At 42.8% G+C, this 68,097-nt stretch overlaps 1 protein-coding gene across 1 annotated transcript; it reads right to left on the reverse strand.

Moving 5' to 3' along the window:
* Positions 1-26,721: 26,721 nt before the first annotated feature.
* Positions 26,722-60,102, reverse strand: PCMTD1 (protein-L-isoaspartate (D-aspartate) O-methyltransferase domain containing 1). Its single transcript, XM_079722424.1, has 6 exons — positions 60,071-60,102; positions 58,838-59,267; positions 46,113-46,215; positions 34,519-34,690; positions 32,884-33,007; positions 26,722-27,243 (listed from the first exon to the last, which is right to left on the reverse strand). Exons 2-6 carry the CDS (start codon positions 59,142-59,144, stop codon positions 26,879-26,881), a joined length of 1,071 nt encoding a protein of 356 aa, XP_079578550.1. The 5' UTR covers positions 59,145-59,267; positions 60,071-60,102; the 3' UTR covers positions 26,722-26,878.
* Between the last annotated feature and the right edge of the window lie 7,995 nt (positions 60,103-68,097).

Consider the following 68,097-nt stretch of genomic DNA (forward strand, 5'->3'; position numbering starts at 1 on the left):
CCACCAGACGGAGGCTGACCACACCGCAGAGGTCCAGCCGGGAGCAGAGGTCTGTGCCCCATGGGGCTCCCCAGCCCGGCTCCTGCACCAGGAGACGAGCCCCCAGAAAGTCTGGTGCCAAGGCCAGTGGGGCTGACTCTCAGCGGAGCAGAGGGCCAGGGGGATGGAGGCTCCAGGCTGAAAAGATGTGCAAAAGCTCCCAGGCTCTGGGTGGAAGCAGTGACCCGATAGGAGACTGGGCACCTCCACCAGCTGGTCCTGGAGGGCCTCCCGAGGAGGAGGCCGGGTGAGAGACAGGGAGGGGAGGGGACCCTGTGCTTCCCAGGGACACAGACAGGGCACAGCCCTCCTGGGAGCTCACTCTACCGCCAGGGCATCTCCAAGTCATTTGCAAACATCTTCTCCCATTCAGTAGGCTGCCTTCTCGTTTTGTTGATAGTTTCCTTCGCTGTGCAAAAGTTTTTCAGTTTGATGTGGTCCCATTTGTTTGTCTTTGCTTTTGTTTCCCATGCATATTTTTATAGAGACAGATCCATAAAAATATTGCTAAGACCAATGTCAAAGAACATACTGCCTATGTTTTCTTCCAGGAGTTTTATGGTTTCAGATCTTACATTTAAGTCTCTAATCCATTTTGAGTTTATTTTTGTATATGGTGTGAGAGATTAGTCCAGTTTGTTTCTCTGGCATGTAGAAGTTCAGCTTTCCCAACACCATTTATTGAAGAGGCTGTCTTTTCCCCATCGTATATCCTTGCCTCCTTTGTTGTAGATTAAATGACCACATAAGTGTGGGTTCATTTCTGGGATCTCTACTCTGTTCCATTGATCTATGTGTCTGTTTTGGGGCCAGTACCATAATGTTTTAATTACTGTAACTTTGTAGCAGACTTTGAAATCAGAGAGGATGATACCTCCAGCTTTGTTCTTCTTTCTCAAGATTGTTTTTGATATTTGGGGTCTTTTGTGTTTCCATACAAGTTTCAGAATTATTTGTTCTAGTACTGTGAAAAAAATGCCATTGTTATTTTGTTAAGGATTACATTCAATCTGTAAATTGTCTTGGCTAGTAATCTTTTAACAATGTTAATTCTTCCAATCCATGAATATGGTATATCTTTCCACTTGTTAGTGTCATCTTCTATTTCTTTCATCAGTGTCTTATAGTTTTGGGAGTATATGTCTTTTACCTCCTGGGTTAAATGTATTCCTAGGTATTTTATTCTTTTTGATGCAATTGTAAATGGGCTTGTTTTCTTAATTTCTCTTTCTGATAGTCTGTTGTTAGTATATAGAAATGTAACAGATTTCTGTATATTAATTTTCTATCCTGAAACATTACTGAATTCATTTATTAGTTCTAATAGTTTTTTGGTGGTGTCTTTAGGATTTTCTATATGTAGTATCATGTCACCTGAAAACACTGACAGTTTAGCTTCTTCCTTTCCAATTTGGATTATTTTTATTATTATATTTTTTAGTCCGGTTGCTATGTCTGGGATTTCCAATACCATGTTGACTAAAAGAGGTGAGAGTGAGCATCCTTGTCTTGTTCCTGATTGTAGAGGAAATGCTTTCAGCTTTTCACTGTTGAGTATGATGTTGGCTGTAATTTTGTCATATATGGCCTTTAATATGTTGAGATATTTCCCTCTAACCCACTTTGTTGAGAGTTTTAATCATAAATGGATGTTGAATTTTGTCAACAGGTTTTTCTACATTATTGAGATGATCACATGACTTTTATTCTTCAACTTGTTTAATGTGGTGTCAGCAGGTTGGTGGGTAGGACTGGAAGTGATAACAGTACCTTCATCAGCATCTTCTGTGAGGAGCAAATGAACTGCTGCATCAAGAGTGCTCAGTCAAGGGACTTCCCTGGTGGCGCAGTGGTTAAGAATCCACCTGCCAATGCAGGGGACACGAGTTTGAGCCCTGGTGCGGCAATATCCCACATGCCGCGGAGCAACTAGGCCCGTGCACCACAACTACTGAGCCTGTGCTCTAGAGCCCACGAGCCACAACTACTGAGCCTGCATGCCACAACTACTGAGCCTGCGCTCTAAAGCCCGTGCACCACAACTACTGATGCTGTGCTCCAGAGCCTGCGAGCCACAAGTCCTGAAGCCTGGGTGCCTAGAGCCTGTGCTCTGCAACAGGAGAAGCCACCGCAGTGAGAAGCCTGCACACTGCAATGAAGAGTAGCCCCCGCTTGCCGCAACTAGAGAAAGCCCGTGCACAGCAACAAAGACCCAATGCAGCCAAAAATAAATAAAAATAAATAAATAAATTTTTAAAAAATAAAAGAAAATAAAAATTACCTGGGAAGGGCGGTGCTCATTTTCACAATTAGGGCACTAAAACTAAGCAGAGAATGTATTTTATTTAAGAACCTCATTTGCTTTAAAACTACCTGTTGTTTCTTTCAAGTTTATTTAGATTTCATTATAAATTCAAAGACTTAACTAGTCTAGGTGTAAGAGGATCAATTTAGCGCATAATAACCTGGAAAAAAAAACAATTTTAAAGGAATCAGGGACTTTCCTGGATGCCCAGCGGTTAAGACTCCACACTTACACTGCAGAAGGGGCAGAGTTCGATCCCTGGGCAGGGAACAAAGACCCCACACGCCACATGGTGCAGTCAAAAAGGAAAAAATAAATAAGTAAAAAATTGTAAAAAAGGAATCATTATGAATTCTGTTAAAACAGTTTTAAACCTTTTGATACCAGTATGCACTGCATTGGTCTGTAGGCTTTATTCATTGACACCAATTACCTGATTCAAGGAATGTGTGCAGATGATCACATTTATATAAAAATAATCTTCCACATTATGTCCTAGGACCCTCTAGGAAGGCTTGAGATGTAAATGGACAGCAATCTATTTGAGATAAATGGTAGGACAATTAGTTTACACCCAAAGTAGCACCTGAGCCAGAGCTACTTAGAGGGCAGGAGACAAGTTCTCTTACTCACTTACCCTTCCAGTTACGGAAGCTTCCTGAAAGCCTTTTTCTTGGAGTCAGTCCCAGTGCCCTGTGGTGTCTAAGAAAACATGATGTAGGCTCCAGAACCCCAGTCCTCTGAGGGCAGAGCATCCCGACACACGGTCCCTCGGCCGCCCCTCAAGGTCTCATCAAGACACGAGGGGACCTGCGCTGCCCGCAGTTTCCTGGGCAGGAGGCAGCCTCCCGGGGTGGAGGGAACCCCCCTGTCAGAGTCCCAGCCCTGGCTGACCTCCAAACACTCCTTGTAAGGCCTTCAAAGCCCTGTTTACAAGAGTCCACCTGCCTAGACCCAGCAGCCACAGGGATCACTGGGCGTTTTCTGAAGCTCTGAGCAAAGGTGTGGACTGAACTGGGAGTCATCGCAGATCCAGAACCCAGCCAGATCCCTTGTCAAGATCACCTTCAGCATCTTTTGTTTCCTCTCCTGTTAACTTAAATACTTATCTACTCCATAGCGAATGTGGAGGCTGATAAATGTTGTTGCATTTAACTATTAAAATACTTTAGAAACGTCTTCAATAAGACAAACGTGATTCACAAACTTGGGATGAGCCATGCTGACCCCATGCGCACTGACTCTCTCTTTCTGGTCCCCTGCGTCTCACCCAGAGTGTACTCTTCTGTTAGGGCAGGTGACACAGCACTGACTGATGAAAAGCATCCCAGGCCAGGTTTAGGGTGATGCACAGCACTGCCTCCAAAATCCCTCATCATCAACACACACACACACACACACAGGCACACACACACACACACACACACACACACACACACACACACACCCTCCAATAATAAGGAAGAAAAGGGCACAAATGACGTGAAGTGGAGGACAGGTCAGTACCTTCATGAACATGAACCGCATCAATACTCACAATTCATCCCGAGTTTCCATCTAAACCAGAGGCCACAGGTGGCTTAAATCACCCTCATCAAGCCCCGCAAACATCATGGAAGAGGCAACAGAAAACAAAATCCTTTCTTTCTTTCTTACGCTGTCTACCCAACACTCAACCTAGACAACCTTCTAAAAACCAGCAGGCCTTAAATACACACATTGTCAAAAAAAAAAAATACACACATTGTCTTTGCTAATAAAGAGGCAGTTCAGACACAGAAGTTTCCCTGGCTTGGGACAAGAGCTGCTATGGCTTTGGCAGTCTCCAACTTTCTGCTTACGGCAGGGGAAATGCAAAGTCTCTCCAGAGAAAATGCCAGTTATTTAAACATATATATATCCATAGAGGAAAAGTGCTTACAGACAGTCGCAATGATTTTTCAAACAGAAACGTCATCGCTCTTATTTTGCCAAAGAGAAACTGAGAGACCTCATCGTGGGTCATATCAACGTGACCTGGTGACAAAATGCTCCACACATCATGCTAGATATGGAGCAGACCCCTTCTAATTTTAATTACTTGAAAGCTTAAAATTACTAACAAAATACAATTTACAATAACATAAGAGACACTATAGACATACAGCGCCACTAAAGACTGTATTTTCAAGATCAAATACTATCCAGTCTTCGTTTTCTGAGTACTTTCTCGGCAGATTTTATCCCTGTCAAAATGTTTTTTATTTTCCTTCTAAATTTTAACCACCATTTCCAATCAATGATTTCTCTGTGAGGTGTGAATAAATGAATTGGCATGTTTCTTTTACACTATGCTCGAGCTCATGTTTTCTCTGAGCTAAATCTCATGTATTAGAGGATGCTGTCTAACTCCAAGTCACCATGGATTCCAAAGGTCCGATAAGAAAAATAAGGAATGTTGCATTAGAATATTTGGTTTAATCCCAACTGCGTCCTCCTGGCTTGCCCTCTGATCATGTCCAGACTCAGCAAAGAAAACCCGGATGCAAGAAGCTGGGTGGGGGACAGAAGGGGTTTGCTTTTATTGTCATCCTACCTGGTCCTTGATAATCTCAAAAAGACAATCAAGGTTTATAAAAGTAAGTAGTTTTTTGGTAGTTAGTGTATTCTCCCTCCAAATTCCTTTCTTTATCAGCTAAGATACGTACTTCTGTAATTTCAATTCACACTTAGTTAGGGCTGTTGTGGTTTTTTTAAATTTATTTTATTTGTTTGTTTGTTTGGCTGTGTTGGGTCTTCATTGCTGCGCGCGGGCTTTCTCTAGTTGCAGCAAGCAGGGGCTACTCTTTGTTGCGGTGCTCAGACTTCTCATTGTGGTGGCTTCTCTTGTTGTGGAGCACAGGCTCTAGACGTGTGGGTTTTATTAGTTGCAGCACGCAGGCTCAGTAGTTGTGGCACACGGGCTTAGTTGCTCCATGGCTTGTGGGATCTTCCCAGACCAGGGCTTGAACCCGTGTCCCCTGCATTGGCAGGCGGATTCTTAACCACTGCGCCACCAGGGAAGCCCAGTTAGGGCTGTTTTAATATAGATCGTGTATTCTAGCATCATGAACCCAAACTAAAGACCACCACCCACCATCTCTGGCCAAATGGGTTCAGATGGGGGAGGTTAGGTGTTGTCCACACACCTGCAGTAAGGTTTTCTGTCCTCATTGTTCATTTCCTCAATGCCTACCTTATTTAAAATTACTGTCATGACATCAGTGATACCTGCTTGCATTGTAACAAAGCACCAAGTTACAGCAGCCCCAGGAATTCCTTTGGCAGTGGGGAAGATCCTGGCTTTGCAGATGGAAGTGAACTTGGTGGTCACATCTCAGCTCCCCAAGAAAACTTTCCACATGACAAAGTCTGCTCAAAAAGGATGAGCAAACTATGTGTGTGGGCGGAGGTGCTCTCCAAGCTGGTCGCTAAGGTATCTCAGGTCAAGATGGAGGTGAAGACCTGGAAAGGCGGGGCGTGCCAGCCAACACCGGGCACCTCCAGCGGGCACCACTAGCCCTTCATCAGTGAGCACGTGACCATTTACACAGCAAAACGGAAAAGCACAGTCACCATTCAGGGCACGGATCCGTCCTCCAAACAGATCTCTGTTGCTCGCGTGAAATCTAACAGAATAGTTTCCAGAAATCTAATTCCCCTTTCCATTGTTCAGTAAAGATTATCCAAAGCCGTAAACTGCTATTGGCTACTTTTAAAAACTATTTTTGAATACTGATTACTCATTTTCCTCTTGAATCTGCCATCACATGACCTCCCAGGTGTGAGACAATGAATACCAGGCAGAGTCCTTAACAGAGAACGTCCTGAAGGAAAGAGTAAAGACCCACAGGAATTGCAATCATCCCTCTATTTCTACCAAACCGGTGGAAAATGAGGATGCATTTCAAATGTTTATAAACTGACGTCATTTCATTTGGAACTGCTTTTTAATAAAAAAGAACACCTTTTTTCTGTTTTCACTCTGACCCATAATATCACAGTCATCCTAAAATAGCACCTCAGTGAAGTCCTGAAACCCGCACGTCTCATGCCAAATGGTTCATCAGTGATCTGGTTCATTTTCTGCCTGAAGCAAGCAGAATAAAAAAGAACAGAACGGAATTCAGCTAAGGTCAAGCTGGGAAGAGTCCTTCACAAGGATGGAAAAATGAAAAGGAAATAAGGTGCTTAAGGGGGTATAAAGTTTTCTGAGAAAATTATAGCAGCTAAAAACAGATCATCTATAGCAAGCAGAGAAAAGGTGTTTCCAAAAGCAGATTTACAATTAAATAAGCAGGGCAGGAAGATCCTGACCCAAAGCCTGGCTGTGATGAAGCTCTGGTCCACACAACCTCTCAGACCCAGTACACTAGCGTGCACTCCTTCCTTTGACTTTATAGAAAATTGCATTTAACCTCAACAGATTAATGCATCTTTGACCCTCAAACTATGTATTTCTTTGATCAAGCCACCAGAGACCTGAAACTTATTTTTATATTTTTCTCTTGGCTATTTTGATAACAACTTATAAAGATTTATCCTGAAACATTATAAAAATCATTCACCAGTCTCAAAATGAACAGTGTCTGTTATGCACATATTTAATACAAGGTTAAAATATCTGCAGCAAAAGGACAAAACCACAAGTACTTATTTCATAAATGTGGAGGAATAGGGATTTTACTATAGGATTTATGTATACTAATTTCTTAAAATATCATAGTCAGTAAAAGAAAAAATGTACTGAATACCCCCATGCCAAGTCCTGTGGGAAGCTGCAAAGACCAGTGTGTTTGCCCTAAGGCTGCTGTTGACACAGGGACAGAGGGGATGCTGAGAGCATCTGCAATGACCCTCTGTGGGACGCAGCCAGACGTAAGGTCTGCAGAAGGGCAGAGGGAGAAGCGATGGCTCGGGCTGATGGGGGATGGGAAATGCTTCCCTAAGAATGAGCCAGTCCATCCAGGCTCTGAAAGGCAAGTCGTAGTGACAAGTGGAATTGCAGGAGGGAGTACCAGGTAATATGCATTCATCTGGCAACACTGATTGGGCATCAATTCACACGAGGTCCTGGAGAACACAAAAGGCCCCCACACTGAATGATGGAGGCTCGTCCACCCAGGCCAGCACTTCCACTGCAGAGTCTGGACAAGACTACAAATAGACCCACACTGTGCATCTACACTGTAAAGTAATGGAAACCAAGCTATTAAATAAAATATATCCTGCCACTCTCTCCTGACAAGAATACCTCCATAATCATAAGACCTTTTGAATATCATAATCATCACCTGTGCTGAGATGTTCTGATGATGGACCAGTGGTGGTGGATGACTAATAAAATGAAGACCTAGAGAACTCATAAATACTCACATATTTATGCCACAAAATTTATCTCTTGCCTTCATGTCAAAAAAAATCACTAATTATGTGTTTACAATCCAGATTGTCCACATAATCTTGCTCTATTGAGAATAATGCCAAATTAAACCTCATTTCTAGAGTCACACTAATTCTTGGAGAGATGTTTTCAGTTTGGAGAAATTGTATTCACTGAGGCAGCAGCAACTGTTAATAAAATTCTTAAAGTGATACTTAGAAAAAAAACCTAACAGATTTTACATATAGAATTGTAAAGGCGGATTGAATATGAAAAATTATCATTATCACGGAAAATACCATGAAATATTTTAACTTCCTTCATATGAATCATTATTACAGATCTCAACATCTCTTAAAGAAATATCTAAAAAAAAGAGTGGATATATGTATATGTATAACAGATTCACTTTGCAACACCTGAAACTAACACAACACTGTAAGTCAACTATACTCCAATAAAAATTTTTAAAAAATAAAAAATGAAAAAAGAAATACCTGGATCCTTACAATATCCCCATTAGATTAAAAATTTCACTTGATTTTATCATTCTAGTTTTAATTTGTTTTATTATTTTTATATTTATCTGACATATTCAGACATTCTAGCCTCAAATTCCAAAGTTACTTCTTCTATACTTAGAATCTATCCATTGTTTTCAGTAAATATTGGACACTGTCAAAAAATAAATAAAGTGTCATTTTATTTGACTAAATATGTTTGGCTAAGTATTTTTAGAACATCATACCAATGCTTCTCTATTGACTATTACTTCTCTTTGTTAAATACTACCAATTTTTTGCTATTTCTCCAGAAGTTTTTCAATTCTAGCCATTGTATTATGTGTGCTTTTCTCTATAATAGCGATTTTTTATATTCTCTTCATAAAAAACCCAATGCTTCAATCACAAATAACTTCACTGACAAAAGCTGCTCTCCAAAATTAGCTATAAAACCTAGAAAAATAGTAACAAAATATAGATTGCGAATGTAAAGGTTCGTTTCTATTTCTTCTTCATCCAATGCAAAAGGTTTCTCACCATGAACCCAAATCAGCTTGTTTTCCGGAAGCAGGGCCACACCCTCCAGGATCAGCTCCCAAAGGACAGCGGGGCTCCCAGTCCTGACCTTCTCCCGCGATCTGCTGATTCTGGGAAGGCGTTTTCTTTGTCATCTCACACTGGACAGAACCGCCTTTGTGCTTCTGGGTTAGAAATTTGATGTAAATACTTTTGTCATTTATTCTCATTATTTTGATCAGTAACTCAAGCTTCATTTACTAAAGACTGTAGTTTCATAAATTTTATCAGACCTGATAAAATTTTGGATTTGATGAGAATAATTTTCTGCTCATTTTCATTATTTTGATCAGTGGTAAAAATCTAAACAATTTGCAATGCCCAGTTGGCCTGTTTTTATTGTTTTGATCAGTAATTAAACCTGAAAAATGTGTAATGAACTCTGCAGATTTTATATCGGTCATGCATGACAGAAGCCTACTCTTTCATTATTTTCAGGTTTTAAAAATTTAAGCAGATTGCTTCTAAAATCCTACTTTTCCGCTGTTTTTTCCCCTTTCCTGAGCTCTATTTTTGTGTCTTCTTTTCCAGCCCTTCCTTGGCATGTATTATAATATTTCTCAGTGATCTGAACAATTTTTAAAACATAACTGTATCCAAAGGCTGTTTGAATATATATTCATAAAAATCCAAATCAAATGTAAAAAAACTGAATAAATTATTTTTCATATGTATTTTGACAAAATTTATTTTTCTAAAATAATCTAAACTGAGCAAGATGAAACAGTAGGAGATACCAGACTTCATTCCCCTCACAAAAAAACAATTAGCTATTCACAATTGAAAATAGCCTTAGGAGGGCTGAAGAATCCAATTAAGAACCTACAGTAACACAGTGGAGCAAAAGAAGGCGAAAAACTGCACAGAAAGGATTACTGGGGAGATCAGCTCAGCAGAGACATCAGAGGCAGCGAGGAACAAGGAAGAATGGGGTCCAACAACATCAGCCAAGCAGCAGGTGCCCCTGTTCTGTGGGGACCGGGCAGCCTTTGCCACTGGGGACCACGTCAACTGTAGATTTCCTGCAGCTTCCCTAGTGGAGGACCCCTAGTGTTATATGCACAGGCCCCCCGAGAGGGAGATGCTGCCATGGCCCCCACCAAAAGGAGCCTCTGTTACACTGGCCCATGACCACAGCTGCCAGCAACCTCACCCCAGTGCGCACCCAGCCCCCAAAGCCTGCTCTGCTTGCTCTGTGCTCACCTGCACCCAGACAATGGCTCTGCACCCATATCTCAGGCTCCCCCAGCCAGCACTGCTGCAGGCTGGCCAGCCCCCCAGACACGGGAGCCACTGCTAATCCACAAGTGCCCACTCTCCAGACCCCGGCTCCACAGCTACTCCATGGGCACCCACATATCCAACACCAGTGACATCACCACCATGAAGGCAACCACAAGCTGGACCAATTACCAAAGAAATCCCCTCAGCCATGACATCCCCCATGGAAGAAAAAAATATCAGGTGGTCCCAGCAGACTTTGCCACTAAAGACCCCAGCAGCCCTCAGCACCACTGTGGATACCCACAGCCTTGGTCCTCTAGAAGCCCTGCAATCTTCACCAACACTGCCCCCAGCTGACAGAGCTGCATAGAGCCTAACACAGAGGCATCCCCAGAGCCAGAATCACTACTCCAACCCAGCCACACCCTCTCACCCACACACAGGTGAAGGTCTTTCCACACCAAAACCAGTCTGTCAAGTATGAAAGAGGTGACTGCTCCATCAAGTATGCAGACATCAGAGCAAGGCTATAAGAAACATAAAAAAACTGAAAAATGTGACACACCAAAGGAACACAACTTAAGCTGCTGCCAGCTTAAAAGAGACTGTTACATTTACAAGAAGTTTCATGTAAGCCTTATGGTAACCACAAGGCAAAAAAACACAAGACAAAGAAAAAGGAATCAAAGCATACCACTATGGAAAATCATCAGATCATAAGGAAGAAAGCAAGAGAGGTAGAAAAAGAAGAAAAGAACCGCAAAACAGCCAGAAAACAATTAACAAGATGATAACAGTGAGTCCCTACCTATCAATAATTACTTTAAATGTAAATGGATTAAATTCTCCAACCAAAAGACACAGAGTAGCTGAATGGATTTTTTTTAAAAAAGAGAGAGACCCAACTATAGACTGCTACAAGAGACTTGCTTCAGCTTTAAGGACACAGGCTCAAAGAGATGGAAAAAGATATTCCACACAAATAGAAACCAAAAGAGAGCAGGGGTAGCTATACTTATATCTGACAAAATAAACTTTAGGTCTAAAACTATAACAAGAACAGAGAAGGTCATTATATAATGATAAAGAGGTCAATTCATCAAGAGAGTATAACAATTGTAAATATATATTACCCAACATTGGTACACTCAAATACATAAAATAAATATTAACAGATCTGTAGGGAGAAATAGACAGCAATGTAACAATAACACAGGACTTCAATACCCCATTTTTAACAATAGATAGATCATTCAGACAAAATAAATAAGGGGATATTGAACTTAGACTACACATTAGCCAAATGGACCTAACACACATATACAGAATACTTCATCCAACAACAGCATAATACGCATTCTTCTCAAGCTCACATGGAACATTCTCCAGGATAGATCATATATTAAGTCCCAAAACAAGGCTTAACAGATTTAAGAAGATTGAAATCATATCAGGTAAATATCTTTTCTGAACCACAATGGGATGAAAGCTTACATTAATAACAAGAGGAAAACTGGAAAATTCACAAATATGTGGAAATTAAATGGCACACTCCTGAACAATCAATGGGTCAAAACAGAAACCAAAAATGAAATTTTAAAAAAACCTTGAAACAAATGAAAATGTAAACATAACATAGTAAAATTTATGGGATTCAGCAAAAGCAGTTCTAAGTGGGAAGTTGATAGCCATAACACCCACGATAAGAAAAAAGAAAGACCTTAAATAATCTAGTTTTACACTTCTAAGAACTAGAAAAAGAAGAACAAACTAAGCCCAAAGTTAGCAGAAGGAAGGAAATAACAAAAATCAGAGCAGAAATAAATGATATGGAGACTAGAAAAACAGTAAAAAAAGATCAATGAAAGGAGGAGCTAGATTTCAGACAGGTAAAATTGACAAATCTGTAAGTAGACTAAGAAAAAAAGAAGACTCAATTAAATAAAATCAGAAATTAAAGAGGAGACATAACAACTGATAGCACAAAAATACAAAGGTTCATCAGAGGCTACTATGAAAAATTATATGCCAACACACTGGATAACCTAGGAGAAATGGATAAATTTCTAGAAAAGTACAACCTACCAAGACTGGATCAAAAAAAAGGAAAATTTGAAGATCTATAACTAGTAAGAAGACTGAGTCAGTAATCAAAAATACCCAAAAAAGAAAAGTCCAGGACCAGATGGTTTCAATGGTGAATACCATCAAACATTTAAAGACAAATTAACCTCAATCCTTCTCAAACTCTTCCAAAAAATTTAAGCTGAAGGGAAACTTCCAAACTCATTTTACGAGCCAGCATTACTCTCAATAACAAGAATAGTACGAGAAGAGACAATCACAGGTCAATATCCTGTGATAACAGCAAACTGAATTCAACAGCACATCAAAAGGATCATACACCACAATCAAGTGGGATTTATCCCTGGGATGCAAGAACGGTTCAACATACACAAATCAATAAATGTGATACACCACATTAAGAGAATGAAAGATAAGAATCAAATGATTATCTCAATAGATGAAGAAAAAGCATTTGGCAAAATTCAACATTTTTTCACGATAAAAACTCTCAACAAAGAGGGTTTAGAAAGAATATATCTCAACATAATAAAAGCCATATAGCAAGTTAATATCAGACTTGGTGGTGAAAGCTGAAAGCTTTTCCTCTAAGATCAGGAAAAAGACAAAAGTTCCCACTGTTACCATTTCTAATCAACATAATACTGGAAGTCCTAGCCAGAGCAATTAGGTAAGAAAAAAAAAGGCATCCAAATCAGAAAGGAAGAAGTAAAATTGTTTCTGTTTGCAAATGACAATCTTAGATTTAGAAAACCCTAAAGACTCCATCAAACTAACTGAAAGAGAAATTAGGAAATCAATCCCATTGACAATTGCATCAAAAACAATAACATACTTAGGAATAAATTTAACCAGGGAGGTAAAAAAATCTGTGTGCTGAAAACTATAAGACGATGATGAAAAAAATTGAAGACACAAACAAATGAAAAGATATCCCACGTTCACAGATTGGAAGAATTAATATTGTTAAAATATCCATACTATCCAGAGCAATACACAGGTGCAATGCAATCTTTATTAAAACCCAATGGCATTTTTCACGAGAAATTTATAAATCCTAAAATTCATATGGAACCACAAAATACCCCAAAATAGACAAAGCAATCCTCAGAAAGAAGAACATAGCTGGAGAATCACACTTTCTGAGTACAAGCTATATTACAAAGCTATAGTAATCAAAAAATTATGATACTGGCATTAAAAAGACACATAGACCAATGGAACTGAATAGAGAGTCCACTATTAAACCCACACATATACGGTCAATTAATATTTGCCAAGGGCACCAAGAATGCACAATGGGGAAAAAATAACCTCTTCAATTAATGGTACTGGGAAAACTGGACAGCCACACACAAAAGAATAAAACTGGATCACTAATTTATACCACTCACAAAAATTAACTCAACATACATTAAAGATTTAAATGTAAGAACTGAGACCTAAATCTCCTAGAAGAAAACACAGGGGAAAAGCTCCTTAAGATTGGTCTTGGTGATTTTTTGGATCTGATTCCCAAGGCAAAGGCAACAAAAGCAAACACAGGACTACATCAAACTAGAAAAATTCTACATAGCAAAGGAAATCATCCACAAAATGAAAAAGCAACCTATAGAATGGGAGAAAATATCTGCAAATCATGTATCTGATATGTGGCTAATACCCAAAATATATAAAGAACTCATACAACTCAATAGCAAAATCCCCAAATAATCTAATTTTAAAATGGGCAAAGAACCTGAATAGGCATTTTTCCAAAGAAGATATAGAGATGGCCAACGGACAGATGAAAAGATTCTCAACATCACTAGTCATTAGGAAAATGTAATTCAAAACCACAGTGAGAGGGCTTCCCTGGTGGCGCAGTGGTTGAGAGTCCGCCTGCCGATGCAGGGGACACGGGTTCGGGCCCCTGTCTGGGAGGATCCCACATGCCGCAGAGCGGCTGGGCCCGTGAGCCATGGCCTCTGAGCCTGTGCGTCCGGAGCCTGTGCTCCGCAACGGGAGAGGCCGCGACAGGGAGAGGCCCGCGTACCGCAAAAAAAAAAAAAATAAACAACAACACAGTGAGATATCACCATGCTTGTTCGGATGGGATGGCTGTTAACAAACAGACAAGAGATGACAAACGTTGGCAAGGATGTGGGAAAAAGAGAACCCGTGTGCACTGTTGGTGGAATGTAAACTGGTGCAGTCACTACGGAACAGTATGGAGGTTCCTCAGAAAAATGAAAAATAGGACTACCGTATGATCTAGCCATCCCACTTCTGTGTATATCTCCAAAGGAAAAAAAATCAGGATCTCAAAGAGATTACCTGCACTCCCAGGTCCACTGCAGCACTGTTCACAATAGCCAAGATACTGGCAACGTGGATGACCTGGAGGGCTTCGTGCTAAGTGAAATAAGCCCAACAGAGAAAGATAAACACTGTGTGGTATCACTTATATGTAGAAGCCTAAAATTAAACTCAAGTTGAACTCACAGAATCAGAAAATAAAACGGTAGTTGCCAGAGCCTTGGGGAGTGGGGGAAATGGGGAGATGTTGGTCAAAATGTACAAACTTTCGTTAAAAGAGGCTCTGAGGATCTAATGTACACCATGGTGACTATAGTATTGTCGATGTGAAATTTGCTGAGAGAGTACAGTTAAAGCATTCTCACAAAAACAAAAGAGTAACTATGTGAGGTGATGATGTGTTATTTAACTTGGTTGTGGTAATCATTTTATAATGTATACACAGATCAAATCATCACATTGTACATTTTAAATATATAAAAATTTGTCAATTATACTTAATAAAGCTGGAAAAATAAAAAATATATAATAACCTAAACTAGTTAAATGCAAATGCAAATCATAATCTATCAAATTTTAAATCAAATGTATTAAAATTAAATCTTTACTTATAAAAATGTAATTAAACTTTATTATTTTTACAAAAGTAAATCTATTTGTAATTAAGCATTCCAAGTTTATACAGTTACCAGCGTAAAGAGTCTGTTATCACACTCCACACACATTATGCCTAGACATACAAATATACAAAGGTAGAGTGTGTGAATTCAAGAGAAAGATGCAAATCCCTTGCTAACTTATGAGTACGTCCAGTCCAGGGATGGGTTCATGAAGAGAATCAAGGAAACGGATGATCAATGAGATTGGGAAATTGATTATGCGTGAATGAGAATGGCTGTCATGCCATTGTGAATGGAGGGATGTGACAAGGTAGCGTATTTGTGTTCTCTCTGACCTACATGTTCCTACAGCTCAAATCGCCTCTCTGCTCCAGGGTCAGCACCAGTATCTCCCACAAGTCCCGGCAGCCTTTGGAGAGGTAACATCTCCTTTTGTTTTCAGGCATTAGGGCAGGAGATGAGGAGAAGCATCTTCTGGGACCACACGGTGATGGCCACGAGAGCGGACGTTCGGGTTCTGGGTGCACCCTGCCAGCACCGAGCCCTGGCTCCCAGGGACAGAGGCCCAGGGGCTCCTCGCCTGCCCAGGCTTGGCTGAAGGAGGTTCTCCTCGACTCGACGTCTTGAGACACTCTCCTTCCAGCCACGAAGCCCCACTGCCCTTCTTTCAGTTTCTCTAAGAGCCAAAATCTCCTCAGCCTTAGACTTCACTCCTCTGCTTGGAAGGTCTTTGAATGGCTGTCTCCTCATTCCGTAGGTTTCAACTTAAACCCCCTTCTCAGGCAGGCCAGCCCTGATGCTTCTAAGTAAGCTTTCCCTACGCCCACCCCCGCTGGCAACGTTCCATCCCTGAACAGTTTTCTACATAGGACATCTCAGAATTTGCACTCTATATATTTGGGGGGTTGGGGTTTTTTTTTCTTTATTATCTATGTTCCCTTTTTTAGTATAAGAGCCAGAGGGAAGGACCAAGAAGCAAAATATAGCTCTTTTTTTTTTTTAGCTATTAGTATAAAATAGGCACTCCATGAATATTTGTAGGAAGGAGAGAGGGAAAGAGACTGGAAAATTCTCTGTAGGCAGGAATTATTTATAGATCAATTCTCCACTTAAAAATACTGCTAAAGGGACTTCCGTGGTGGCGCAGTGGTTAAGAATCTGCCTGCCAATGCAGGGGACACAGGTTCGAGCCCTGGTCCGGGAAGATCCCACACGCCACAGAGCAGCTAAGCCTGTGCACCACAGCTACTGAGCCTGAGCTCTAGAGCCCACGAGCCACAACTACTGAGCCCACGTGCCACAACTACTGAAGCCCGCGCGCCTAGAGCCCGTGCTCCGCAACAAGAGAAGCCACCACAGTGAGAAGCCCGCACACCGCAACGAAGAGTAGCCCCCGCTCGCCACAACTAGAGAAAGCCTGCGCACAGCAACAAAGACCCAACGCAGCCAAAAATAAATAAATAATTTTTTTTAAAGAAAACATTGATGAAAGAAATCAAAGATGACACCAACAGATGGAGAGATATACCATCTTCTTGGATCGGAAGAATCAATATCATGTTTTCATTTTTCTTGGACCAGAATTGCTGGGTCATACGGTAATTCTACGTTTAAGGTTTTGAGGAATTGCCAAGCTGTCCTCCAACGGGCTCTGCTTCACAATTCCATCAGCAGTGTTTCTCCACATCCTTGCTGACACATGTTATCATCTGTCATTTTTATTTTGCCATTCTCAAGAGTTAAAGTTGTAGCTCATTCTGGATTTGCATTTCATTAATTACTAATGATGTTGAGCATCTCCAGATGGGTTTTATTGGCCATTTGTGCACCTTCTTTTAAAAAATAGCTCTTCTAATACTTTGTTTAATTTTGACTGGGTTATCTGGTTTTTTAAATTGTTGAGGTAAAAGGGTTCTCACATATGATTTGAAATTTTTCTCCCATTCTGTCTTATTAGTTTTTTGATGGTGTCCTTTGAAGTGCAAAAGTTGTTGATTTTGATGAAGAACAATTTATCTATTTTTTCTTTTGTCAGTGTGCTTTTGGTGCACAGTATCCAAGCATCCATTGCCGAACCCAAGACTACGAAGGGATGTGGTGGAGGACGGGGACCCTCGGGGGAGACCAGACGCCCCTGGGGCAGACCTGGCCAGTCCTCGAAGGTCCCTTCCAGCCTGCATTCTGCCCTGGGGTTCCTCTTGGAAGTCAGGTGTAACAGAACACTTTGCTATAGCTTTACCTGATTGGTTACCTTTATTTACCATTCGTCAAATTCAACTTTCTGCTAAGAAGCAGAGTATATTGAAACTTTCACATTGAAAAGTCCTTCCACTAAGCATATACGATTTACACAATTTCCAGCAGCGGTCCTTTTTTTAAATTTTTATTTCTGGCTGCATTGGGTCCTCGTTGCTGCGTGCGGACTTTCTCTAGGTGCGGCGAGCAGGGGCTACTCTTCGTTGTGGTGCATGGGCTTCTCATTGCGGTGGCTTCTCTTGTTATGGAGCACGGGCTCTAGGCACACGGGCTTCTGTAGTTGCGGCGCCTGGGCTCAGTAGTTGTGGCTCGCGGGCTCTAGAGCACAGGCTCAGTAGTCGTGGTGCACGGGCTTAGTTGCTCCGCGGCATGTGGGATCTTCCCGGACCAGGGCTCGAACCCGTGTCCCCTCCATTGGCAGGCAGATTCTTAACCACTGCACCACCAGGGAAGTCCCGAGAGTTTCAAAATGGTGGTAGAATATTTGGTAAACGATATGTGCTTTGATATCTTTATAGATGGAATCAAATTAAAATTGAGGAAGGGAATAGCTTTGCATTTTTCTAATCTTAAAGCCCTGATTAACCATAATCTTTAAATATAGTGAAGTTTTTTATCTATGGTTAAGAAAAATATTTTCTACATTAAGGTTAAAATTCTAAAAACATGGAAAGAAAAAAAATCAAGGAAAGTATCAATATAACAGTACTACAAATTAACACTTACTAGCACTTTGGCCATTTATATTGTTAAATGTGTTCTTTACACTGTTTCCACTGTTATGTGACAATACACGTATATTTAAATGTGCTTTAACAAAAACTTAATTCTGCTGTTAGGGAGAAACTGAGCCAGGCTCCATATGCCTTTGCTTTCAAAGGCTGATCTGCCTTTTCTTTTTCAGAATTTTTATCTTAATCAGTGAGTTGTGGTCCTTCTTGATATTGCTTGCATGAAAATGTAATCCTATGTCAAGGTTTTGTGGCCCCAAAGAAGTAGAAGCCCAATCTGTACAGACTTTGCATGTATTCCTCTCGGCTTTCACAGCCTGTCTCCAACAGGGGTAAAACACTGAAGGTTCTGGGCTGAAAGCAGCCTGCAAGTACACGTGGTCGGGGCTTTCACTTTGAAAGACTGTAATTAGCTGCTCATATTTAAAAGTCAGGGGGACTTCCCTGGTGGTCCAGTGGGTAAGACTCTGCGCTCTCAATGCAGGGTTCCCTGGTCAGGGAACTAGATCCCGCATGCAGAAACGAAGATGCCGTGTGCCGCAATTAAGACCTGGCGCAGCCAAATAAATAAACAAATGTTTTTTTGAATAAATAAATAAAAATAAAAGTCAGGGAGGAACTTCCTGGCAGTCCAGTGGTTAGGACTCCACGCTTTCACTGCCTAGGGCCCAGATTCCATCCCTGGTTGGGGAACTAACATACCTGCAAGCCGTGTCACTTGGCCAAAAAATTTAAAAAAAAAAAAAAAATCAGGGCATTTCACTTTTGACTTCCATATTTTCTTGAAAAATACAGCCAGCTCATTATCAACGGGCCCCAAGCCCTGAGGGCGGCACCCACTCGGGAGCTGGCTGGCCCCGGGCTGCCCCCGCTCCCCAGGGCTCCAGCTGCAGGTCAGTCGCTGTCCCTCACTCTACTCAGGGCAGGTCGGCTTTCGCCCCCCCGCTCCCCTCAGAGGACCCTGACAGCCAGCTTCCTGTAGGTATGTGGGTCCGAAGCTCGTGCCCTGAGCCGTCAACAGTAGTCACAGCGAACCCTTCCATGGCGCTGGGCAGAGCCAGATACTCTCCTAAGCGAGTAACGCGCACGAGCTCATGTCAGCTGAGAATAACCCCAGGGGGAGAACACCGCTAGCATCCCCATTTTACAGACTAAGAAACCGAGACCCCAGGAAGCTGGGAACTCGCAGGGGGCCCGGCTGGGGACCTGAGGGTCCAGCCACGGGGTGTCATTCTCCAGCCGAGGAAGGCTCTGCACAGCTGCAAGGACAATGCCCTCTCCCTTCCGCTCAGGGCCTCCAGGAGAGGGTGTCCGGCACGGGCCGCCCGCCGACCTTGGCACCTGACGGACAGGCCGCCCTGCGCCCGGCGCTGGGGCTTCTGCAGAAACTGACGCCACAACAGGACACAGGCAAGGTTCAAGGCCAAAGGCCCGGCTCGCCCTGTCCTCTGGCCGCCGCAGAGGAGGGGCCCCGGGCTCAAGAATGCGTCTTGTGAGTTTTTACAGTAAGACTGTTTTTCGTATTCACGAGCACATAAAATTAAGAAGATGCTTAATAAAAATTACTCTGGGCCGAATATAAGTGGGCTTATGTGCAACGACAAACCACCAGCTTCAACTTTCACTACCCAGCTAGATCCTCATTTCACGATTATGACGAAAAATGACCCGGCGCTGCTCGTCCTACCTCTTGCTCAAAATTCCCGGAGTCTCACTCGGGCCACTTCCCTCCGCCCAGGGATGCACCCGAACGGGGCAGGCGGCTCTATCCCGCGCGCACCCGCCACGACCGGCAGACACTCTACCGGGGACGCTGAGCCCTTCCAACCGGCTCGCCCTAGAGGCACTTCTCGTCTTCTCCTCTTGGGGCGTGAAGCCTGAGCACCACGATGAGAAGGGTGCGCACTCCACACACTGTGCGACCCGAAGGGCAGCTCAGTGATGCGGTTTCTCTCCCCACACGGAAGGCGAGGACGGCGGGTGAGCACCCAGGCCCATCTGCCCGCCCACTCCGGTGTGGTCTCCCGGGCGCCGACCTGCCTACTCGCCCGGGCCCCCACCCCGCGCTCCCGGCTGCTCTGGGGACCCGGGAGCATCGCCCACCGCAGGGCGCGGGGAGGCCCAGCCGGGAGCGGGGACACGCGGCGTGGACGGCTGCTTCACCCAATTCAGAGTAGGGAAGATTTGGGGGTGGCGGGGCGACGATAAAGGGGCTAAACTGGGACTCTATGCAGCCAAATCACCCAAGGAATGAAGATGGGAATTCTCCGCGGTAAGTTTTGGAAGATGCTAGAAAGGAGGCCCGATCCTTTCACCGCTTCGGGGCTCGCGCTTTCCAGTCTAAGCGCCGAAGCCTGGGGTTACGGGAAAGTGAGGACCCTGCTCCGACGACCCGAGCGGGGGGCGGGACCTGGGGGGGACACAGGCGCGGCCTCGGCGGGCGGGGCGGGGCAGGAGGCGGGGCGGAGTGCGCCGCGGGGACGAGGACCCGTCCGCGCCAAAGCCGCCCGTCAAAGGCACCTCCTCTTGGCGCGTCGCTCCACCGTTTCCTGAGCCCAGCCTCTCAGCCCCCGGCCGGGCTTCGGCAGCTCACGTTAATTATTTATTGCATCCACGCAGGACAGCTTTTCTTCTTTTTATCCGGTAACACTTCCAAACCCTGCAGGGCGGGCGCAGTAATAATTGGCAGACCCCGGGGCACATACTCCCTACTCCGAACTGTATTATTCCACTCCAGAAACCCAAAGCGCTGCACTAATACGAGATTCCCACCGGCTGCTTCTGGCTTCTTCCTTTAACACTGAGTGTTTAGCGCCCGCGCCCGGCCCTGGAGCAGACGCGCCCACGTCACGCGTGTGAGCACGTGAAGTGGCACCGATGAGCCTCCAGGACCCGCCGCCCCGGCGGCTGCAGACCCGCCTCTCACCCGCTAGGTGTCCGGGGGCGGGCGGCCCTCTCCCGGCGACGCCGCTGGAAACAAGACTTCTGCCACAAGCATGTCTTGCAGTTCAACGTGTACCTTTTGGCCACTCTGTAAGCAGGTATTTAAGGTTTTGGTTTTATCTTTAAAGGCTGAAACTTTCAAACAAATCTCATCCCTAAAATAGAACTTTAAAAAATGCAAAACAGAAAAACAAAGTGAAACTTGGATGGTTAATTTAGGCAGCAACTCCAGATGACCAGGCTGCGAGACAGAGGTAATGAGTGGAGAACGTTTTGTCAAATTTTATCAACCTTATGAGTATAAAGAAGAAACAAATTCATTCTCCTTCTCTCAGTAATTCTTCCGTCCCTTTACATTCTACTGATGGTGAACACTGCCCTCTTCTGGCAGAATGTTCCAACTTTTAAATATGTGGGGTTTTAGGGTTTTTTAATACAAAAATCAGAAGAAAAAACTCAATCTCCATGAACAGGAATGATTTTAACTTGAACTATGCTTGACATCGTTCGTGTGTCTCTTATTGTCTATATCAATAAACGAAAAAGTCAGCTTTGTCCTTTCAGGCCCACCGCTAACAATTCCGATGCTCTTGGTGATGTTCGCAATTTGGAGAACTTGGACAAGACATGCGGGTTTGTGCGTCGTTTTCAGTTCAAAATATTCAATATAATAAATATTACATTGTATTCGTAGGGCATTGTTCTGGAAGGAAAGACTAAAAACTTTCTACTTTTAGAAACCTGTCAATGAAAAAAAAAAAAAAAAAAACCCTACTGTTACCTTCCATGAGTATAAGGCTAAGAACTGCAAGGCCCAGAGGAGCACATGAATGCCAGCCTCGTCGTGGCTGTGGGACCTTTCCTTGCAGGCCCTAGGAAACGCTCCAGCAGAAAACTGTGTGTGCTAGATAAAGCATTAGAAACATTTATTTTTAAAAAGGCATCAGTGTGCTAAGTGAGCAAGTTAGTAAGACATATACAAGGGTCCAAGAACAAAGTGAAAAGGGAAGCCAGCAAGGTACGTGAACACTGGAGTCTTGTTCAGCTGGAGTATTTGCTTAACTTAGTGACATTAACTTCAGATTTGGGACAGCAAGCCTACAGGAAGAAGGGGGAAAGCCCTTTCCTAAGTGGGGAGGGCGTCATTGGAATCTCCACGTCCCCACCAAGTTCATTACGGAGAATTAGAAATAATCCCCCTTATTCCCTCCTTCCCCCAGAGAACGCAGAGAAAACTGCCTATTTCAAAACTTGCTATGAGGAGGGAGTAAAATCTCCCCGAAGATGTAACGTCCCCAGGTTAGTTTTCCCGTGGATGTTCAGGCCCCTCTCCCTGAGTGGTGTGAAACCCTTAAACCCAGGACTTAAAGAGGCCGGGAGCCAGCAGTGCTTCTGGCAAAGACCAGTCGGCCTCTAATGAACTCTCACAGATAGAGTTCCACAAGCTCCGTCAAAGCCCGCAAAGCACAAAAGAAACGAGGTCGTCACAGCTAGCCCTAGCCCTCAGAGACATCCTGAGCAGAAGCCCACCGTAGAGTTCAGATACTGGAATCAGATATGGAATAGAAAATAGGTTCAGCGTGCTTACCAAATTCAACATATTAATAAAGAGCAGGAAATTATTTTTAAAAAATTTTAAAAAGCAGAACTAGAAAATTTAACAGACATTAAAACTCAGTGTAAGGGTTTAACAGCAGACTTAAAGCAAGTGAAGACAGAATTAGTGGTTGGAAGATATATTTGAATAAATTATTTAGAATCCAATGCTGAGAGGCAAAAAGTTGAGGCATGGGCTTCCCTGGTGGCACAGTGGTTGAGTCCGCCTGCCGAGGCAGGGGACGCGGGTTCGTGCCCCAGTCCGGGAAGATCCCACATGCCGTGGACCGGCTGGGCCCGTGAGCCATGGCCGCTGAGCCTGCGTGTCCGGAGCCTGTGCTCCGCAACGGGAGAGGCCACCACGGTGGGAGGCCCACGTACCGCAAAAAAAAAAAAAAAAAAAAAAGTTGAGGCAATATCTGTAAGGAAAGAAAATGGCCAAGAATTTCCAGAACTGATCAAAGAGGCCAATCCACACACCTATAAAAGAAGTATCAGGTAGGATTAAAGACAAAAATTAACACCTAGCACATTATATGAAACTACAGAAAATCAACAATGCCAAGAGTATTAGCAATGTCAAGACAAAACTGTAAAAAGAGATAAAAGATAACCTTCAAAGAAATGGCTATCGGTGGACTTCTCAACAGCTACAATGAAAGCCAGAATGTAGAGAAGTAACTCCATTGTTTTAGAGAAAAATACTGTCATCCTAAAATTATATTAGTCATATTTTTCAAGAACAAAGATAAATTTTTTTCAGACAGACAAAACCAAGAGTTAGCTACCCAGGGTCTTTCACCAAAAGGAAGTTTAAAAGATGTACTTTAGGCAAAAGAAAATTGAGATGATCTAAGAGTCAAGAAGAAATAATGAACAAAAAAGTGGGAATGTGGTAATCCAGCATCACTACAGACAACAGGGACCAGCCTCAGAAAGACAACGTGCAGTGAAAAGTAGGTGCACAGGAATGAACAGGGGTGATTCCACTCATACCGCTTGGAGACACAAGCGTATGTGTAAAACCACGGCAAAAAGCCAGGTGTGATCGTCACAAACGGGCACCCTGAGAGGGGGGTTAAGATGGCGGGAAGGAGGGGCGCACACAGGTAACGGTAGTGCTAGCAGTCAAGCCTCATGGTCCGTACTCACAGGTACTTACATGAACACAGTCATCCCTTGGGCTTTCCGTGCATCTTATAAATATCCTTCGTATCTACTTGAATAGTTCATAAAAATAAATGTTTAAAACCCTACACCGTTCAGAGGTGGCAACAGTCAAAAGGGAATGAGATGTCCAAATACAGACAATTCTGTACCATAATTCAGCATATATCCATAGGTGTACTGACATTTTCTAAACTTAAAAAGAGAAAAAAGGCAGGCCACTGGAGAACGATGCTTAATTATATGCAACTGTTTATTTAAAATAATTTTTCAAGTTTTCCCATAAATTAACAGGTTTTGCTTCACTTTTGTCCTCTCAAACAGCTGGAAACCAACACTTACACATTTTGTATTTTAACTACGATGTATGCTATTTTAATGACATTTCTCTTTATTAGTACTAGAACCAGATATATCGACCGATAAGCAGTACAGATTTAAATGATGTTCCTGGTAGTTATGGTATTGCTGGCAGTTTCTCGGGCTTTATCAGATTCTGGATGCTATTTCAAGCCATCTCCAAGCAGCAATCTGACTGAGGGGGGAAGTCGTCGTGCTCCCTCCCTAGGCCTACTTTCTCTCCGCAGAACAAATAATTACCCCACTGTAAAATCCCACGAATACACTGCTCATCATTTTCAATTACTTCATCTTTATTGGCTACCTCTCCACCTATAAAGCATAATCATCCACACTCAAATATAACATGATTCATTAAAAAATAAACACCCAAAATATTCTTAATCATTCTAATATATTCCCATTAATAGATAAAAGGGCTTTCACTTAAAATTTCACTTTTTATTTCTACTTCTTTATTTAAAGTCAATAGTAAAGTCACAACTGTGAAATAAATGCATTTCAAAACACAAAAGATACATTTCAATGACAAAAAATAGGCAGTGATTATGAAAACCTACTGTACATTTTGCCAAAGCCAACAGAATGAAAGCTGATATGAAAAACTCCATCCTCAAACATATCCTTAACAAAAACGTCCCTTATCAATAGTTAACACCATGATTTAAGAAAACGTTGTGTTGACGTCATCTGAACACTTGCCCCGAAAACAACAAAGCTGGTGGGGGGGCGGCTAGATAAAAAATATGTGGGCACCAGGAACTCAAAATTAAACTTCTAAAATGGACACTGATTTCAAAATAAAATGAACATTTCTAACATGATAATTGTATGAAACTATCTTTTTTTTCCTTGATAGAAATGAATGGGGCATTTCTTAACAATAACAGCTTAGTAATCACCTAAGAAAAATTGTGGAGATACCCCCAACGCCCAAGCCCAGTCAATGGTAAAAAGCGAACAGCTTCCACGAAATTATCTTTCACATTACTAAAATATCCTGATTTACCTGGGATAATTCATGCTTAGGCTATTTCAAACTGTTGTTTTTAGATGTGTGGAATTACCAGAGCTGAGATTTTTTTAAACCATTCATCTAACGGTTGAGTCTTTGCAGAGACATAATAACCCTTCCACTACACATCGACTGCGTTTCCTCCAGCATACTTGTTCAACAGTTGTAACAGTGATGCTGGTGGTGATAAGTGATACTCTCAAATTTTTCCTTTTAAAAAATATATAGGGCTTCCCTGGTGGCACAGTGGTTGAGAGTCCGCCTGCCGATGCAGGGGACACGGGTTCGTGCTCCGGTCCGGGAAGATCCCACATGCCGCGGAGCGGCTGGGCCCGTGAGCCATGGCCGTTGAGCCTGCGCATCCGGAGCCTGTGCTCCGCAATGGGAGAGGCCACAACAGTGAGAGGCCCACATACCTCAAAAAAAAAAAAAAAATATATATATATATATATAATCCATGGAACACTAAATAGTAAATATGCTACACTGTATACTTTCTTAAATAAGGCATGACTCCTCAGGCCCTAGTAGGAAGAAAAGAAACACACTAATAAGGGCATTTACCACCTGTTTCACTACTGACTTTCAAATAATGAATACAGTAGTATGGGATATTAAGCAAAAAAATGAAAATCACTGTTACTTTACCACAAGAAACAAGAACAAAAGAAAAACATGGGAAGAAATTAAATGAGCCCAGTGTAGGTCCCAAAGATTACACTATGATTCCGAATTTTCAAAGAAAAGGTCATCTACGTATAATTTCTGTGACTACTTCCTATGCTATGAAGATGAATTTCAAAGCAAATGCAGGCTGGCGCAGCCCTACTTGTCAAGGATGAACCTGCCAGTGAACCAGGATTCCCTTTGCTAAAGTGCACCTGTGAGCAGCCCCCTCGGGCCGATGCACCGATGAGCCATCAACAGTCGCGTACAACAACGGACTCTCTTAAAGCAAATACTTTATACAGTGGACTACAGGGAAAACCGTCCTAAATATACTAGCTTCTAAAACTTCAGAGTAAGATAACCTCATCATTTTTAAATACTGAAAATGTAAAGGGTCCACACAAACTAAGAGTTGTATTAAGTATATACGTTTTACTTTAATATTCACTTGACGTGCTCCTAAAGTCTCTATGAGAGAAGCAGATGTTTTCCCCATGTCTTTTGGCAACAGATTCAAGAGCAAGAGTAGCAGTGCTGTTGAACTCCCTGAAAGGAGGCTTTTCAAAGCTACGTTACTCCGTATCTGCATCGTTATTGCACTCATACATTGCCCGGAATAGACCTACAGCAACTCAGCAATAGTGACTGCAAAACACAAAGCTTCTGATTTCCTTGTTAGATAAAGGTTTCATGGAGGAAATGCAAATGGCTGCAATTCGAATCAGACTACATACGCTTCATGATGATTTCACCTTATGGAAAATTAAATCTAACCCTCACACTACTGCTCTGTAAGGAACCAGATGAGGATCTGAAGGACCCAGTCTTGACTACTTTACATTCCACTCTTGAAGTCTCTCCAAGTTAAAACAGCAATTTTAACAAGATTTAAAGAAAAATATATTTTATAAAAGGGATTCTTTTTAATCACAGAATACATCATTTTTATTACTAAGACAGAAACAAGTTATACTTTTTCCACTAAAAATTCACTCTGATGAAAGAAAGAATTCTCTTTTAACTTCTAACAAATGCTACATTTTCAAGACTAAAGGAATTATCAGTAGGCATTCTTTCTTCTTGCTCTAAGTTATTTTTCCCTAAAATACGTCAAGTAAGCTTTTAAAGACTCGGGCAGGGGGAGCTTCATGATCTTCTCCCTCAGCAAGTTCTGGGGCGGCTCCTCCTGCTTGTGGGCTTCGCCGTGGTCCTTCTCCTCCCCCTCTTTATCTTCCTCCATCTTCTCCTCCTCCTCGCTGTCTAGAGGCTGAGGGATGAGCTGATTCCCCACAAAGACGTAAGTGTTAATCCTCTGCTTGACCCTCTTCCTTTTCCTTTTGGGCGGCGCCCTCTGAGGAATGCCCTTGGCCTGCATCTCATCATTTATGAAATTTCTAAGTGTGCGTCGAATATAAATGCGAGCCAAGTCCTGCAGATTCCTGACAGCACAGGGGGCTAAAAACACACGGAAAACATAAAGAGTTAAACGTTATATACTGTTCACTTCTTAGTGAATATTAGAAGACAGGACATAAGAAACTCTGACTCTCATCTAACACAGACTTTAGGAAGGGCGCTTACTATGTGCCGGACCGCGGCAGTACTGAGGGCGGCGGACGGCACCGGGGTCTGTGTGCACAGACGTGGGCACATCCCCAGGAACGAGCATAAACCCTCTCGGGAAGGATAAATAACTTACAGCAGCTGGAGCACATGTGAATTAAGTCGTTAGGGGACAAGAATAGAAGAGATTTTACCCTACACATTTTCTGTACTCTCTGATGTTGAAAAGCATGTGAAGGACCTATTTAAAAATGAAGGCACTGTTTGAACAGCTGCCTCAGTCTGAGCTCTAAACTATTACACGCATGCACACGCAGTTTCCATCCTTCTGTAAATCAACAGGCAGAACTGGTTCACAGGTACAGGGCCACCAGAAATCATGCCGCAGCACTCTAACAGCCCCCAAGCACCACAGATCTAAGCTGCTGACGCTCACTTCTATCAAGCGCACAGGCAGAGTCCGAACAGGCCCTGTCTGCTTCACTCCTGCCTCCCACCGACACGCAGGTGTTAAGACCTAGGCCACACGCCCCTCTTGGTGGCCTCCTCCAGTGCTTTGCACCCAGACAAAGAAACTTCTCAGGTCCCCACCTGAAATTCGTTTTTCCGAGTTTCCACCCCTGTGGGAATAAAACCCTTATCAAGGATTCTTCTCAAATACCTAACAAAACAGAACACAGCCCTCCTCAGGTCCACAGCACGAGAAAGCCTTCACCACTTTTCCGCTTACTTTTATACTTTTTCTTAGCTACCTCCTTCCAAACCTTCCTGTTACCATGTCAGTTATCCAAATGTGTACGTGGTCGGTGGTCGGTCTTTGCCCTCAGCTGTGAGCTCTTGCCTGGGCCCTTCCTCATCCTCCCCCCACAGGGCCTGCAGGTACACGTCCCGTCCTGGGTGGTCCCCTCCTGCCCGAGTGCCCGGGGCTCCGCCCAGTCACAAGCTGGGCACATCCTGCAGCGGGAGATGCGGTTTGTCATAAAACTCCAGGCAGGAGGCATCTTAGACCAATTCAGAGATCCCTTAGCACATACTTCCTGGCCTGCTACAAAACCTTTTCTTCAGACTCTCTACTGAAACCCAAAATGGAAAGGAATTCACGTCTATCCTGCCGTCTGCACCTGCCCCCAGCCATGCGGGGAAACTGGAACCACCTGTAACAAGTCTGCCAGCAGCCAGCTGTGTGAGCACGCAACAGACTGAAACCAAGAGAGCCCCGCTCTTACAGAGCGTATCCGTCTGGGGAGCGGCAGATAAAAAAGTATGGAACAAAAAGTATGGAACAAAGCACCAACGACGCAGCAAGTTACATGGGGGCAAGGCTGCTCCCGACTGGGTGGCCCTTGCGGGACCCCTGAGGAAGTCAGAGCTGCGCCTGGATCCACGTGACAGGAGGAGGCCAGCCCAAGCGCGCCCTGGGCGGAGGCAGGCGGGCGCGGGGACGGGTCCCGTCGAGGTCTGGAAGGCCACGGCCATCAGCAACTGCAGGGTGCTAAGGGGGCAGGGTCGTAACGGATGAAGAGCACGGCCCGGCCCCTCTGTGGGGTGGCGGCTGGCAAGGGCAGGAGCGGGCGTGCCGGGGGCCTGCGTGAGACAGGACCACGCTGGGGCGGAGAGAGGGGACAAGCCTGAGTTCTGCTCTGAAGACACGACGGACAGGGACTGGACGCGGAGAGTCTTTGGCCCCAGCGGCGAGGCTGATTACCGACGTGACAAAGAGAACAGTTGGGGAGAAGATAAAGATTTGCTCTGCTCGTGCTGTGCGTCCTAAATGGAGGTCTGGGCGCTGCCGCCGCCCACTGGGCGTTTCACACGTGGCAGCCCGTCAGTGCCAGGCGAGGCAAGCGGGGAGGGGCCAGCAAGGTGCTCGGGGCCCCAGAGGCCATGCGACGTGCCGGCCCTTTCCACCCGCGGCAGCTCCACCAGCACCGGGCTCAGGGCAGGGCCCGGCTGCAGACGGGAGTCATGGGGTCATCAGCCCCAAAGGCCAGGACGGCCCCCACACGGGGCGCCGGAGGGAGGGGGGCCGGAGGTCAAGGGACCGCTGCAGGAAGCGGGGTAGAGAACAACCGGGGAAGAGCTTCAGAAGCTACAAAGAAGAGAAGGAGTAACTTAGTCTTCTGGGCCGTCCCTGTGGCTGTGCCCGCCCACACCCCGGGCGCTCTCCCAACACCTCACTGTCCTCCTCCGCCGCCAGCACTGCCTGCTGCTCCTCCAGGGACACGATCACCACGACGACTGCAGGGGCAGCCCAACTTCAAAAGCACCACCCGGACCCGGACTGGAAAAGGATTCAGACCGGGCTCCACTCAGTCGCTTCTGACACTCACAGGTCCTAAAGTAGCGCCCACAAGAGCCTCATTTAAACGTTTCCTGATAATACGAAAACTTCTGGCCGATTCTCAGCCCCACTTATTCAAAAATCCCAGCATTTTCTGTACTTCAACACTCCTTGTTCCTAACGCTTCTAGTCACGAGAAGGATTCAGTGGACCAGACAACACCAGTCCTGACGGCTATAAAGTTTTCCTGTGAACTGAAGCTTTCAGGCCAAAACTACAATGAAGGCTATCTCTAACACACACATCAGCTCTGTTTGTTTCCCAAAAGGTGGTCTCTATGTAGATTTTGTAGGAACCTAGCAGTCAGCACTTTCATTTTTATTTGTTAAGTAAGACTGAAAAGGGCACTGGATTTAGGTCAAACCCCATTTTTAACCTACGAAACCGCAACTTCGTTTGGCTCAGTGTGGCGCAGTTCCACAGTTCATGAAATCACCTGACCTCTGTGATACTGAGATTTATAAGAAGAAATGTACATTTGGCTTCCCCTCCTGACACAGAGCTCCTAAAACACGTGGAATTTCCTAAGTGATGAGAGCATCAAAGTAAAAAGCAGTGCCTTTTAGTGTTCATGAGAAGCTCCCTTCAACCACACGTGACTTGATGTTACGGGGTGACGTTCGCTAAACCCTTCAAGGTGCTAGGCTGGTTGTCGGGGACACCAACCATGGGATTAGAGAAATGGAACTTTCAGGCTGCCCCTCCAGAGACGGGAAAGGGGCTAGAGGGTGAGTTGATCACCGAGAGTCGATGATTTAATCAATCGAAGCTCCACAGAAGCCCCTAATGGAAAGGGCTCGCAGAGCTTCTGGGCTGGTGCACAGCCGGAGGTGCCGGGAGGGTGGTGCGTGCAGAGAGGGCGTGGAGGTCCGCATCCTCCCACACACCCCACCCTGGGCATCACTGCCATCCGGCTGTTCCCCAGTTAGTCTAATGAGTCATCTGTTCTCCTGCATTCTGGGAGCCGCTCCAGCAAATTATCGAACTCTAGGAGGGGTCGTGGGGCCTGATTCATAAGCAGCCTGTGAGAAGCTGGAGGAGGACACAGCCTGTAGCCTGCGGGGTCTGTGTTGGCACCGGCGAGTGCCGCAACTGCGCCAGACCGCAGTACAGCTCGTTGGGGTCCGCAGAGGACTGCGGGATTGCTCAGGGAGGAGAACCCACAGGTCTGGAGACAGGAGGATCCGGCAGGGGGTGTATAAAGGAAACAGAGTTTTCCTTCACCCCTTCTAAAGGGCCTGCTGTGAAATTTATTTTTAGAATGTCTTATACCAAAGAAAGAAAAAGAAATATGACTTTAAGTTGAGTAAAAATTTGTGATGAACCTGAGGAAGAGTTATAAATACATTTTAGTAATTGTTTATATGAGCAATTTCATAGCTACAAAATACATTTGGCAAAGGATTTGCACGTGTATTTTTTAGGGTTTTTTTGTGCTAACGTTCTTTCACGTTTTTATTCCCTATAATTAATGAAATAATGTTCTCTACACAGAAACCTATTTTAACTTATTTTAACAGAAAAGCAAACGTGTTCTTATTCTCCACACATCCTATTCCATTTCAATTCCTAGCTACCTGGTCCCCAAGTCCACCTCTCCACTGGTAAGAAGTTGAGCAGGGGAAACGGGTGTAATTTACTGACCGTCCCAAAATCCCAACACTATTCTTTACTAAGCCATTATTACCTGCTAAGCACTTTATAAACACTACTTCACTTAATTCTCAAAACCACCCCAGGGCTTTCCTGGTGGCACAGTGGTTAAGAATCCTCCTGCCAATGCAGGGGTCATGGGTTCAAGCCCTGGTCCGGGAAGATCCCACATGCCGCGGAACAACTAAGCCCGTGCCTGCAACTACTGAGCCTGCGGTCTAGAGCCTGCATGCCACAACTACTAAGCCCACATGCTACAACTACTAAAGCCCATGCACCTAGAGCCCATGCTCTGCAACAAAGAGAAGCCACTGCAATGAGAAGCCCGCGCACCACACGGAAGAGTAGCCCCCGCTCGCCACAACTAGAGAAAGCCCGTGCGCAGCAACGAAGAGCCAACGCAGCCAAAAGTAAATAAATAAAATAAATAAATTAAATAAAAAAAAAACACCCCAAAAGACCACAAAACCACATAGGTTGCAAGAGGGTAAAATAACCCTGAAAATAAAATGAAATCTCTCCCAGTTTCCTATGAAATTAATTCATTTAAAAAGCAAATTAAATCAAGAAGTTTACTATGGTAAAGTTCTAAAGCTCATTTTTGGCAAAGAACTTTACTTATTGGTTTCCAAAGCCATGATACACGCTGGGCCAACCACTGCCGCGCTCACCATTCTTCCTCAGGGTCTCAGCAGCCCTCAGGGAGCTCAGCACTCCCGCCTTCTCCAAAGTCCGGTTTCACACACCACACACTGCTGTCCTCCCACTTCTCGGCCCTGCCTCTGCTCGTGGTCTAGCTCTGACCTGGTGGATCACAGGCCCAGTCCCAGCGCCTCCCCTGAGTCTCCTCACCCATCCTCATAGCTCGTGCAGCAGGGTGACACCCACATGCCTACCTAACAGGAAACTGAAGACAGCCAAAATAGAAGTCTCTGATCTTCCTACACCGATTTCCAAGCTATTCACCCTCAGTCCTCAACAGCAATAAAGGGTACCGTCACTCAGTGAGGGGCTCAGGGTAAAACTTTAGAGCCCTCTTTCTCCTCCACCATCTTCCTACCTTCAAACAACTCCACCCCCATCAACACTGACTCTCTCCTTGAGGACAAGGGAAGTCTCCATCAGCTGTCCTCTGCAGCCCAGCCGAGGAGCTTCAGCGACCCTGAAAGTTATCGCTGATCTTGGAACGAGCAAGCTCTTTTCAGCCTAAAGAAAGGCTTTTCTGTTTGCTGTCCCTCTGTATGGAAAATGATGCCAACAAATGTACCATAATTAATACATTCACAACTGTAAGTAACAAATTCATCTTTTCATCTGACCTGCCCCTTCTGTTCATACCTCCCTGAAGGCAGCTAACAGGGCCTGGTGCAAGGTAGGAGCTTTATCCAAAAATAACAACAACAAAAAAGTCAATCCACGGAATACATGACTGCATTATTTACTTAACTCTTCATAGTTAACACGGCCCATTAAGCCCAAGCACAGCTGTTGAACAACATAAGCCACAGTCGAGTCAGAAAGGACCAGCGGTTACTTACGGAGGCCCACGGAATCTGGTTTGCCATTGTCATTCTTGCTCGGCTGCACAAGTGGGGCAAATGACACAGCAAGGATGTTTTTACTTTCCCAAGTGTTTTGTCCAGTTCGCATAATTTGTGTTAACTATTTAGAGGGAGAAAAGAGACAGAACGGCTTAATCTTGGACGTGTGATCACCTTACAGTCACTATTTTGTTTTAACAGGATAACAGCAGTGATCGCTATATAATCACTTGTATCTGAATGCAACCAAATTACTTTCATTTAAATATTTACCATAAAATGATACAGGAGGAATCACAAATACTTGCTGTTCAAGACAGACACTTGAGCGCAAACAGCATGACTCCGCAGGTTGTATCTGGGGTCTGAGGGCTTCTAGGGGTACTCTTCCAACCCACACCTGCCAATGGCCCCCAAAACACACGTCTCACACAGGTTTAGTTGTTTGGTTAAAGTGTTTTATTAGTAAAAACACGTTTTCATTACTGTACTAATGAATCAACTTCATGAGCTTCCATGGTGGTTATAAAATACAGATTCTAATCCTAATCCCAACTTGACATTCCATGGATAAATGTAATTAGTCACAAGGGGATTAGAAGTTTTACCCACTCAGCAAATATCCACCATCAGTTCTAGAGAAAAAATATTAGCTCAGTACATGACTGAAGGAAGATGAATTAGTATCTTCAATTTATATTATAGAAATCAGCCTATTATATTTTACGTTAGTACAATAGTATATAATAAATATTCAATAAAATACCAATGGGAAACCATATTTTAAATGTTCAAAAATGTCTCTTTAAAGGAAAACAGAAAAAGACGATTAATCTGGGAGTCTCAACTCCGGAAGCATTCAAGTAACATTTTTCCAAGAATGTGTTTTAATGAATGCTTTATATTCTGTCTTTCTAATAACTGACAAACACAGTATGTGGTGATGGTGAAATCCTCTGACCTGCAAATCACATGTGTGAACTTAGGGGACCCTCAGATATACAAACTCCAAAACAACCACACTACGTCCCAGTCATCTTGGACAATCTATCTTCTACTTACAAACCACAAGGTGTTTTAAACATCTCAGATGTAGGTTAATATGAATATAAAAGATATTTTTTGAAATGTATATTTATAAAAGTAAAAGACCCACCCATTTTCTGAATAAATTAGGATTTCATACACTTATACCTAATAATTCCAGAACAAAGGCAGACAATAGGTGAAAAATACTTCCAAATGCATCTACGTATACTAAAAGAAGATCCAAAAATTTACTCGTGTCTGGAATGGAGTTAAGCAGTTCACACCAAACTCCGAACAGGATTTCCTTTTCATATGTTCAGCTAGAAGCAGTTACACATTCAGTGGCACTCCCTCCCTCACCTGGCGAGGACCCTGACGGGGGCGCAGCTCAGCGTGGCTCTCCTAACCCTAGTTAACGGGTCTTTTCCGCACCTGCCTTGGTTAATAGTCGAGAGCCCGTTTCAATGTTCTCCTCTATAGACAGATCTGTGAAGAGTATTTATTTCTTCCTTGAAATTTACAGTGTACCTTTCACTGAGGTAACGCTTCCCGTCTTACGCTAAGTGCGTCTCCTACATCAAGTGAAAGGACAGTGGAAGCTACCTGGTCTTCTATGGGCATGACCAGGATGCCCCCGACTTTCAGCAGTATCTTCATGTAGTGTTCGTGGTCCTTCTGGACTCCAGCCCCACAGTAGACCCGATCATACTGGTGGCTGTCTGACGCTATCTGCAGACAATTGCCAACCACAAATGCAGGCTCACAGAACTCGAATCTATACAGAAAACAGACAGTATTTTAGCTCATTAAGCAAAAGATCAGATCTAAACAAATTAACAGAGTCCAGCTTCTTGAAAGAGTGAAGTTACCAAATTAATTATAAGGATAATATATTATAAAATTTGATTGAAATATCAGATTTATGAAGTTTAACACTGATCAAATATATTGTTTTATTATCAGTGATGCAGGGTACATTTTTTCAAAACATTAACCTTTTTTTTGCCACACTGAAACCTTACTTAAGGCTTAAAAGGTGAATATAGTGAAAAGCCATCACGACACCAACCTTGTGATGCCCACAAAGGACCTACAATGAGGATGAGAATCCCAAAGGGTCAAACACAAGAGACAAGGCTTCACTCCCCCAGCTCTTTCCAAAAGAAGCCAGGGGCCAGTGGACATGGAAGGGCTTGTGCAGTCTCCACTGCGGACATCTTGCTGCAGTTAACAGTGGCAAAGCTTGTCAGGAAAAGACACCTGTGCCCTTACCCTATGCTCTTGCAACCACTAAAGAGTAGGGAGATTTTCCTAATACATTTTGGCAGAACTATGTTACAGGTTGGAAAAGAGAGCAGAATCAAGTGCTTTTTGGCCCCCAGGATCTCCCTACACAACAAAAGAAGAGAGATGGATGGTTTCAAAGCAAAGGCATCTTATCCAGGCCACCTGTTCCTGGTTACAATGTTGGTTCATTGTATATAGAGTTATGCTTTTACAAACTATCCTGTTTAGACTTCTACTTTATTCCTTAAGTTCTGGCAAATCTGAAAAGTCTCTAAAATATATAATTAATTAAAAGCCTAATGCACTAACAAAACACGTAATTTTTAAAAATTAATTCATGAAATATCCTTTCACTTTTAAGTTGATTGATGTTAATTTGACCACACAGCAAAATCAGGCTATCATTTGAGGATGAAATACGAAAAATGACTCTGAATCATAATCACTTTTATTTTGTAAAACCTATCCTGTCCTTTGGTAATTAACAGACTTATTACGCAGTAAGTTCCCATTAAAATTCACTAAAGTACAGACACACTATGGTCATCGACATTTAAAGAAGACTTTCTCAGCATGATGCTGTCCTCAACTTCCTGTCCCCTTGGTGGAGGGGCTGGGGGCCTGAGGGACAGTGTAGAGCCTGCACCCTCCCTCCACCGCTTCCCCCACGGCTGCTCAGCACAGGTCCACGCCCCTTAGAGCGCCATGTGGGGCTCCTTACGGTTCTACCTGGATGTCCCCCCTTCCAGACTCACTCCCTGGCTCTGCCCCCTGGGCTACACACTGCGCTGCAGCCACAGGTTAAACTGTTGGCTTCTCATCACTTAGAGGAAATATTACAAAGTGTCTCCTGTACCTGTGTCTGTGCTGTTCCTCTGACTGAAAGGCCCCTCCCTCTCTTCTTGATAAACGCCTAGCGTCACTTGGAGACACAGCTCAGATATGAGCTACACAACGAAATCTTACCCAACTCCTTAATCAGATCTCATTCTTTCTACTTGCAAAGTACACACAAAAGTGTAAACTTACCTATGTAATGGACAATGTTTAATTCTCTCTTACACTCAACACAACCTAGGATTGTCTAAAATATGGCTTTCAAATAACTAAATAATGTGGATCATGTGGTTTAATCATCTCATCAAACTCAAAGTAAGCATCCTTTAAAAAGAAAAAAGACCAGTATTTTCAACCTAAAAATCCTCATTCTTATAAAAATTCATTTTAAATAACTTAATTTTATAATAATTTAAGCCAGTCTTAGAATTTTCAGGATGAACGTGAGCAAGGAATTTAAATTTAAAAATCTGAATTATTAAACCTCTTTTACCATTAAGTCTGTTAAATCAACTTAAAAATATGCTTATAGTTTAAAAGTTTCCTACTAGTTAAAAATACATGATAGCTCACAGAACTATCATCTAGGAAAACACCATTACAAGTAAACAACTTACAATTAAAACCACTTCTCATATTCGTGATATTTTTATATACTCTCATCCCAGCAAAATGAATTAGAAGGAATTTAGTGTCTGATTCTAAAATCAAATGTGTGACTCTAGCCAAGTGGCCTGACACTAATGATTAGGACAATTCATTCCAAATACTGTTTGTGGAGCACCAGTTGTGTGTCAAGACTGGAAATACAAAGGGAAACATCCATGCCTACATCTAGTGGAAGAGACAACAATCTCAGTAATTAAAGATTGATTTAAAAGTGTGATAAATGCGCTAAAGGTATGCGACTCCATAAAGGAGACAGAGGATGCAAGGAAACCGACGCCCTGGGAAGGGAGAGGAAGGCTCCCTGAGAAATGGTTAAGCCTGATCTGAAAGGCGAGACAGGACAATCAAACCACACCATCCAAGATGGCAGCCACTAGCCACATGTGGATACGAGCCCCTAAAATGTGGCTCGTCCACACTGAGATGTGCTGAAAGGATAAAAATCACACAAGATCTCAAATATTCAGTATGAAAATGTAAAATATCTCAGTATTTCTTTTATATGCGTGTGTATATGTGTATGTATATATGTGTGTGTGTATATGTGTGTGTATGTGTGTCTGTGTATACTTCAACAGCCGCATAAACTGAAAACACTGAACAACTACCCTTCTAACTTTATCACCTATAAACAGGAGCTTCAAATATTTTCCTTAATACAAACTTCCCTTTGGAATATTCTCCTGGTTTTCCCGATATCTCTTTGAACACTTCCTCTGAATTTTAATTGTATCTCCATCACCTATTACGGGCCTCAAAAAACACTAAGTAGGTGAGAAACATAAGAAACATAATTGTTTTGTCAGCTGTTCCACCTACCAACTTTGAATATGAACCCAAACTTGACAAATTAAATATGTTAATCACAAGAACCCCAGGACTAGAAGAGAAACCTGCACAGAAACAGTTACAGAAAGAATATGTGCCCATGGCACCTTCTATATCAATATGATGGTTCTTGTTTTACTAAATTGGATAACTATAAATAACTGTAGCTTCATGTTACAAAATACATGATTTTTTCCCCAAGTGCCAAAAAAAAAAGCAAAACTCAAACAGTAAAAAAAACAAAACAAACTCTTTTGCCTTTAATGAATAAACCAAACCAACTGTCCTCTAACTGAAAGGTAAATTTTTTTTTTTTTTTTTGCGGTACGCGGGCCTCTCACTGTTGTGGCCTCTCCCGCTGCGGAGCACAGGCTCTGGACGTGCAGGCCCAGCGGCCATGGCTCACGGGCCTAGCCGCTCCGCGGCATGTGGGATCCTCCCGGACCGGGGCACAAACCCGCGTCCCCTGCATCGGCAGGCAGACTCCCAACCACTGCACCACCAGGGAAGCCCCTGAAAGGTACTTTTTAGGGGCCTTTCTGAAGATCTTAAATAAGCCACCTTATTCTAGGAAAGAAAGTCTTTTCCCTTGTAATGCAGATCTGAACAAGTATATCTGCTTCCACTTAGGGAATATTACAAAGAATCATTATAGAGAAAAATTAGACCTCTAAATTTATAAATAATTTCTACTAATGCAAATGGACCATATACCTCTAACAAATGCATATGGGGTCTTTACACTTTCATTTAACATACCAAATTAATTTCCTTTACCAGCATACTCAAATTTTAAAGCTTAACTGAACCTGAGACAACATTCCAAAAAGAGTAGAAGGATTGGACTATTTCTAGACACAAAATAGTAAAGCCTCAAGGACGTATCAGGTAGAAAGGTGAATATTTTAAAATATAGGCACAAAAACACCTAGAACATAGTAATTTACTAGTTATAAGAAACATGTCTAGCAGAGACACTGTTCCGTCTGGGTACTGTTTATTACACTTACAGCTATGGCTTCACCTTCTCCACCAATAATTCACGAATCCTTCAGGTTAGCAAAGAAAACAAAACAACTCTCAAACTGCCTGTACTTATAATGTTATTTTTTTAAATACACAAATGGGTTATAGATTATCTTTCCTAATAAAGGATTTAGAGATGAGCTTTAGTATTTCTGACTAGGTAGAGGTGAGGATCTTACTTAGATATTTTGTATTCTGAAACTGAAATTATGGCTCATTTTTAAAATAGCATTTCACGTAAATAAATTCATACAAATCCTACTGCTAATAATATTTTTTCAAAAGACTGATTAAAATTTTTCAGGCAAATGTTTACGGATGTGCTCATATACGTATGAAGAACAAATGACTGATTTGAGGCATGGATGACAGCTACAGTGTGGCTAGAGTCAATTACAACTGCTATTATTTCTTCCAGTGTAAAGAAGAAAATAAAGAGAACAGTTTCCTCCTTCAGCTTTAACTAGATTCTGAAAGCTGCATCTTCCCTAAGTTTCCACAAACCTCTATAGGCAAAGGACATATTTTATAACAAAAATACCATTCTGTATAATCTGGAATACTGTAGTAATAAACTAACCATAAGTTTTCACTTTATTATAAAATAGTGCTACATTATTTATAGATTTATACATAAAATCTAGGTTTAAAAATAGTGAAAGAAAAAAATCCAAATTCCACCTTTTCACATCAACCACACACAAATGGAACCTGAGAAGGGAAAAAAAAAAAAAAAAACCAGCAAAACAAAAATAAAGAAAAAAAAGAGAGACAAGAGACCTACCAAAAGGAGACTTCCTATGTGGTTATCATTTTAATCCTAAAAGTATGGTTCTTGTGTTCTCTTCCAGTTTTCATACTTGATTCGGGGGAGCTCATTAAAATTTTATGTCTGTTAGTAACATGAAAAGTAGCAATCATTTTTATCCTTTGAAGAAAATTTCCAAAACAAAATTTCCCAGATACAGATACCTTATACTCCTATATTACACCAAATTATACTTCCTAACAATGTAAGTTACCTGTATACAAAAAAAAAGTTAAACAGTTCTAAAATGTAATAACTACAAATTCACCCACTTTAGACTTATAATTATTTATTGATTTAAACCTGAAAATCTAATGGCTTTTTAGACTTTTACGTTGAAAGGGAAAATTATTTGACATGGCCTTACTAAAATAAAACGTGCACGGAAAATCATTTGTGGGAAAAGAGAGAGCACAGATAGCTTGGTTTATGACATGAGCGCTTGGCCAAACTAGCACCCGGATTCCAATCACTTACCTCAGCAGCGCTTTTCTTTACAGGTGCGTGCTGGATTATCTTCATCTCGAGATGGACAGACGATTCCATTCACAGCAGGGACCTTGCCAACTTGCCCATATAATTCTTTTGATAAGCTGCTAGGAGAACAGGGTGACCTAGCCTTGCCCTGCAGCTTCCCTCTTAGATGGATAGTCTAGGTCTAGGAGCTGACTGAGAGCAGAAAAACAACATTTCCCTTCAATACACCGCTGGAGTGGGAGCTGACAGTTTGCACACCTAGTTTATCATGTGCCATAGGATGCTGTCATTGAAATTTCAGACTATTATTCCCGTGGAATAAAGGACTTCAAGGACAAAGGAAAGAATCCTATCTTGTTCTCATACCTCGTCCAAAACAACCTGCCAAATGAATCACAGACACTTCTTTTTCTCAAAACACTCTGCCATAATATACATTTTGAACTCTAACAGCTAGGACTACTTCATTAAAACAAAACTTCAGGGCTTCCCTGGTGGCACAGTGGTTGAGAGTCCGCCTGACGATGCAGGGGACACGGGTTCGTGCCCCAGTCTGGGAAGATCCCACATGCCGCGGAGCGGCTGGGCCCGTGAGCCATGGCCACTGGGCCTGCACGTCCGGAGCCTGTGCTCCACAACGGGAGAGGCCACAGCGGTGAGATGCCCGCGTACCACCAAAAAACAAAAAAAAACAAAACATTTCACAACCTTCCGTTGGGAAGAAAACCCAAGGAAACGTTAATCTCTTGATCTCCAAGTACAGTTATACCATTCAAAAACTCGTACAACCAAGGATTAAGCTACTGAATTTCAAAAAATTTTAAAAAACAAAGACTTTACCTTTTCAAGTGGTTTCCCTTCCAACTGTATCAAACTCATTTCAGAATAATTCAAGCATTATTTAAAGCACAGTGTTAAGAGTAAATACACAGATTTCTCATTGAATAGAGCTTTAGGAGACTCCACAGGACCAAAAACAATCTCTAAACATTTTATAGGGAATGTGACAGGTACGTCGCATAAAAGTGAGCCTTCATGTATTTCAACAGTAATTTCTTATAAAGTAACTTGGGATAAAAACTATTTTATTTCTGTCAAACAGTATGTTATTCCCGGAATAATTTCTTCTCCTGAAATGCGTTAGAAGCCATCAAACTTTCCCCCACGCCATTTCTAACCGACGTTAAAACACGTAACTGGGAGCCCTGATGACTAGTTTTAAGCATTTTTCTGTCCCACCATTTGAATGTTTGTCATGATTAAAAACTGTGCTTACAACCTATAATATCTCTCATAAAACTACCATCTGAACATTATTAATATACCAAAGTGTTCAAGAACTAGTTTGAAATAATATTGACTATATATCTATAGATAGCGAAACTACTTCAAGTATGCCATAATTCTCTTAAAGATGAAGCGGGACTGCTCTAGTGATAAACTGATAGAATACAGTATCATTTAATTTTTTCCAATGCAAACTGAATTATGTGGAAAAGGAGCCTATAATTAAAAATAAAATTAGGACACTAGACATTGCCACAAATCAATCAAATCTTCTAAAATGCAGACAACTAAACTAGCTCTGAAGGTAATTTAAAGTGTGTACCTTGACTGACCCTGAGGGACATGCTTCCTCTCCTGCCCATCTCCATCACCCATACCACAGGTAAGTCTCATTAGTGAACAGGTAGGTGTGCTTTCTGATAAAAATGCTATAGTGCACGTAACCATGCTAACAGCACTCCCTAAATTCTAATCTGGAAAAAATAAATAAATGATGGAAATAAAAGTGCTGCTTCAACTTTTGTAGCTGGGGCCAAGTTGCTAGGCTGTAATTCATTGGCACAGCTTACCCCTGGGAAGAAACACTAGAATAAATCAGTTTTTACATCATCATAGCTAAATCAGAACTAAACAAAAAGACTAGCCTAGCTGAAGTTATGGACTGTCTAACCCTGTTTTCCCATCTGGGAAATGTGGACATCAATATTGCCTCTAGGACTGTGGGTACAGCTCTTAGAATGGCACTTGGTACTTAAAGAACAGATAATACACATTACCTGCTGTTATTTTTATCATCTCATTACTGTCTTCATGACTCATTTCTACAACAAACTATGTAGAAACAACAGTCCTCCATTCAAAGAGAATGAAAATCTTCAATTAGTCAGGCTACGCTGCACTCATGTGGCTACTGACAGTAGAGTATTTCCAAAATCAGGTACAGCATCCTTGGAGGGGAGAGGAGACAGGACCTACTGTCCCACAGGGAATGGCACACCCCCAAAGCATGCCCTCTAGGGAGCCAAGTCAGCTCCATGTATACGAACACATAAATGAAGCCGTAAATAAATGCTACACCAATTACCAACCTACTTGCAAAGCACTTACAGGATAAAGATTTATAATTCACGCTCCTTTAACTGACTTACTCTTCCAAGCAAACACAGCTGGAGACATTATTTTGCTTACTCTATGTGCACAAACACTGATTCAGATAACCTGACCTTCCCCAAACTTCTCCTTCCCTCATGAAAGCCAGACACCTAAGGGCCTTTAGAACTTAGGCCCAAAGACTCCTTTGTATCAGAGTGGGCTAAGGTAAACACGTCGCGGGGCGTGTGTGTGACGGGCAGACCACGGACAAGAGGCCAGATGCAGCCCGCACCTGTTTCTGTCAGTGAAGTGGCACCAGAACCCCTCACCCACCCCTCCACCGGGTGTCCCAAGAGGCCTCTGCACTGCAGTGGCACAGCTGAGCAGCTGCCACAGAGACCACTTGGCCCAGGAAGCCAGATACATTCACTATCTGGTCCTTCATTTGAAAAAGCTTGCCAGTGTTTTAGAGAACCTTTGAAATCAAATGTCAGTTCATTAGGGAATTTCGGTGCATGTGGGTGTACCACAGGCAGAGCCAAGGAATAAACCACACAAGAGAACTTCCCCTTCCCTCCTATCTCCAAGTACAGTAAATTCAGGGTAGCTTCTCCAAATTACTTCATTTGCTGATACAGAACCAAGACACAGAACGTTTAAAAGTATACACATTATACTAAGGATCTTTTTTCTGAAAGAAGAAATAGTACTTTCAAGACTCAGGAACCAAGCTTGCTTTATAAAGCACACAGAGAAACATACATCTGTATATTTTTTTAAAAATATGTATCTTACATTACATATTGTAATGTTGAGTAGTTTATTGAATCTTTTCCCACCTGCTATGTTTGGGAGTTCACTATAATCTCCGATATACATAAGAAAACTTTAAAGATACAGTTTAAATCATAAGTGACATGACAATACTTTCGAAAAAGGAACTGATAAAAAAGGTCCAAACCAACAGGATAAATAAGATTGGAAAAGTATTAGGTTTTAGCTTTCTACTGTCTTCGTGTTACACACAATCAAGGATAGCCTGGTACTAAGGAACAATACTAAGTACTAAGGAATACATAAATAGCAATTTGTTTTCCTGAGTTACTTTATATTTTATTAATTAAAACATGTATTTTGATGACCCGTACACAATTAAATATAATAAAATTGCTTAGGAAGGGAATTTTAAACATCACTTTCCAAAGCAAGGTTTTCAAATTTAAAAATTGAAAATAACTAGGAATATTATCAATAAACGCCAAGAAAAAATCAAAGAAATCATCAAAATACAAGTAAGATAGGAAGAAAAGTACTACATCTTCATTATTTCTATCACCAAAACCAAATGACGTTAAAGGAGCCCATTAAATGACTCAACTTTGATTACTTAACTTTCACCCAACTCACGACTTTGTGCAAAACAAAGCATTTCCCAGCACCTACTACCCCTTGTATGTGCAAGATACCTTCATAATCTGAAGTACGTAACCATTATTTCAGTAGCTACTTGAAAACCAGAATAGATAACATTTCCAAAACTGTCTTTTTTTTCAGAATAGTTTATTAATATAAGAATCTGTTTTAAAAGTAAGTTGTAACACTTCAGAAACAACCATATTATAAAGTCTGATTATTTTAACTAAAGTAACAAGACCATTAAAAATTATAAAGAAACATTTAGATCAGTCATATCACCATATTTGATGATTCACCATTTTATGAATAACAAACCTGTATAACACAGTAACAACAACACTCAAGAAATACAAGCCAAGGACATTTGATCATCTTACAATTACACAAAAACAATTTTAGAAAAAGTTTTTTAAAATTGAGACACTTAAATATATAAAACCTTCAAAATTATCTGTGTTATAGATGATTTAATATTTAAATTACATCAACACAGAAATACTTTAAAGAATGACATATTCTACTGTTTGCCAGGACCGTGCCCACTTGTCAGCAAGAAACTTGACTCCGCAGATATTGTAAAAAGGTACTTCGATGATTCAAAGTTCTTCCTTGAGTTTGTTCTGCCTGATTAATGACCCAAAAGTGAATGATCTGTGCCTTTATGTGTTAACACCTGAAATCTATTATCTAATATATAGTTCTTTAGACTTTAAACATTTGCTTTTAGTAATATTACTTGCATATTTTCCAAGTTTACTTGTATTCAAAAGATCTTGTATTCAAAAGGTCTTATGTGTACGTTGTTTCAGCATCAAAACAAATACTTAGAACAACAGAAATTCAATAAATTCAACAAAGTTCCAGAGTTCTAACAACCAATATAAAAAATATCCATGCCCAGATCTTAAGCACTTACCATACCACTAATTATAAGACACGGAAATGATGAAGACACAAAAGGATACTAACATTGAAATTCAATTTCTTATCAAGTAACTTGAACTCAACTCTATTTTCTTTCTGTCAAACAGTATGTTATTCTTGGAAACAGAATATGAATCCACATGGTAAGCATTTGAAAAATGATTCAAAAACATGAATTAAATGTTAACTCTTTATAAATAAGATAAAGAACTGTGTTCAGCAAACTGGTGCAGAAAATTCAAGTGACTTGCTCAGATCCACTGGCTTGATCACAGAACAAAGCCAAAGCCGAGCACAGGCACGCTCGCTGCTCGCAGATCCCAGCTCGCCGCCTGAGGTCCGTAACACCCAGTCACGCTCCCTCCCTGGGCCTTCCCCCTGCACCGCGGACTCTGCGGCACCTCGGGTTTTCTGTTCTTCAACCCACCAAGTGCCGCTTGCCAGGGACACACACAGACTGGCCGGGGCAAAGGGGACTGAAAGGAAAGGGCCGGGGAAGGAAGGAGAGGGGCAGAGGAGGGAGGAGCGCGGCGGGGAAGACGCTCCTGGAGACCCTCAGAGGCCCTCCTGCTGCCTTCTTAGCGCTGACCCGCAGGCCTGAACCCTAGGAAACAGCCCTCAGCTCGGAACCCACCCCCAGCCCAGGTCCCCACCTCCAGGCCAGGCCAGGCCAGAGCTGAGTGAGGCCCACTCCCAACAAGCTGGGTTGGAACCCTGGACCAAAGCTCTGCTATACAGTAAAGGGACTAGATTCTAAGCTTGATTCCTATCAGTTTTAGGCCTTTCTCTCTTTGAAACTATGACTAGTTGAGAGAGATAAATGCCCTCCAAATCTTCCAGTTTCACAAGAGTTCACGGACTTCAGCAGAAGCAGCCTTTGCCCCACAGTACTACCACTGCTGAATTTTAAGGACATTACACAGCCAACAGACCTCCTTGCCCGCACAAGGGCCAACGCCTGTGCGGCAGTATTTCTTCTAAGGAAAGTAGGAGTTCAAAACAATGGTTCTATAAGCAAATTTCTCAAACACAGCCCTCACAGGACATAACAATATACTTCGATGATGATTTCCTCTGGCTAAATTACTAAGGAACTTCATGTTTTTAAGCAAGTCCTCCATATTCTAACAGGTATCGCTCTTATGCTGCAAATAAAGAGGGCAGACTATTAAATTACTATCCCAAAGGTGTAAACACAGTTCCCAAAAACTATTCTAATGCCAAGCACATCTTTACATTCTATCTTCAGGAAAGGTACTTGTATGATGCTTAATGAATGGAACATTACCCTACGAATAAAGTGACAGTAGCATATAATTAAAACATAAAAGTTATTTATTTGTAATTCACTATATATGTACACAGAATAAAAATCACAGCACAGTTTTCTAACTTAATTTTTTCTCTCATTTTATACCACACTGATTTTTGCTGCACTCAACTGACCACTCAGGATCAATAAACTAACCGTAGTGAGGAACAGACATGTCACACGTGTCTACTTATCAAGTGCTTTCAAAGCAGAACTATAGATATGAATACTTACTTATCAAAGCTATCACTATTTTTGATGAAGCTCTCCAGTTTTTCCTTGGCATACTCCACCACATCTGAATGAAGCTCAATCCCATGATTTATTCCAAAAGGACCTGCAATTGTAGCAGCAGCATTTATAAAAAATATTAAGAATGTCTTTATAGAGCTCTTTTAATTTCTGCTCATTTATCTATCACAGGAGCATTTAAAGAGGGCTTGAAATGTTATCTGCTAGCCACAGATTTAAAAAGCTATATGGAAATCTATTTACACTGCTTTAAAAAAAAATAAGTCACAAAGAGTTCTCTCCAGGGTGTAGCTTATCTGTCAGGACAATACTGCCAAAGAAATACTCATATTTCTATATGAAGTTCAAGTTAGTTACCATTATCTTCTCCTTTATCATTTGTTAAAAATTCGGTAATTCTCAAATGTCTGCATCCACGGGCTGACACAGGTATGACAGAAGCCTCGCACAGTACCCCCCACCCAGTGAATGCTACTTTCCTCCAGGGCTGAGACCACACCCTCTGCCTCTGGAGCTCCCACTGTCCAGGGCAGTGCGGCTCCGGGCGGAGCTGGTTTGACTCTCCTGTTCCCACCCACTTCACACCGCTTACTTGGCGTTTCTTTTTGCACACAGCCAAGGATGAGTGACAGTCCAGGAACGAGGAACAAGGCAATGATCTAGGGACTGCTCCTTCCGCCACCCTGGTACTGGCCAAGAATGTGACCAACAGGATTCCCGTTTCCTAAGGCTACTGTGCCTCGTGCCTGCCCCATGACCCCAAGACAGCAACACACTGTTCTGAGCTAGTCATCTCATTCCTCCCAAACTTCTGAGACTGAGCCAATCAGGTTTTCCACTCTACGTTTTTGGTATATTTCTGTCTTACTTTGAGACTGGTCTCTCAGGAAAAAGTGTGTGTGTGTGTGTGTTATTTTCTGTATCTGGTATGTATCTTAGGAACTACTTAACTGGATGTGCCCCCTACTGAATGCCATTAAAAATACAACATATACTGGAGTTCCACAGACCTCTAAGAACTTTAAAATAACAAAAAAATCACAGTCCTCAATTAACATTTTTGAATGTACAGGGGGCACATGAAAATACCGGTTTGTAATCTAGGAGTTACCTAACTGTAAAAATTAAACCAAAATGTTCAGATACTATCTTCAAGTCAAAAGCAGATAAACCTACTATATTTCTATTGCATTTGATTAATTTAAAAAAAAACTGATTCTACTTGGAAAATGTATTCAGATTTAAAAAAAGATTAAATAAAAAGGTACTTGATCCTTCAGACCACAACAGTTATAGCATTAACTTCCTTTGAAATGCTTTATACTTTTTAAAATGTTATTCTGATCAATAAAATCTTAAATGTTTTGCTTCTCATTTTTTGTTTCCTTACTGTCAAACCGTTAGTCTTCATCTGCTAACTGGAACACCCATCCAATATCTTTTAAGGTCTCTTGTAATTCCTTAATATTACCAAAGACAAATTGACAAAAACTAGAATTTCCTTTTTTCAAAAAATAAACGAAAATGGCAAAAAAATTAAACTTAGAGAAGTACACGTAGTAATGTCACTTTTCAATTTGGTATTGAATCTGACTATTTTGAAAACCTGAATTTCCATAAGGAAACAAAAAAGGCTAGGAAACACTGAATAAAGTTTTCCTCATTTAAAAAACCTCAAATTACACTACAGTTACTTAACATTATATACATAGTAAGGAAAATATTGCTCTAGGAAATGAATCTAATTTTCCTTCTACCCTTTTAAGGTAATCCACTGAATGTAAAACATAACGGAGGCTTTTTTCATTTTAAGAATCTAGTTATACTCATCAACCATCTGGAAAACAAAAGGAGGGCTATATGGATGAGAGGTCAATAAAAAAAGGTCATTATTGCTGGGGCTGAAGTTTCCAATAGGACTGAATGGATAAGCACTATAATAAAGGCGGCAAGTAAAGAATGTAGAAATCAAGGCTTCTGTTCAATATTTCAAACTGCCTTACTAACAGAGGGAGTCTGAACTTGAGAGTTCTAAGTCAAAAGGGACTACGTAGGCTGTCTGTCACTTAAGACACCACTGGTCTCATTTTCCTTTTCTTGCTTTCTGCTTATACAATATCTAAAAGCAAAGTGCCACCTTTTGGAAATAAGGTTTAAAGTTTGTTAAGAAAATTTCTTAAGGTTGTTTTTCACGTCACCTTGACACAAAATAAAGACAATTTCATTAACATACAATGGATTTGTTTGATAGTATCATAAACACACATGTATGATATACTATCATTAATTTCTAGTACAAACACCATTCATGATTTTTTAATGGGTGGAATTGCTTAATTTTAAAATATCATGGAGATATATCTTTAATTATCACTAATAAACTGAACAGTAATTAACATGTTGAAAAAAATAAATTGAAAAGAATGCATTAATAGAAGGCAGAACTTAAATGGCAATGTCACCAGTATCTCATTTATTTAGAATGTGATATACAACTAGAACACATCAAGTATATGATAAAATTGCAGTGTGATGCTCTTTATTGCAACTCATTTGACACCTGTACTAAATAGAACGGAAAAATAAACACAGGAAACTAAAAAAGCGTACACAGCTGCTTCTAAGGAAGGGGACTAAGAGGTCTGGGGTGGGAAGGAGACGTTTTCACCATTACACTCTATTGTCTAAAGTGTGTCTTAACGCATGCATGTATAACTTTTTCGACCAAAAAATAATGAGCTTAGGTTAGTCAAAGAGATTAAAAAAAAAAAGTACAAGATTTTCAAATAAATAAGTAATATACAATAATTCTAATAGAAAGGTATAAGCTGTTGCTGGAGAAAACCGAAATGGCATCCAAAAGACGAAAGCTTAAGACTCCCTATCACCATCTAACAGGTGAAACGTTAATTGGACTGTGCTGAATAGATGCCAGTGTTATTTTGTATATGCCAATGTGAGGAGATTTTTCTATGAAATAATAAAAGCTTAATTTTTGTCATATAAATTCTTAAAAAATCAAAGTACTGACAGTTGACCACTATCTTTAATTGCTAAATACTAAAGAGAAAATAGAAACTTACACAGAAGTCAAAGTTTATTAAGACAAATACAGTTATTAGAAAAACATATGTATCCTATATTAGAAATTATTTTTAAGGCTGGCAAAAGTCCATTTATTAAGAGCAATAATATAACAAAATTCCTATATAACAAAAAAATCTAAAGACTGTTTTTCTTTTGTAGTATTTGGACCTAAACCAGCTTATTTATTATCTTCCAGTTAGTCAATAATAAGAGCTTATACATAAAGGTCGCTGATTATTAGGTCTAGGTATCAAGTGTCTATCAACACCTCCATTCCTTACCTACACGGCTGCTGAGCCTGTGACGCCCAGCACACCACGCCCCCTCTGAAGCACTGAGTGTGGTGTGCAAGCCCGGGCACCTGAGAGCCACACAGCGCCCGGGATGCCCAGCGTCCTCTGTGCTGTGCGGAGAGCTAATCCGTGGAACAGCCACAAGCAAAAAGCCCCTCACAGTGCATAGCACATAACCAGAGGAGCTCTGAAGATGAACAATTCGCAGCCCATCTGAGACCGAAACACGGCGGGGTGCTGAGAAACCGGGTGGATTTAAGGCCAGTGCCTTCGTTTCCAATCCTGGCTCCTGCTACAGCTGAATAATCAGAGCAGTCACTTACCATGGGAGGTCTTTCCTACTGTATGAAATGGGTCTGTGGGAAAATCATGTAAATTATGTAAAAGTCTTTCACACACCATAAAGTACAAGATGGGTACAAATCATTAGAAATTATAACATGCTCTGCCCTTGAATACAGAACTGGTTAATTGTAGAAGCAAAACTGCAGCTTATAGGTGGTTCTCTACCCTGACTGCATGTTAGAATAACCTGTGAATTTTAAAATCAAATTTCAAAGTAGATTAAATTTAATTTGATTTAAACTGTAAACAGGGGCAGGGAGTCTCTCAGGGTGAGGCCCAGGCTCTGCAGGTGACCCTAACAAGGCAGCTTGGGTTGAGCACCCTAGCTACAGCCTCCTAATTACTGCCATGCCCAATCTAAATGATTTTTTAAATCTTTTTGGACTATTCAAGTCTGTGCTCTCGTTGCTAAAATGATAATCAAGAGTTAGTAACTACAAATAAAAGCATCGGGATAAAACTAAATATTTACCACAAGAGGGAGTAGGTGAATCAGTTATTCGGTTTCCATGAAATTAGCATAAAGTTTCTCAGTGAGAATTAAAACATACAGTCACCCTTCAGTATTGGCGGGGGGGAGGTTGGTTCCAGGACCACCCCCTGCAAATACCAAAATCTGTGCACGCTCAAGTCCCTCATATAAATGGTAGTATCCGCATGCACCCTGCACATCTGTACATCCTCCCCTAATCATCTTGACTACTTATAATACCCAATACATAAATGCTACGTATAGGAAATACAGCGTAAATGCTACGTATATAGTTGCCGGCACGTGACAAATTCAAGTACTGCTTTTAGGGACTTGCTGGACTTTTTCACCCCAATATCTTGATGCATGGTGGATGAATCCATAGATGCGGAACCCGTGGATACAGAGGACCAACGGTATATGTAAAAACACCTTTAAACAAGTTACAATGATATTTTATTACTAATTCTAGTTGAATAAAATAGGCATCTTTGGGAAGATTTACAAGCAACTTTAGAAGAATTCAGAGATGGTAACAGGTGAAAAGCAGACAAGAATAGGTTTCATTCTTTCTTTCCGTGAACACCCTGGGGTATAACGCCAAGAGACAAAATAGTGCAAAGGTAGATGAAGAAAAGGGGAGAAAAAATGAGATCAGCAAAAGATTAAGTAACCAATAACCAGATAAGAGAAACTGATCAAATGCATTTCCACTTATGATATAAATATTTTCTTATGGTTCTCCACCTTACTGTATCACGTTAAAAAAGCATATTAACAAAAGACCCTGTCAAACATTTACTGAATCTTGCCATGTTAAGCTTAAAATTCTTTAGCTAGTGGGACATACCTAAGACTGGAGACTTGTTCTCTGCTCTCTAGGTTTGGGAAAGGCCTCGTGAAGCAAGCCTTGGAATTTACCAGAACGTTCCAGTCCCTCAGGCTTCTCTCAGCTTATGGATATAAGTACTGTTTTCTTTTACTACACGTGAATCTTAAAAATATGTTTACACGAAATCTGAAAGTGTCGGTTTAAACAGTTATGGAGCATGGACCCAAGATCCTCAGTAAACTATATGTCTAAAATGTCAATATATCAAGAACACACGTCACCATCAGCTGCTTCAGGTATTTCCACCCAGTGGGCTGACAATACCCAAGTCTAACGTGACCAGAGTAATTTAGGACTATCTCTCACACGTCTACACCAGAACACTACGCCACAGCAGTCAGTAAGCTGAGGAGTGCGCGCAACTGTAATAGAACAGAACATGGTTTAAAAGGTGACGTGAACAGCTTTAGGTCTTGATCCAACTCCGTTAACGCACTCACTTTCCACGGAAGCCACTTCATCAGCCCTCTTGTTGTACTGCGTATTCACCTGTGAAGATACTCCAGGGCCAGTGCAGTGACCACGTCACATCAGTACTCAATAAAAATTCCTGAACTAAATGAAGAACAGCCAACAAATCTGACCCAGTGCTTCTAATGCTAGTTTAGAAGCGACATGCACAATTTCAAGGGTGTGGGATGTGTCTTCTGCACTGTGGTATCCTCAGCAGCTGGCTCAATGGCACGTATAATAAATACTCTTTGGGAGAATGATAAAGTACATAAACTTAGCTACCATCCCGAATTTAAAAGGTGCACAAGGAAGACTGAGGCAAGTGATATATATACAAAGCATAAAAATGTGTATTTGTCACGTCTTCATGTGTCAAATCTATTTTATCACAGAATGAGGCATTGTACAGAAGTAAATCTTACAGAAAAGTATATGTCATTGAAAATAAATTTCTTCCTAATTTTGGCTGTTTGCTAGAAATCTTCTAAAATGCAATACAGACTTTCCTTTATGTACCTAGGAAAGTTCTTCTGATTTCAAGTCAACTGCCACCCTCTAAGCATCCTGCGAGTCGGTGCCGAAGTGGAGGTGTCCCCAGGGCTCCATGCGCCGACTGCTCTTCAGGTGGGAGGACGAGACAAAGCGGAGGAGACAGGTGAGGGGCCTTTCGGTTCTTTCAGGTTTCTAACCCTGTGAACAGACCGCCTATCCCGCAAGATAAAGTTAAGGACAGAGAAGAGAGACTGCTGTTCAGGCCCTGCCTTGAGTAATTTTTGTAGGAAAAAGTACCTTTCACCAAAATGGAAACACAGGAGGTATAAGCCACTTGAGCTGCTCTGTCTTGTGTGGGCGAGGGTGAGCAAGGGCAACTTGAGCTGCAGACAGGCTGAGCCTGGGGATCTGTGCACACTGAAGAAGAGGCGTGCAGTAAGCACTGCATAAGCAAGTATCCAGCTTGTTGGCCAGCTTGGAGGATGCGGAGTGTCCAGAGCTCAGCAGACAGACCTGGTGCTGGAAACCTGGGAATCCTCTGCCTGTGGAGGTGACCTGAAGACAGAAGGAAGAGCCACCCTTCACCATAGGCTGAAGCCAAAGAAGCTTCCACAAAAGGACAGAGGAAGTGTATGTAAAGGCAACGCAAAGAGCAGCAGAATCCAGGGGAAGATTCTTTGCAGGCCAAAGGTGAGGGAGGCTGGACGGGCTGAGGCTGCAGGAGCTGCCCGCACAGACGACGTGAAGGCAGGTTCCAGGAGCAGCCCCGCGACACAGGTGAGCCTCTGACGGGGGTGCTCAGTCTGGCACCCAGCTCAGCCTAGGGGAGACTGCCGGGGAGAGATGCGGCCGTGGGCGCCAGCTCCGGAGGGAGTCACCGGGAGACGGAGGTTCACGAGTTATTTTACACAGAGACACAAATTCAGAAAGGGTGAGGAGTGTTCTGGAGTACACAGTCAGCACACGGTATCTGTGGTCGCTTATGTTCTGTAAAGTCCAGAAAACACAAAGCAAATGCTACACCACGGCTACTAGGGAAATACGCACACACACACATACATACGTACCTCACAGAGATAAATAACGTTCAGTCCTAAAGACTCACCCTGGTGGAGTCTACTTTCTCTAGTTTGCAAAAGAAGCGGAGAGGTTCAGGAGAAAGGGGCCCAGCAGCCAAGCTGCTCGCACTGCACTGCGACTCGATCCTCTGGCCGCCGCTCTGAGACGCTGAAACCAGGAGCAGAACCGTCCCTCGACCCAGGCCAGCTGGGGCCAGGCCCACAGAGCAGCTCCCACCACCACCCCCCGCCGGCGCCCGTACACGCACACCAATGACAGATACTGACGTCAGGGTTACAGACGCACTTCAGCAAGTTGGCAAATTCGCAAATAACGGTTCAACTGGTTTTGGTGCATGGATGATCCAGGCTGGGGAGCGTTAAGCCTGAAGGTAAAAACTCAGGATGCAAAGTGACCCACCTCAGACTTTTCACAGCACTAAGGGAAGTGCCTTTCAACCTCGAAGAGCATGAAGAAATATAACCAGAAGAAATTCCTATGAAAACTTGGTAAGACTTCTACAGCCTGCACTGTTCCCTAAAACTGTATTTTTATTACTATTAGCTGCCCTGTAATAATCAGCAGTAACACCCATAAACACAGAATCATCTGGGGACTTCCACAGGAGCAGCAATGAAGGAGACGGCTGTCAGTAATGACTTCCGCTCCACAACCAGAAGTGAGGGAAAACCCCAAGAAACACAGTAATGGTAGCAACTCAATGCAGGGCATATGGGCAGAAAAAAGATGCACGGAAGCCCAACCAGGACTAAGAAGTAACGGTGTAAACAGCAAGGAGCTTAACTGATCTCAGAAAACGGTAGTAGCCTAAACGCAAGGGTTCTTTTCAAAACAGATTTGCTCAGGGCCCAAAATAAAGCCCATACCAAGAACAGTCTTTGTAATCTTAAAAAGAAAAAAATAATAATAATCTCCTAAAAAAGAAGAAGTAGGGTAGAAATATAGAGGGAAAACTGAGGTTTGGCTTGATGCAGAGAAGAAGAGAAGAGAATCTACCTTGGAGAGAACCCTGGAAACCTGCAGAATGGGTTTTGTCTCACCAAAGATGGGGGAGACGAGGCAGAGGGCTGCTCTGGGTCTCCCTCGTTCTCAGGCCTGAGTGAGCCACGGGGTTTTCTAAAGGGGTACTTAAAGAGATATGAGACGATTATTTGAAAATCGTATTTCTGATCAAGGGCTTGTACCTAAAATATATAAAGAACACTTACAACTCAATAATAAGTACACCAACAACATAATTTAAAAATGGAGAAAAGATCTGAATAGACATTTCACCAAAGAAAACAGAGGAATAACCAAAAAGCACAGGAAGAGATACTCCACATCATTAGGCACCAGGGAAGTGCAAGTTAAAACCACAAGATACCACTTTATACCCACTAAGATGGCTATTAAAGAAAAAAAAAAAAAAACCATCAGTGCAGCTATGGAGAAACTAGAACCTTGTGTATTGTTGGTGGGAATATAAAATGGTGCAGCCACTCCAGAAAACAGTTTGGCAAGTTCTTAAAAAGTTAAACATAAACTCACCATACAGCCCAGCAATTTCACTCCTAGGAATCCACCCAAGAGAAATGTAACTGGATGTCTCCACCAAGATTTGTACATGAATGTTCACATCAGCATCATTCAAAATCAGCATTAACTGGTGAAAGGACAAACAAAATGTGGTATACCCACACAATGGAGTATTACTCAGCCACCAAAAGGAATGGAGCACTGATACACGCTACAGCACAGATGAACCCTGAAAATGTAACGGTAAAGGAAAGAAACCGTACACAAAAGATCACAGACTGCATGATTCCACTGACATGAAAGGTACAGAAAAGGCAAATCTATAGAGACAGAAAGTAGGTAAGTGGCTGCCAGGGGCTGGGGTAGGGGATCTTTATGGGTGATGAAAGTGCTCTCAAATTGGATTATGGTCATGTTTGTACAACTCTGCTAACAGACTAAAACTCCCTGACCTGTACAGTTAAAATGGGTGAACTTTATGGTGCGTAAATTAGAACCTCATCCAAGTGAGGAAGAGGGCTAAAATGAGAGAGAAAACATGAATGTCTGAGGTCAAAGGCAATGTCAGTGTAGCTGAATTAGCAAGCACCACTTAATGTCCTGTGGTAAAGAGAAAGAAAGAGTACAGAGGCCAAACATGACGGCCACACGCAGCTTGACCAGCCCCCTTGGAGGTGAAGGCATTTAGGTACATTGGCAGTGCTTTTCCCATTAAACACGCAAGCCTGCCCACTGTGTGACCTGTAGGAACTAACGCTGCAGAGCTGAGGCAGTGGCGTACCGAGTGCTGGGTGATTCTGCCAGTCTCTCCACAGTCACGCCTACTAACTCAGGACCTAGGCAAGAGACTGAGAGAATCATTAAGCCCGATATTACAGGTTTTATAAGAAACACTTAAGTTTTATATTATGGGTTACATAAGGAGTGAATCCCTAAGCAAAAAGGATCAGAATGGAGACGAACCATTCCCACCTGAATCAGAAAGATGATCAGAATAATTTGCCTTCATGGTTCTGATATTTAATGAGGACATGAGAGGCCTCTTTTCCGGCATCCTATTCAATGGTCTTCCCTGGGCAGAAGACAGAACTGAAAGGAGGATCAATTAAGGACTAGATTCTGTGTGAAAATCCTTTGCTCCAGGAAGACTCCTAAGGACAAGAGAGTGGAACAAGAATTATTCTTCAATTGGGAACGAAACAAGTTGTCCAAAATGAGGCATGATTTAGAACCTGGAGTAACCCATTTTCTCAGTGCGGGGCAAAACTAAATTCCATTTATGAGTAACTGCTCCAAATGTGGTGGAATCACAAGACATTTCCTGCAGCCAGGATCACCCTAACTTCTCTCACTGAACAAGAGCTCTCAGGACTGCAGCCCATCCTCTCCAGGCGGAGATCCCTCAAGGGGCCTCCTCCTCAGACGCCCTGCCCTCCCAGCCCGGACCACACGGAGCGTGTCCTCGGGCGAGGAATGCTGCCCACAGGGAGGACGCGCCGCCCCATCCTGTGACCGGAGAGCAGGGCTGAGGGCCAGCGTGCTCGAGCAGCGCAGTAAGGAGACCGCTTCTGTTGCTACGGCCACTGGGAGGCACTGGGGCCAAGCCCGATGCAGGGCTCTCAGATTATTACAGGCAACGCGGAAGCAGCCCCCTGTGCAGCTGGTTCTAAGTGATTTTTATGGATGTATCCCCCTCCTTGACTTTAATTAAATGCTCGAGAAACACAAACCAAAAAAGGGGAGGAGAAAAAAAGATTAGCTTCTTCAGAAGCTGGAGAGATCCAAGATTTATTAACTGTAATAAATTTTACAGTTTTACAGACTCCGCTCTCTCTGCCTTTCCTTTTTCTAAATGTATTTATTTTATCTTTCTCATCAAATGAATATTTACCAGCAAAAGGAGAGGTATTATATCTTGGTCTTGACTGCAGGACCACACACAGACAAATGCTGGAATACTGTCCAGTCAGTGCGGTCACACATGTTGACTGAAGACTCGCGACCCCCTGGAGCCTGCTAACAGGAGGAAGCGTCATCACTGTAGGTCACTCAAACCAGGGTCTGTTTCCCCACAATGCCCGCGGATATAGAGGAGAAAGCATTCAAGATAGGATGAAGTCTGCAGTCGGCCTACAAATGCATCTGGCCCCAGTCATCTAATTTCTTGGTGACAAGTACTAAGGAATGGAGTTTCGGAGGGTGACCCCACTGCTGGTAAGGCTGCTAGTTAGGACCCCTGCTCTCCCCCCACCAGGCTTTTGGCTAAACTGCCCTCCCTCAGCAGGAGCCAGCTGACCGGCTAGAAGAGTGAAAGGCAGAACAGGTGCTTGGACGTGGAGTGTGGCTGGACTTGAGTCTTAAGCAGCCACAGTTGCTCAAGAAAGGCACTGGCTCAAGGAAGGCAGCTCCCACTTTGGAAAAGCAGCTCTCCCTGCTCCCCCTCCGCTAAGTTCCTTTGATTTGGAGGCCGTCTCAAACCCTAGAGATTCCTTTTTCAAAGAGGCTCTAATGATACAAGTGCTAGGTTTCTGGGATTCCCAACCTGATGAAAAATTGCTACCTCAGGATCAGGAGAGCACCACATTTAAATGTAAGCTGCTAACTTTCTTTCTTGGCAGAAATTAATAATGTTACCGTTTTTGACCAGTTATTATGTATCGGGAACTGACTCAGCTGTGGGATGAAAGGGCTTTTTTATTTTTTTTTTAAGTGAAATGATTGCAGGTCCCATGACTAGGAGAGCAAGTACGGAGCTAGTCAGTGTTTAGGAGGGGGAACTTCAGGCCTGAAGTCGTACGATGTGAACACATAATTTACCGTGCAGACTGGGACACTTTGGGAAAGAAAAGGACATCGTCAATACTGATGCTAGGATAACCGGGAAAAACCAGGACTGCCTCAGCGCACCAGGACACAGGATGGCCCTCCTAGAGTACAGCCATTTCTCTACTTAAAATCCTTCCATGATCGCCATCACTGTAGTCTGTAAACCAGTCTCATCCCTGTAACGCGGGCACACACCCCAACCACAGCACACAGCACACGGGATGAGAACCGTGCATCTTCCTCTGTCTCTCCACTCCCACCAGTCTGCAAACTCAAGGGCAGGAGTCCATGTTATAAGCCTGACACTCTACCTTAATGCTTGTCACACAGCAGTTCTCAGTAAACACTAAGCGGCTCAGTGACACTCATGATTGTTCATCCTCCATCCAACATCACAATGTCTTAGAGCAGACTCTCCTGCGTGCATGCTTTGTCCACCCGCCTTCTCAATCCCCCAGCTGTCATTTCCTAGCTACGTGACTCTAGGCAAGTTACTGAACCTCTGTGCCTCGGTTTACTCACCAACATACGCAGGAATCATGACCATACATACTTCACAGGGTTATTGGGAGCATTAAATGAGTTACTGTATGTCAAGTGCTTTCAGCAATGCCTAGCCCTCGTAGTAAGCACCCAGTAAGCTTCTTGAAGGCAGAGACATTTGTCCCTTTTGATCACTGCTGTATACGCGCTCCAGAAATAAGGCCTGGCAGAGAGACACTCAACGAGATGGCTGAAACTTAATGACATACACACTTCTCTCCCGGGTCCTGTGCTTTGCCCCACAGTGCCACACCCTCCATACCCCACAGACTCCTGCACCCTAACAAGAGCACAGCACCATCCCCTTCACCATGGGGCACTGACTGATAGCCATCAAACTCTCGATGCCAGCTGTCAGGATGCCAGCTGTCAGGACACTTTACCTGAAGTAGATTACATGATACTCCTGAGTTTCCCACCTTCCAACTGTTCAATTCTAAGTACAGACAACGGCTGGGGGTTCAAAAACAGTTCCAAGAACTTTTTAAGTCTAGGACTGAACGCAAAGCTAACTATCAGGGTCAGGGCTGAAAATAAGGAAAGATTACTACTATGACCTTGTGTTTCCACACTTAAGGAAGGTAACTACTTTTAGAATATACATTCAAACATATATTGTACACAAAGTTACAAACCCTATAAATCATAAACAGTAATACAAACTCAGCTTACTTTTTAAAATAGAATTTTACAAAAATTAAATTACCTAAAATTAAGCCCACCATTGTACTTAAATATCCGGTTCCACTTCCCAGGTTAAGAAAAGACAATCCTGGTTGAAGTTTCAACGCTTCCATAACTTCTGAATAAATGCAAGGTGCTGACAAGTGTATGTTGCCATGCTTCCAGGCTAAGTCTTTGTAAGCATTGTCTCGGTAGCCTTCCAAATAGTAATCTCCGCGATCAATCGCTCTGAAGGCTTGCTCCACTCTTTCAGTGCGGATATACTGAGCTTCTTTTAAGTTATCAATTAAGTCATCATTATCTTCCCCAGCACTGACAGCTCCTCCCATGATAGTATTCAAATCAAACCATAAATTTTAAAATGTAATAAAATTAGCAGAAATGGCTTCCAATAAGGTAGTGTGGTTTGTTTTCCTTTAATATTGCACTTGATTTCCAAAAATAAATTAATCCTGAAAGGGAAGAATAAAAATAAACAGGTTTAAATGAATGCTCAAAAGGAAAGTAATTCCAGCTTATTAAATATATAATAGTCATTATAACTAACTAGCATTTCTCAAGGACATATTCTGTTCCAGGCACAGAGTTAAGCTCTTTAAATATACTGTTTTATTTATTCTTATAACCACCACAAAAGGCAGCTTAAGTTTGATCTCATCTGTACAGACAGGAAAGCTGGGACACAGAACTAAGTTAAATCACCTCATACTGTGAGGCCCAGTATGGCAGCCACAGTCACACATGGCTACCTAGACCTAAATTAATTAAAATTAAATACAATTAAAAATTCAGTCACACCGGCCACACTCCAAGTGTTGAAGAGCCCCACGTGGCCAGTGGCTGCCATGGTGGACAGTGCTGCTCTGGAAGGGGACGCTGCTGGGGCGTGGCCCCCGGCCTTCCAGACTCCAGAGACCACGCTCCTCCATCACTGAGCCACGTGGCCTTCTTGAGAGTGTGGAAAGCCTAGGTAAATATACACGAGTTACTGGATTTAAAGTTCCTAAACTTAAACATCCACTATCAATTCCTAAATGCACCACATAAATTCAAAATGTTAACATAAAGAAGAATAGATTACCTAAATACGGAATACAAAATGGAACTACAACATGTTTAAAATGTGTGTATATAAATAAATATATATACATATATGTAAATATACATATTACAATTGTGTTTGGTAAACCCTGTCATGATAAATGAGACCACAAATTTTGTTAACAACTTTAATAGTTTAAGCGTTAGAACATACGTTATACACACGTAGGTACAATGAAGTTCTTTAACAAGTCAAACTCAGCATCTTTGAATGGAAACATAAGTGCAACTTGATAAAATAAGAATTTCAATAGTACTATTCAATACACAATTTAAGCTTTATTCAATGCGCTAATAAGCAAATTCATGTATCAATTAATTTCTGAATGGATAAATCAGGCGAGAGGGAAAGTAAGAAACGAAAACACCCATATGGCCAAACACCAGAGTTCTGACAGCCCACTCGGTCCGCTCCGGACTGGAGAGAGGACGAGCAGCCGGACCGCAGCTGGACCGCGCGGCCGCGCCCCCAGGGCCTGGCCCACTGCCGGGCCCTTCTCTCCTCCTCTCCAAGCAGGGGAAGCACTGCAGACTCGCGCCGCGCCCCTATCTGGCGCGCTCAAGCTCGCGCACACAAACGCTGGCTCCGACGTCCCCACCCGCTCTCCTCGGAAAGGGCCAGGGTCCGCAGCGCCGTCCTCCCCGCGAGCTGAGCGCCCTGCAGCCGCCACGCAACGAAGGCGGACGGGGACAGACCCTTTCCAGCTCAAGCACCGCGCGCCGCGCGGGGTGCAATTCCAGCATTTAAAGGTGGTGGGATTTGGGGCCGCGCCGTGAGGCTTGCGGGGTCTTCGAGGCCCACCGCTGGCCCACCAGGGACTTGCCCATTTAGAGGTGTTTTTGACGGCATGGCCTCTAGGCACAGGTTAGCTTTCTCACCGGGTCCTCAAAGTCTTCCCGAGACGACAGAAAAGCTGGCGACGCTGGGCGGCAGCAGCTGCCGTCAGCCCCCCGGGCAGCACTTGCTGAGGATCTGACGAGAGCGACTCTGACTACACAGAGGCATTTTACAGACGGCTCTACCGAAACGCCATCATCTACTAGCTTGAAAAATTATTTCCCTTCTGCTCTGTTTTATGGCTGAAGAGTGACCTGACCCTTCTCGGGTCCAAAATCATCAGAGCAAAACGCACACGTGGACCTCACCACACGGCAGCTCACACTCTCAGTGAGAAAGGCAAGGGGAAGACCCAAGCACGCAGGGACTAGCACCATCTGCTGCCACCTGTGTACCACCTCACCAACGCCACCGTCAGCCTGGGAAGAAGGCCCTGGCACGCCCACTGTCAAGTGAGAAACCGTCCGTAAAGGGGTGGGGAGCTACAGCTCACGTGACACACGGCTGCTGAAGGAGCCCACGGAGCCCAGAGGGAACTGGCTCCCGGGATCAAGGAAGCTTTCTTAAGGGCATGGACTGTGCAACACAGTAAAGGGAGTTAGGGAATTACAGGCTGAGGAAACAGCTCAGCCTAAGTCAAGAGAGCAGGGAAAGTACACGGAGCTGGGTAGACTTCATCCTGTAGGCCAGTGATTTCTTTTGAGAGTTTGATCACAAACTCTCCTCTACTAAAAAATGAACAAATTAGAAGTGGTGCATACAATTTCAGAAGGCTCCTGAGCTCCTAGAGACCCAGGAGTCCACTCTAGTTTAGGAACATCTACTAGAGGCAGCAGAGTCAGTCAGGTATTAACAAGGGAAATTACTTTTCCATTTTAGAAAGTGCAGTGCATCTGTGTTTCAGATCTACTGCAACAGACCAGGCACTCAGAAAGGCTGGAAAATACATCACCTTGTCAACAGGGTGTAGCGCCCAACTGCGAAATCAGATTTCCCAGACTCCTTTCTCTCTGGTCTGGTAGGAAAGAAACAGATCTGAACAGAAAGCTGAAAGGGTATGCAGGAGGGAGGAAGTCAGGAAAGGCTTCCTGGAATAGGAGGTACAACCTGCTGCAGTGCATGTTTCTTCAACACAAATGAGCTCACACGTTCAGCATACACGGTAATGACGTGGAGATAATGAAGGTGTGGTCGTTTTACAATACATGTTCGTGTTCTGAAGTGACAGGAAGGCGCAAGCTTCCACACACTAAAGGCATACCATAGCAGTTCATAAAGACTTCAAGCAAAAAGCTTAGAATAGAGTACCTTCTTATGTAAGACAATTAGATGATGGTACAGCGTCTTCAAGGGATCTGGGGGACTGTGGATGCAGATGTTAAAATGCTAAGACGTTTTCCCTGAATTAAAACAAAAGACTAATGAAAGCTAAACCCAGGTTCTGATTTTTTAATTTTAATAAAAATGACATCTATATGCAAATAGAATGATAATCCATAAGCAAATGGTCTTCCAGGGCCTCAATGTCAAAGGAGGACGATGAACCCTAGGGGTTAAGGCTGTGAAGGCCTGACTGACCGTGATGCCAGCTGCAAACCCCAGGAGAGGTTTAGCTGTCCCAGAAATTTTATTAGGATTGGTATTGTTTCTGCTGGTAAGCTGGTTGCACAGGCTTCGAGTGGCACGCCCCAACGCTGTTTTTCCCACAAGCCCTGCTGTTTTGCAAAACATTAGGTGTTTTCAGATGTTATAGTAGAAAAACCCAGTACTTGACCTCTCAGACCCTTGAAAAGATCCTAGGAGACCTCAAGGACCCCAGAGCACATGTGGCATGCAGCTGGCATAAACAATTACAAACTCAGATGAACAGAGCACAGCGATTGCACAAGGTGTTGGGGGGCACCCAGCCCAGACACAGTGGGGGCAGGGGAGGGGATGGAAGGACCGCAAGAGTTGCCTAAAGAAGGCCTGCGCAGCAGAGACAGCAGAAAGCAGGAAAGGCATTTCGGGATGTAGAAGGGACGGGGGCAATACACCCGCTCAAACACTGCAAACAGCACCGCAGAGGTGAGCCTGGAGACAGAAAGCAGTGCTCCTGAGGCCAGAGGGACCAAGGGGGGCCTGGCAAACTCGCAGGCCACAGCACATGGCGCCTGGACCTCCTCCTGCAGACGGGGCAAGCCAGGGAAGGATTTCAGACAATGAGAAGCGCACTGAATGACTCAAACAGGATGTGAAGGGAAAACCAAAACCATAAAAGAAAGGGACTGTTAGAACTGGAATACATTATTTGGTCTGTGGAAGGCAATATTTACATAGTCATAACAGAAAACATGATTGCTGATTTAATTTGAATAGTCATTTACCCACACTGGGAGGATGAGAGGGAGGTAAAGGGGGTATGGGAGTTAACCCTTGACCTGTAGCAGGACGTAAAAGCTATCTTTTTAAGTTCCCTCTGGAGTGTTGAGCCTCCTGGGGGGGGACAGGTGAAGCCAGGAACTGCTATGCTTTGTCTCCAAGGCTCGAGGTATCACTTAACTTTCTAAACTGTGTATTTGCATTATTTGAACAAAACTGACAAGGTAAAAATGAAGACAGCTATATATATTTATTTAGACCAGATGAAGTACAATAAAGACACATGGAGAATAGTTTCCTAAGGAATAAAAATACATTTAACAAATAAAATAAGTCTACAGCAGAAAAACCACGGAACAAAAGAGATCATACTATAATAATTTACACTACAGAGCTTGAAAGATGTCATTTTATCATATACAATGTTCTGAAAAACTGAGTGAAAAATGAATCACATAGTACATATAAATTATATGTATAATTATAAATTACATTTTATAATATTCACTGATTTGATTATAAAAGTAGTATATGCATTTGCAGAAAACCTGAAAACCAAGTAAAATAAATAAAAATTATTGATAAGCCTAACCTTTGAAGAGTCACTGTTATTATTTACTTTCTAAGCATCAATATTCTTATTTTTTTAACACAATGTTGGTATTATACTGTATATATTATTTCAGACTTTCACTTAATATGTCTTAAGCGTTTATTCATGCCATCAAAATTTCTTCCAAAATCCAGGGGCGTGATATTCCATCAGACAGATGCACCAAGTAACCAATCCCCTGACTACTGGACCATGAGATTTTAAATTGATTATCATCAATGTACATATGAGGAGTTTGCAAGTTAAATCTGTAGTGAATATTTTGATAATTCAACAATCATCTCCTAACTTGAAATACAGTTCATTTTTTATGACTAAGGCAAACAATAATAATCTCCTAACTTGAAATACAGTTCATTTTTTATGAGTAAAGCAAACAGTATTAAAAAAGCTATTACAGCATTAGGTCATGGAATGTGTTTGCCAGTTGTTAATTCTGAGATAATTCCATCTCGGTCATGGAAAAGTGCCAAACACAAGTCAAGAGACCAAGGTCTAGCCTTGATCCCATTGATAACTTTGCTGTATGGCTCTGGGCAACCCTCCAGAACATCACTTCCTCACCTGTGAAATGAAGAGGCTAATTCTCTGATTCCTAAGGTTCCCAAGGGCTCTGATTTCTCTGCTATTTTGGCATCAGTTAAACCTGCACTGAATATAACTGAGTTTTAGTTAATAAGAATGAGTGTCTGGGCCTCAGCATTTCCGTTACTTCAATCACAATTTTTTCTGTCCCACTCCTGCCATTTTCTGTAACATAGAAGAAAAAAAAAATTTAGGGGTGTCCAAGTCCTGCATAAACAATAAAAGCAAAATAAGGATTCTGAGAGAAAGAAGAAAGGGTAAAGGTAGAACAGGACAAAGTGTCAGAATAAAGGACTGAACAGCTTAAGCAGTTATGTCCCAGAAGGAAGCTGTGAACACCTTTGTGAACAAGCTAAGACCAGGTTTCACTCCTGAGGGTGGAGGAGCAAAGGGCACATTCACATAAGCTCACCTGACATGATTTCCAAGTGCTCCAAAAGCTGCTTGCCATGCTTTCAAAATTAGGTCTGTGACTTTAATGTACCTGGCTGTGGGAAAGAACTACTGGCAGCCCCATTCAACATCATGGTGTCTTTCAGGCAGCTTAGGGATGTTTTATGGAAGGTTAAAGCCAAGTCAAAGGAGGCAGGAAGCAAGCCGGTGGCAGACAGACGCCACGGGGCGGGAAGAGAGCAGGCGGAAGGCTGACCCCTCCCCTGCCTTCCTGGCACGGGTGGCCAGCAGTCACTCCTTGTGCTCCTGTCCCCGCAGAGGTGGGGACGCAGCCCACCCAGCTTTCGGGGAAGGAGACTGGTGACCCAAACAAAGGAGAACACACTACAGGAGGGCACGAACATAGGCTCCTTCTTCCTCAAGCCCTCAAGGATCTTGCCATGGGAGTCATGGACCAAGACCGCTCTGAGTACAGAGAGAACCGCACGGGAACCTTTCTCAATGACAGACAGACATGAGGAAACATAGAGACTTGTGAAAGGACGAAAAAGAAAAAATAGGGTGAGCCAAGGTTCGCTACTCCATGCCAAAAGCTGCTGAGAACATCTGATTAACTCCACATCCAAAGATAATGCAAAGCTCGCCCTTGTTTCAGTACTAATAACACACACATGCAATTCCCTATGCACCTCTACCTACCAGGCACTGGAGTCTGTTTCTTCAGCATCCCTACGAAGAAGCACTAACCTTATCTTACTGATGAGAACAAAGTTCAAAGACCACGAGACAAGCTCACAGCTGGCAGGGGTGAGCCACAACGCAAATGCGGTCTGTCAAGCCATGGACCCCCCTGAAACACAACAGCTGGCCCAGAGGCTCCTGACCTCTCACTCAGAAGAGCCTTTCATTCTCTTAGCCGAAAAGATGTTCAGTTCAGATCTCCTTCCTTCTCCTCAACCTCTCAGTTCCTTTTTTCCCCTCCCTTTTGTACTCTTGGTTCCAAAGACAGAAGAATGGATTAGAAGAGAGGTCCCCAACCTTTTGGCCACCAGGGGCCAGTTTCGTGGAAGACAATTTTTCCACGGACGGGGGCGGAGGCGCGAGCGGTGGGCAGCGGCAGGCGAAGGCTGGCTCGGTCACCCGCCTCTCACCTCCTGCTGCGCGGCCCGGCTCCGAACGGGTCTGCGGCCCGGGGGCTGGGGACCCCTGGATTCGAGGGAAATGAAGCATCTGATGTCATTTACTGACTGTACAGCCTCGGGTAAATTGTTTAACCTGTGATCTTCAGTTTCCCTATCAATATAATGGGAAAAATAATAATCACATCATCAATTTGTGAAGAGTAAAGAGTGCGTTACATATAAAGCTCCTAATAATACACAAATCCAGTAGATACTTCACTTTCTTTCACTTCTATGACACAGTGCACATTCCAAACGTTCATTTTACAATCCAGAAGACCAAAGAGGGAACACAAAGAAGGATCAGTTCTGGAATCTGGCGCAGTCATCACCTAGCGAGTGGCCTGTGTGAGACACGATTCTAGAGGGAGAGTGTGAACCCTGCAGCTGCAGCGCCAGGAAGAAAGGCAAACTGATAAGCCACTGTCTCCTCACCAGCCCTTCAGTTCACTACCACAGACAGTCTGAAGAAACGAAAGAAAATCTGTTCAAGCGTCCACACTAGACACTCTGACATTCGGCAAGTGCTAAGAGGCCTAGATGCACAGATGCGGACTTCTCAGTTACCTTCTCAACCCCACGACTCCGGAGCTGCTCCCGCTGCCTTGCCCCACAGCGCCCCTCATTCTTCTAATTCTCCCCTCCTCCCCACCTGGGACAGTGGACAACTGCATGAACTCACAGATGGACAGAGAAGCAGTAGGTGGTGGCTCGCTGAAGAGGTCAAGGTACAGGACATGAGGGGATAAAGAAATACACATTTTTTTAAAAGAAGAGATATGAAGCAACTCAATCTGAAATTTTTTTATTTTGAAAATTACAGAACTTCATATAGCTCCAGAAGTCTCTCCTCTCCTCTTAACTCAAAGATCTGAATCTACGGCCTTGTCAAACCTCTACCACTGCCGCGCAAGCACGTGGTCACTGAGCACAGCCCTAATCGCAGACCACAAACACCCTCACTATACACGTGTCTGTGACCTAGCAAAACCAATCCTCGGGGAATAAACTCATCAGGTTTGAGGATATTTACTTAACATCTTTCAATTTTTCAAGAAGTATTAAGAAGTGCTATACTACAATCCTTAACACTTAAAAACAATCCTCATAGGAGCCACAGCCTGCAAGTTGTTTACCTCCTCTAACTCGGGAAAAGTCTGAACCAGAACACTGAAATGGCAGCTGTGCTGCCCGCTTTCAGTCCGTTAAGTGACCATGTTCTTAGGGTATAATGAGATGGATGGGGAAACATGAGAGAAAAGCATACGCATTTTCAGCTCCTCTTGGGTCATGCTTTCAAAGTGGGGCTTATTGGAAAAATTATGAATTCACACAGGACAATATTCAAATAAAAATAAAAGAATACTCCAAAGCAAAACTACATGGCTTGGAAACTACTCATCAGTTCAGATGATTTGTATCTGTTCCCGTCCTCTAATTTGTTCCAATATTTCGTTATAAAATAAACCAGAAGATGAGCTCACGCCAAAGATGTTCTTTCTGTGTATTAACATACTGTGTAATGCAAAGACTGGCCTTGTCACACAGTATGATTTTGAGCAAGTGGTTATCTTTTCTGGTTTTGGTTTTTTCAACTGGGACACAGTCATTACATCAAATTATTTTGATGGCACCTTTAAAAACTTCCAAAAAGTCTAAGTAAATGCTTTAGTAAGCAAAGATAAAGAATGTAAGTAGGTTAACTACAGTTTTCCAGTATTATAAAATGGCTTTTTTTTAACATCTTTATTGGAGTATAATTGCTCCACAATGGTGTGTTAGTTTCTGCTGTATAACAAAGTGAATCAGCTATACGTATACATATATCCCCGTATCTCCTCCCTCTTGCGTCTCTCTCCCACCCTCCCTATCCCACCCCTCTAGGTGGTCACAAAGCACCGAGCTGATCTCCCTGTGCTATACGGCTGCTTCCCATTAGCTATCTATTTTACGTTTGGTAGTGTATACATGTCCATGCCTCTCTCTCACTTTGTCACAGCTTACCCTTCCCCCTCCCCATATCCTCAAGTCCATTCTCTAGTAGGTCTGTGTCTTTATTCCCGTCTTGCCCCTAGGTTCTTCATGACCTTTTTTTTTTTCTTCCTTAGATTCCATATATATGTGTTAACATACAGTATTTGTTTTTCTCTTTCTGACTTACTTCACTCCATATGACAGACTCTAGGTCCATCCACCTCACTACAAATAAC

Source organism: Hyperoodon ampullatus (genome assembly GCF_949752795.1).
Source record: "Hyperoodon ampullatus genome assembly, chromosome: 17".
NCBI lineage: Eukaryota > Metazoa > Chordata > Mammalia > Artiodactyla > Ziphiidae > Hyperoodon > Hyperoodon ampullatus.

Excerpts from the sequence above, each read along its gene's own strand:
- PCMTD1 (XM_079722424.1), bottom strand. The coding sequence starts at position 59,144 with ATGGGAGGAGCTGTCAGTGCTGGGGAAGATAATGATGACTTAATTGAT. Across the intron at positions 33,008-34,518 it reads TCATGCCCATAGAAGACCAG|TTAACACAAATTATGCGAAC; the intron begins GTAGCTTCCACT and ends CCCTCTAAATAG. Across the intron at positions 27,244-32,883 it reads ACCAGATTCCGTGGGCCTCC|CCCCCTGTGCTGTCAGGAAT; the intron begins GTAAGTAACCGC and ends GTGTGTTTTTAG.